At 45.2% G+C, this 71918-nt stretch overlaps 2 protein-coding genes across 2 annotated transcripts; one reads left to right on the top strand and one right to left on the bottom strand.

Moving 5' to 3' along the window:
- Positions 1-23046: 23046 nt before the first annotated feature.
- Positions 23047-45355, bottom strand: LOC111139213 (NAD(P) dependent steroid dehydrogenase-like). Its single transcript, XM_022491416.1, is given in 9 exon segments — positions 23047-23921; positions 25004-25106; positions 26209-26351; positions 28346-28474; positions 32038-32184; positions 40193-40351; positions 43774-43802; positions 43805-43914; positions 45241-45355. Coding segments are annotated over 8 exon segments (1113 nt in total). The 5' UTR covers positions 43875-43914; positions 45241-45355; the 3' UTR covers positions 23047-23588.
- Positions 45356-53673: 8318 nt separating this feature from the next.
- On the top strand, positions 53674-57878 carry LOC111139141 (centrin 2). The gene is made up of 5 exons (XM_022491293.1): positions 53674-53773; positions 54705-54863; positions 55189-55317; positions 56717-56854; positions 57294-57878. Exons 1-5 carry the CDS (start codon positions 53771-53773, stop codon positions 57381-57383), a joined length of 519 nt encoding a protein of 172 aa, XP_022347001.1. The 5' UTR covers positions 53674-53770; the 3' UTR covers positions 57384-57878.
- The last annotated feature ends 14040 nt before the right edge of the window (positions 57879-71918 follow it).

Here is a 71918-nt window from a genome sequence, read left to right as displayed (position 1 = left end):
GCTGAGCCAAGGCCTCGCTGGCAGATAATCCTCGCATGCCCTGAAGAATGGCTTTTTGCTGCTTTAAGAATCATCCACAGATCGGAAAAAGAATGTTCTAATTGGAAAACCTCCCCGCCATGGTTTTCCGGAGTTTTAGTACAGTTGGCCGGCAAGGAGGCTCCGGGGATGAGGAGGAGACAGTGGGCTCCCTGCCCAGTGCCCCTTTATCCCCAAGCTCAGCTACTCTGGGCAAGGGGCCATGCTGAGGGTCCCAGCGACAGGAGAATTTGGAGGCTGTCTGGCCCTGCTGAGAGCCCCTCCCTCAAGCCAGTCCCAAGCCCGGCCCCTTAGAGGCCCTGCTAATGCCCCAGAAGCAGCCCAGACTCTCAGGACCCACTTGAAAGACTGATTTCCACTGCATTGTGAGCACTGGCCCAGAAGAAAAATGGTGTGGAAGCTACCACCTGCTCAAAAAACAGGAAGGCCAGACTTGGTGTTGGAGGGTGTGGAGAGCCTCTGACATGACTGGTGTTCTGGGCTGGAAGACCAGGTCCGGGCGGGGGGAGAGATGCAGGCTGCAAGGGAAAACTGACCTCGGAACAGCTAGATCTGTGTGGCAGGGATGGGAACTCTCACTTGGGGACCCTGCTAAGCCTGGCTAGGTTAAACCACTGGCCAGTAGAGCTGAGGCCCCAGCAACCTGTGGGTCTGTCCAGCTCCAAGAGTTTCTGATTTGTTCTTTTTGGTTAAGCATTCCCTCACACTTGGGAAATGCCTACCTGGGAAGGGGAAATGCAGGGGATTCTTGAAACTCTTTTACACAGGAGAGCCAGGTTACTGTCACTCACCTCTTTCAGGATGTTTGCTTTCCTATTAGTCTTTTCTGGAAACCTCCCTGAGTGCTTAGCTGCCTTGATCTCCTCAAGAGAAATAGCCTTTGAGACATTGGATGGAAGAGTTCAGAGGCTGCTTGAGCAGGGTCAAGGAACGGCTGGCTAAAGCCCTCTTGGATGGAAACTCACATCTCAGCATAGCAAGAAGGGTCTGGCTCTCATCACAAGGGATCAGGAAAGCCAGGATGTGGGGCATACCTGTGTCCTGTTCATTCCACTTGGCCCCAGTAACCTGTACCTGTACCTTGACCAAATGGCTCTAGGTTCCCTGGCATCCCTTCCTTCCCAACCTTCCCAGTGGTGACTTTGTGGACTGCAGCTCCTTAAGCAGCACATTTCTCTAGAGCTTCACTAGCCATTACAGTGGCCACTGACTGTATGAGGCTATTTAAATGTAATTGATCACAATGAAATGAAATCGAAAATCCAGTTCCTCAGCCACAATTGCTATATTTCAAGCACTCCATAAGCTTGGATGGTGCCACTCTAGCTGCTCCACTTCTCCTTAGAAGGAAACTCTCCATTTCCTCCTTAACTGAAACAAATCTCCCTGCATCCCCACCCTATAGATGCTCTTCCTTCTCCCACACCCCATCTACCTCTAGACAAACTAGACGGCCCTGGGATGAAAAATTCTCCTTCACAGGTCAGGCCAACTGGCTAACACACCATCCAACATTCAGGCAAGTCTTCCTACCTGGCTCATCCTGCTTTTCCACTGAGATCACGTGGATGTGAGAAAGTGACTGGGAGGTGGAGTAGTAAGTGTGTGACTTCAGCACCTGTGCCTGTGGACCATTCATCACCACCTTTCAGCCCTCCGGGTTCTTTGACCTTGACATCTCTGAAGATCTTGTCAATTCCACTCAGCATCCTCTTCCAGCAGGCACAGCCTGTATCCTGTCACCTCTGGAAGCTTCCGTTTTCTGACCCCTACCTCCTCTCTTTCTAACAGGCTTGTTCATAGACTTTTGAGGAAAGATAGCGACTACCTTTCCAGATCACAGGGAACTTCCCACCTGTTTGCTCCTCTACTTTTCCCCCATCCATTACCTTTTCCTCTGCTTACTTCTCTCCCTATACAGCTTAGAGACAATGGCCCATCACTTTGACAACTCTCTTGTCAACATCTGAATATCCTTTATTGTACTGTCCCTCCATCACCTCTACTTGACATGGCATCAAATCTGGACAAATGTAAACATCTGCTTTCTTCATGCCTTCCCCAAGTCAATCATAGTGCTGGCAAGGTCACACAACTATGCAAAATAGTATCGTTATAAGTTTCTGGATCTTCCCCATCTCACATTCACAAGGTATCATTTGGAGCATTCCCATCAACATTAAAAAATAAAAGAAGAATCTTGCTTAAACCTATTCCTATCTCCAGTCCATGTCCCTTTTCTCTGCTTCTTTGCTGAGCAAAACTCTGTGAAAGAGGTGTCTAGGCTCACTATCTCTACTTCTCCCACTGTCTCATAAACCCATTTCCATTTACGATTTCAACCCTAACACTCTCTTAAAATGTTGTTGAGGTTACAAATGATCTCCGTGTTGCCAAACCCAGTGCTCACATCTCTGCCCTTGATTATTAACCTTTTAATCATGGTTGATCGCGCCTTCATTCTGGAAAAAAAACATGCTGCTCTTGGCCTCCCTGACACTCTACTTATCTGGAGGTATTGAAGGTTAGGAGCACAGCCTCTGGATCTAGACTGTCTAGGTACAAATCCTGGCTGTGCCAATTAATAGCAGTGTGACCTGGGCAAATTATTTGCCCTCTCTGGTTTCTATTTCTAACCCGTACAATAGAGGTGAGAAAGCCAGCATCTGCCTCCTGGGGTTGTAAAGGTTACATGGAAAGTACTAAGAATAGAGCTTCTTACATGGAAAGATGCTCAATGAAATCACCATATGGCTGTGGGTGGGGTTTAGGACATGTGGGTGGGGTTTAGGACATGTGGGTGGGGTTTAGGACCCCAAAACATGGCACCCTGGTATATTGAATATTTTAAGATGAAAGAGTTTGAGAAGACGGCATAAGCAGAAAGCCTTCTGACCTTCCCCTTCTCCCTCTTGCCACCCTTACTCCCTGAAGCAGATCATAAGACCCTCATGTGAGAGTGCCCTCCCCATGTGCCCTCCCTATATATCCTGAGGAAAACAACATCCAAAGGGTAGGGGGATGTCAAGAAGTATCTGAAAAAACAGGCCCTGCTAAATTCCCTCCCAGTTTACTGCACTTAGCTCCAACTCTTTATCCTATCATATCTTTTCACAACTTTCCACCCTTCACCAAACCTACTATGGAAACAGGTTTAACCATTTCTTCAGGTTTTTGCTTCCTTAGGAAGGCTCCCATGCCACATAAAACTTTTATTAAATAAATGTGTATGGTTCCCTCTTGTTAATCTGTGTCAGTCTAATTTTTAGATCCAACCAAAGACCCTAAGAGGAAACCTTTTTCCTCCCTTTCAATGTCTAAAGGTTGACTCAGACTAAACATGTTCAAAGATTTATTTATTTATTTGATACAGAGACAGCGCATGTACGTGCACAAGCAGGGGGAGGGGCAGAGGCAGAGGGAGAAGCAGGCTCCCTGCAGAGCAGGGAGCCCAATGTGGGGCTTGATCCCAGGACCCTGGGATCACGACCTGAGCCAAAGGCAGATGCTCAACAGACTGAACCAGCCAGGCATCTCCCAAACTGAACGTGTTCAAACAGATCTCCATGACCTCCAAATCTCTCTTCTCCAAGTCTCCCTCCTTTTCTTCAGTTGCATCTCCCAGATGTGCAGGTCGAAGGACTAGGTGGTTAACTTGATTTTTCTTCCTTCCCTCATCTCCACGTCCAACCAATCAGTAAGTCCTGATTGCAGCTCTACCTTGAAAATATACCCAGACCCTGTGTCTGTCTGCCCACTTCTACCGCCACCACCATGTTAGGCTAAGCCAGCGTTCTCAACTCACCTCCTCCATGTCTCTCAGCTTCCACCTTTGCCCTGGGGCATCTATTCGCCACAAGTCATCCAGAGCCATGTCCCTGTATGCTCTCACTCTGAGTGATAAGGTAACTCCATTCACCCAGCTGTTCCAGCTGGAAACTGGGGTGCCATTTGAGAATTCTCTTTCCTTCTGCCACTCCAAGACCAGTTAAGTGCCTCTTCCCGGACTGCCCTTCTGCCCCAGCACTCACTAGTCTGTAAAGTCACTGTCTCCTGTCTGTTTCCTTTCTTCTTCCTGGTTGTGGTAGGAAACACATCTCATGCTTGCCCACTCACCCAAGCACTTGGTATAGTGCCCGAGTGGGCACATAAGAAATATATGCCAAATGAATGTAGGAAGGGATAAAGGTTAATTTCAAGTGCAGTGTATGATCAGGGTGGGATTTCATATCAGTGGATTAAAAGTGTATCATTCGATAGATGATGTTGGAATAACTGGCCATGTGGAAAAACAAGCTGGATTTCCTATCTTGCACGCCACACTGAAATAAACTCCAGATGGCTCAGAAATTTAATGTAAAAAAATTGAAACCATAAAAGTACTAGAAGGAATCCTGGGGTGTGGACGGCCTTTCTAAGTATGTCATGAAAACCAGAAATCATAAAAGAAAAGAGAGAGAAATTGAAAACTTCTGTATGGCAAAACTCACTAGAACTGTCATTAGGCAAATGACAAATGAGGAAGAGTTATTTGCTATTTGCACCACATATGACAGGGAAAGGCTTAAGCTTCCTAAAATAAAAAAGGGCTCCTTTCAAAGCAAGCAATAGGAAAACAGGGGGCAAAGAAGGGAGCAAACAATTCACAAAAGAAGTTCATTAACATATGAAGGCAATGCAAATGCAGTCAGAAATTCCAATCCCTCCCTCAGATATGGAAAAGTGAAAATGGGGTATGGGAAAATGGTCCCTCTCAGGCCCCAGAGGCCCTAAGGATGAGAGTATTCATTGTTGGAAACTTTTTGGAATGGCCATCTAGAAATATATAACAAAATGAACAATGAAGACTCCCTTTGACTCAGCAATACTAATCTTCAAAAATTCCTTTTATTATCTGGTATATATAATAGCATATATATGTGCATACATACATACATACATATGTATAATATTGCTCTGAACATATGTACATATGTGTACACATGTATATGTAAATTATATAAAATATGTTGCTGATAAACATTTACCCACTAGCCAGCATCATATCTATGCCTTCTGGCCTTCTGCCTTCAGTCCTTGTACTCAGGATGACCTGTCCTGGCTTGGGATGAAAGGCCAACTTCTATGCTTGTGCTCTTAATCCCATCTCCTGCCACCTACTCAGGAGCATCCCACTAACATTTCACTGTTTTTGAGTCATTCATTATTTCCTCTTGGCTGGATCATTCTGATCAGCGTACAAATATGCTATAATTTTTCCCACCATAAAAAAGTTTTTTCTTGATCACACTTTTCTCTTTAGCTACTCTCCCTTTATTGCCCATATCCCCTTCTTCCCACACTCCCTGTTTCTGATTCCCTTCTATCTCATTCGCAGCACTCAACAGAGATGGCTCTTGCCAATGTTACCAGTAACTTCCATGTTGTCGAATTCAATGGTTTTCAGTTCTCATTTTACCAGACATGTCAGCAGCATTTGACATAAGAAACACTCCTTCTGGAAACACTTTCTCTTGGATTCTAGGACACCTTACTCTTCTGGTTTCCCTTCAACTTCACTGGCTCCTTTTAAGTTTCCTTTGACATCTTCTCATCGTCCCTACCTTGTCAAACTTAACTTTGGAGGGACCCAAAACTCTCCTGTGTTTAAATACCATCTGAAGGCTGATAACTCCCATATTTACATCTCCGACTTGGGCTTTTCCTCTGAATTCCAGGTTCCTATATCACAAGACCTAAGCAATATCCCCACTTAAATTTATCTATTAGGCATGGTGGCTTGGGCCGAAAACCTTGGTGTGGTCTTTGACTCCTCACTTTCTCTCACTCTTCCCATCCAATCCATTAGGAAATCCCTCAGCCCCACCTCCTCAATAGATCCAGAAATCTGGCCACTTCTCCCCATTCCCACCATTTGGTGAGTTTCTAGGTGTTTTGCTGTTAAGAACAACACTGCTCTGAACATTCTTATGTACATCTGATCACACAGGCAAAACATTTTCTAGATGAGCTGTTCTCAAACTTTGGGGGACATCAGAATCCTTTGGAAGGCTTGTTAAAACCCAGAGTGCTTGACCTCACCCCCAGAGTTCCTGATTTGGTTTGGAATCCATCTGCATTTTTTAAAAAGATTTTATTTAGGGGCACCTGGGTGGCTCAGTGGGTTAAAGCCTCTGCCTTCAGCTCGGGTCATGGTCTCAGGGTCCTGGGATCGAGCCCCGCATCGGGCTCCCTGCTCAGTGGGGAGCCTGCTTCCCCCTCTCTCTCTGCTTTCCTCTCTGCCTACTTGTGATCTCTGTCTGTCAAATAAATAAATAAAATCTTTAAAAAAATAGATTTTATTTATTTATTTATTTGTCAGAGAGAAAGAGAGAGAGAGAGAGAGAGAGAGCACACAAGCAGGCAGAGACAGAGAGAGAAGTAGGCTCCCTGCCGAGCAAGGACCCTGATGGAGGACCTGATCCCAGGACCCTGGGATCATGACCTGAGCCAAGGCAGCAGCTTAACCCACTGAGCCACCCAGGTGTCCCATCCATCTGCATTTCTAACAAGACCTCAGGTGATGCTGATGCTACTCATTGGGGGAAATTACACTTGGAAATCTATGGCTCTAGGGTATATTATACCCAGGAATGGAAATGCTGGGTCATAGGATACACACATCTTCTACATGACAATGGAATACTGGTTTTTATTCCTATCAGCAGTGTGTGAGAATGCCTAGTTTTCCACAACCTTGCCAACACTTGATGTTGTCAGAGATATCAGTATCACCTAAGTAGTAGACACAAAGTGTTAGTTTTTGTGGTTTTGCATTGTATTACTGGTATTACGTGGGATATTGGGGTGGGGGTGGACACAGTAGAAGTATACTTGTTGTAACATTGTTTATGATATTAAAAAACCAGTAACAACCTAGGTTTCCATCAATAGGTACTTTCAAAATTTACAACAGGATATTATGTGACTGATCAAGATGATGATTACAGGTGTCTAGTTATGGACATGGAAAATGCCTATAATATATTGTTAAATAAGAGGGGGAAAGCAGTTTACATAAGGTACATGACAGCATGTATAGTGTGATTTCATTTCTGTAAAATTGTTCAAAGGAATTGAGAAACACTTTGGAGAATGTTAATACTTGTTATCTTTAGGAGATGAATTTGGGGTTACCTTTACTTTCTTTGTTTTCTAAATTTTCTGTAATGTTGATTCTTTTTAAGTGTACTTATCTCCTTTTTCTTTAAAAGAGTTATTTTGAAAAAATACATTCTTATATTTCTGTTTGTATATGACAGAAAGTATCTGGAGGTTTCACATGAAACTGATCCAAACGGGTACTTCTAGGCAATGGGTTTGTGTGGGCCGAGTGGGAAGGTACTTTTATTCCATTCTGTACTCTTTGATTTTTATGACAGTGTATTACTTTCATAATAAAGAAACACTAATAAAAACAAAAAAGAAAAGAGAGCTATTCTTAACACCCAAGCCAGCCCTGCCAGACCCTGCTGCTGCCAGCCCAGCCCAGCGCAGCCCAGCCCACCTAGCTCTGCTGAGCCTCCAAAGACTTCACAAGGAACCCACTTAAGTCGTGCCATGGAGCTGTCAAGCTGTGGAGCCAGGGCCGGTCATTGGACTGCCCAAGAAGGAGTTCCTCCTGCTTCTGGATGCTGCCTTGAGCCAAAAGAAATGTGTCACCCCCATAAAGCCTGTGGCTGTGGGCTCCCCCACTCTCTGTGCTGGAAGGAGAGGCCAGCCCCCTAGAGGGCCCAGAGAGAAACCATTAACATAGCCAAGGAACTGACTGTCAGAGGTGGGCAAACTCCAATAATGAAAATCTGTGTCTCTAACAAAGCACTTTTAAGTCTGCAAAGATCAGAGGTAGGAAGAAATAAATTCTATAAAATCAGAAAGATATAGAGATGGTGAACATGAATTCATCTACAGCACACTTGGATGGCAGAAACAGAAATCATCCTGAACTGAGAAAGAATTAATTTGACCTAAAACAAACAAGACTTCACAAAGGGACTGGATTTGCAATGGGACTATCTATAGTTGTGGTTTCCCAAAAGCTACCAGAAGGGAATGCTTCCTCCTCATGTCATCCCCTCTGAGCTCTGGGTGACTACCATGTGGTCATAATGTGGTTTTCCTCTGTCTCTCCCACAGCCCACAAGCTCCAGAAGGCAAAGACCAGCTCCCATTCCTCTCCTGCCTCTTTGTAACAGGCACGAGGCCTACCATACACTCAGTAACTGTTGGGGCAGTGGAACGGGATCATCTCCAATATAGAAAGAAAACAAAGGGGTGCCTGGGTGATTCACTTGGTTAGGCGTCCAACTCTCGATCTTAGCTTATATCTTGATTTCAGGGGTTGTGGGTTCAAGTCCCATGTTGGGCTCCATGCTGGGTGTGGAGCCTACATTAAAAGAAGGGTAAGGAGAAGGGGAAAGAAAGAAAAAGAAAGAAAGAAAGAAAGGAAGGAAGGAAGGAAGGAAGGAAGGAAGAAAGAGAGAGAGAGAGAGAAAAAACAAAGATGCCATTTTGCAAACACCCAAGTTCCAAAACTCTTGGTAGACAGTCATAGCTAGATACCTCCCAACATCACTGCCCAATCTGCTATGGCCCAGTATGCCCACGAAGTGGGTAACACAGGGGCTTGGCTCAAACTGCTGGGTTCTAGACTGAGATAGCCTACTTGGAAAAGTGGGTTCCTCTCCAGGGAGTGGCTTGGAGAAGGTGACACTCTTGAATATATACTTTCTCTTTAATAAAACAGCCATATAGAACAAAAACTGAAATCCAGTGATGGGACTTCATGGTGCCCCCTCCCCCGACCTCTACCAGCCTTCAGCTGTCTTTCCATGATTACATTTGGCCACTCTTAACATTTGTATGAGGATAATATTTGTTCACAAGTAGAAGCTCAGTAAGCACTTGGTTTATTTTTAAAACAGGTTCAATTGTGCTTTTTAAAGTTCTTTTAAGGGGTGCCTGGGTGGCTTAGTGGGTTAAGCCTCTGCCTTTGGCTCAGGTCATGGTCTCAGGGTCCTGGGATGGAGCCCTGCATCGGGCTTTCTGCTCAACAGGGAACCTGCTTCCTCCTCTCTCTCTCTGTCTGTCTCTCTGCCTACTTGTAATCTCTCTCTCTCTCTGTCAAATAAATAAATAAATCTTTAAAAAATTAAAAATAAAGTTCTCTTTAAACTCATACATATTTGTTATAAAATATCAAAATTGTATAGGATTGTATAAAGTTATCCCAGAAGGTGCTCCCTGAGCTCCATGCCTTGCCCTTCTCTTTGCGAATGAATGAGAAGAAATGAATTCAGGTTTCACATGGCCACACATATGTTCTGACTGCTGGGTTTGGGCCACGCCCTGGGCCAGCCCCAGGTGGCTCTGTCAGGAAGGGGATACAAAAGTGCTTAAGAGGTTTAAAAAGCCACTGAGTCCTGGGGCAAGACTAGAGCAAGGATGTGGTGGGAGCCAGTGGGGAGAGGACAGAGGGATGTTTGGGAGAAAAGGGAAAGAGATGGTGTTAGGAAGAAGAGACTGGAGGGGAGCCTGGAAGTGGCAGAGACTATACCCATTTAGAGCCTCTGGTCTCAAGGAAGGGGGAACCAGACGTAGAAGGTAAAATCATATCTTCCTGGGGTGGCTGAGATGTCCTTCAGGTCACAGGTCTTAGCTCCTGGCTGTGCCCACAGGGGACACAGGCTGCTCTGTCAATGTTAGCAAAAAGAGAGAAAGGAGAGAGGGAGAGAGGGAAGTCAGGAGGTAATCTCCTATCAGTGAAATGCCCCCGTCAGCTCATTCCCTACGTGTAAAACTTTATTCATTTATTGTGATATCTATTGTGTATTGTATTTCCACAGGGAAAAAGGTAGGGGAGGGAGAGAGGGTCAGCTTGTGCTTCAAAATAATAGAAGGAAGAAAAAAAATGTTAGAAGAGATAAGAATCTTAAACGCCATAAACCACTCCTAAGTGGCGGTAGGTGGGGAGAGGGGGCTTTCTGCTCCATGAGCTTGAGAAGGAGGGAAAGGGATCAGGAAAATGGCACGGGTAGGGTGCCTCCCTATGTAGGCAGGACCCCACATAAAGCTAAGGAAGTGTGGACTCACATTCACCTGGCTTCTATTAGCTCATCCGTGGCCACTTTGATGCAGATTCCGTGCACAAGCAGAAACTTTCCTGTGTGGTTGTGATATACTTTAATTTCCCTTTTCCCTGGCAGCCACTCCCAGGTTTGACAAGGGAGTCCCCCACTAGCCCTCTTCTCTCTTGGTTTAGAGGGGTTAAACCGTTAGGCCTGTGCGCAAAGAGTATGTTTGTTGCCTTGCCATTGTCACTAGCCAAGCTACAGCTCCTCCCCTTCCATGCTTCTCTCTACTAGGGAAGGAAGGAGAGCAGAAGCTGGTTGGTCCATGGCAGAGGACTGATAGTGGAGAGGCTTCCAAAGAACCCCCAAAAGAGTACACAACTTTCTCCTGAGCCAGTGTCCTTTAATTTTCTCAAAGAAGATATAGTAGTGAGAGGACCTCAGGGAGGCTGCACTGGAGGAAGGGAGAATTAAATCGAGTCTGACATTGGCATTTGAAAGAGAAAAGAAACTTCTGAAACCTGCCCAAGATGCTGTTAATGGATGGGCAAGCCTTGCTTGACATAGCTCAGTTGAAGGGAGTGATTCGTGATACCCAAATAACTGACATTTATTTAGTGCATTTTATGTTGGACAATGTGCCCAGAAGTGTACCAAAATCATCTCAGTTCATCCTCAGGACAGCCCTATGAGATAAACACTACGATTTTCCTCATTTTACGTGTGAGGAGTCAAAGGCCCAAGGTCACGCAGCTAACAAGTGGTAGAGTTGGACTCCTAACCTCCACTTCTATTAGCTCAATTAGCCAGTAAGTGCAGAACCAGGTTGGGGGTGTTTGTGGGAACTGCACTAGTCATACCAGTAGTGATACTAATATTTATTTAGGGGTCACTATGTGCCAGACACAATGCTAAGTGCCTCTGTTACTAGATGTCCTGGGAAAATCCTCTTGAGGGCCTTTTTTCAGCCATTTTGTAAGGAGACTTTCTTCCTTTGGTTAAAATTAAATTATTGGAATTGTGCGGGCCTTAAATAGAAGAGAGGCCGATGCAACTTAAGCTTATGCTGGAGTTTAAACATCTGTGCGGAAAGCCACAATTGAAAGAAACCATGCAATTGGCTTTTAGCAGGATATTTCTAGAAAGATCAGATAACTTGCATTTGGGCATCCCAGCCTTGGCCATCTGGCCGCTTGCAAGGAGAGAGAGAACTATACATGGTCCAGATGATGACACTAACGCTCAGAGCGATGAGGTCATTTGTCCAAGGAGTGAGTGACCCTGGAGAGCAATGCAAGGTAGCCAGAGCCCTTCAGAAAAACATCTCTGCTGGGTCTCACTAACTTTCCCCAGGAGACTCAGCTGCCCGGCTCTGAAAGCCATACAAGGGCAGAGCCTTAACCCACTGAGCCACCCAGGCGCACCTAAGAGACTTTATATTTGACAGATTCTACTTCCTCTGTCAGGCTGAAGGTCAAAGGTTATCTTGAGAGGGACCTTTCTGAAGGTGCAGGGCAGGAGTGGCAGGGAAAACCTTTGCAACATGCACATGTCCAGGCTCTACTCCCAGAGTTCCAAATTCTTTGAGATGAGGTTTGACTACTCACATTTTTAGCAAATGTCCCCAGAGGTTCAAATGTACTCCAAAGATTAAGGACTGTGGCTCCTGAGTAAGGCACCAGGGTGGGGTAGGGAGTTTCAGGAGAGTAATGCAGGGGTGGGGCTGGGAAACTTCCTCAACCAGGTTTGTCAGCCTTGGGTCCTGGGGCATGAAGGTGTCAAGGATACCAAAGATATGAACGTAGTTGAGGTATGTTATTTGAAATACATTTCATTAGAAAGTTTGACTGTTGGTGTGTTATTACTCTCAAACTGAATAATGATATTATTTACATTAATATGAGTTGACCCTGCAAGACTTGATTTGCAAAATTGCAGGATAATCTAGAAATTTGAAACAAAATACAACTTCATAGAAAAAAAAGCAACTTAGAAAGGTCTAAGTAGTCTTATAAACTTTTAAAAATTGAATCAGCAATTGAAAGTCCTCTGTCCCATAATTGGTTGATTTTACATGCCATCTTGACTAGGCTACTAAGTTACTCAATCACTCTTCTAGGTGTTGTGGAGGCATTTTATTGATGTGATTAAAGCCATAATCAATTGACTTTAAGGGAGATTACACGGGATAATCTCGGTGGGCCTGATTTAATAACACTGAAAGGCCTTAAAAGCAGAACTGGAACTACCTAGCAGGAGCTGAAGCTGCCATTCCTAGTAGGCCCCCACCATGATGTAAACCAATCCTGGTACTAAATCTCTCTATATAGCCACTACTGATTCTGTTTCTTTGGTTGAACCCTGACTGATACACCTCCCCACAAAACAATTTTTATATATAGTATTTTCTGTATTAAAATATTTAAAATATTTCAACTTTCCATTATGATTTTTCGACCTATACTTATTTAGAAATATTTTGTTTAATTTCCAAGCATACCAAGATTTTCCATCTATGTTTTTATTTTCACTGTGTACCTTATTCACATTGTTGTCAGAGGGTACAGTCTATATGATTTCAATCCTCTTCCCTGTAGATATCTTTTGAGTTTTTCATTCATTTCCTGAAACATAGTAAATGTAGTTCTTTTATAGTATGTGTCTGATGAGGTGTCACAGGTAAGCCTGGGAATGTGACTGACAGCTGAACTGTGGAGCTAATGTCTCTCTGTGCAACTAGGACATGTTCTTAGGGGTCAGTATTCCCCACCCATTAATTACTTGCATGCTATCTTCACCAATTTTTGCCATATCTAAGTACCATATATATAATTATTTACTTAAAATGTGTTATTTAAATTGACTCTCTTTAAAACTCATATTTTACATAAAAGGCAAAATCTATGTTGCTATTGCAAACAGAAAACTAATCATTTGTCATAAATTGAAGATAGCCATAAAAAGAGACATTACACTAAAAAGAGAATAATATGACACATTATCTAAAATATTGTAGTTTTATGACTGCTTTAAGGCTGAGACCTGCTCTCTTATTGTGAAAATAGAAGATTTACCAAGTGTTGGAGGACCTAATGAAATGCTAGCACCACAGGAAAAGGATGGACTTTCCAATAAACCTTATGTATAACATGATATTAAAAACACTTTTCTTGTTATTTTGCAATCATCACTGCAAAAATCATCAATGAAAGGGGCAAAGTTTGTGAAAATTATTTAAATGGGGGGAATGTAACTATGCAGGGGAGAACTTGGCTATCATTTTGACTGGGTAATCAAAATTAACATCATCTAGCTGACACCCTTACAAGGACACGACATCACTTCACCGGGTACTCATATGGAAAAAAATGTCCATAGATTCTGCCACATATCACACAAAAACTTAGTTGCAGGCAGATTGCAAATCTAAATGTGAAAGGTGAAACAACAAAGCTTTTATTTTATTTGAATTTTTAAAGTAGGCTCCATGCCCAGTGTGGCGCCCAGTGTGGGACTTGAACCTGAGCTGAGATCAAGAGTCAGATGCTCAACCTCAATCAACTGAGGCACCCAGGCATCCAAAACAACAAAGCTTTTAAAAGAAAAACAGGAGGTTGGTAGGGAGATTGGGTAATTGGGTGATGGGCGTTAAGGAGGGCACGTGATGTGATGAGTACTGGGTGTTGTATGCAACGGATGAATCACTAAATTCTACCCTGCAACTAATAATACACTATACTTTAACTAAATCAAAATTAGAAAATGAGACATTCAGCAGAGCAGACTGAGGAAACAGTATGATAGGATGAATATTTCAAAAAATATTATATATGTTAGTAGAAAGATGCTTCTAAAAAAAGAAAGAAAGAAAGAAAAACAGGAAACTATCTCTGTGAACTTAGAGTGGTCAAAGATTTCTTAGACATGACACAGAAAGTGATAAATAAAATAAAAATTTGATAAACTGAACTACAGGAAAACAAAGAACTTATGTTCTTGAAAACATACTGTTGAAATGCAAGGCCACCCCAAATATTAAAGGAAATTTTCACAATACAGAAATCCAACACAACACTCATCCAGCATCCATCAAACAAACAGCTAAACAACTACTATAAATCAACACTAAGGGTACAAGATCTGAATGGGTGCTCAGTTTTAGTAGTTCTTAGGAAAATGCACATTAAAGGCATAAGAGCTAACATTTAAAAGACAGAGAATATCAAGTATTCATGTAGTGAAGTCTTCTCCCTTGCTCTGTATCTCTCAGTGTGACTATAGTTGGAGCTAGTGTCTTTACAAAGGAGAGGAGATTAGGACACAGACATGCATGGAGGGAAGACCATGTGAGTCCACAGAAGAAACTGGAAGTGCTGACATCTTCATCTTGGCCTTCTAGTCTCCAGAACCGTGAGAAACTAAATTTCCGTTGTTTAAGCCACACAGTCGACGGTAGCACTTTGTCATGGTAGCCTGAGCAAACTATTCAACATAATTGCATAAATACGTTCGACAAAAGGCAAACACAAGGAATATCCATAGCAGCACTATTTATAATAGCCCAAAGCACCCTCGTGCCCATGACAGTAGAAAGAGCAAGTCATGGGGTCTCCAGTGTGGAGGGAGAGACCCAGACATGTAAGTTTCTTGATCCGGGTGCTTTTACATAGACATGCTCTCTGTGTGAGCTGTGTTCAAGCGGGCACTTATGTATGGCACGCATATTCTTTGTAGTGTCTATTTTGCTTTACTACAAAGTTTAAAAACATAAAAGCACCAGACTTGGGGGGGTTCCCCCCACCCTGCCATAATCTGAAGGAATCAAAGAGAATTAAACAGGAATGGCCTGTCTTTATTTGTTATAAGTACCACTGATAATGTTCCAGACAACCTGGTAGGACACAGAGGGTGAGGGCAATGGGCAGCCTTTGCCTGGCGTTCAGTGAGAGATGGCAAGAGCAGACTGCCTGGCTCATGGAGCCCCTGGCTGCTGGGCAGAGGACAAAGGGGAGCCCAAATAAAGGCAGGGAGACCTGGGATGAAGCTGTTGATATCATCCAGGTTAATCAGTGGCGTAGCTGAAGGCAGGACTCCAACCTGTGTCCCCTGGTACTGTACACTACAGCGTACCCACTATTCATGGCGGACCCTGGTGTGGTGTGGACAGCCCAGCCCTCCCCCTTCCCACCATGCCTTGCAGGCCTTGGTCTGAAACTCTCCCCACTCTGACTTGGAATGGCTTCTTGTCTCAAGGCCTTGCAAGCAGCTACTTGCCCAGCTCAAGTACTGCTCATCTGCTGGGGTCCTGAATATAAAGGGTAAGGGGATTATTCTCCTTGGTTCTAGAAGGAAGGGGATACAGAGGCCCTGGGGGTCAAAGAAAGAGCCCCACAGGGTTATTTTGTGGAAAATCTGAATATATATCTGAATTTTTGCAGGCTTTTGTTTGGAACTCCCATTAAGAGCATTTTAGTTATGTGGGACAATACCGGGGTGTGCAGTTCAGACATAGACATGGACACACACACACACACACACACACACACACACACAAAGTCGCAGAACCCCTTTGTGTCACATGGTCGTTTTCTGAAGCCCATGGAGCTGAGGAGGGTAGAGGGCCCTCCCTAATCGGTGTTCTGTGGGACAGGCACAACATGTTAACACAAGATGAGGCTCACAGCCCAGCAGTCACCAGACTGCCTGTGGCCAGATCTGGGCACAGAATGGAAATGATGTCACTAGAGCTTCACATTATTTCATCCAATTAACTGAGAGTTAATTAGCATGTCCAAAGTGCTTTGAAGCTGAGGAGCACATTTTATTCACGATTGGGGTGAGCGCGGCGAGCTCAGAGAAGCAGCACAAGGAGCGCCGTCATTAGAATGGGAAGATGGACAAGGCTTCTGCTTCTGTCTTGCTCTGAGGAGCTAGAGGACATTTGTGCCAGTGTCTGTAGGAGTGTTCTGGGGCTGCCACAATCAAATGCCACACACTGGTGGTGGCTGAGGGACTAAGACAACAAATATTTATCCTCTCACAGCTCTGGAGGCCAGAAGTCTGAAATCAAGGTGCTGGCAGGGCTGTGCTTCCTCCAGGGGGAGATCCTTCCTACCTCTTCCAGATTTCAGCCTTCAGTGTTGCCCCGGCTCATAGTCACATCACTGCAGTCTCTCTCTCTGTTGTTCACATCCCTGTCTTCCCTGTGTCTGCATCCCTATTTCCTCTTCTCATAAGGGCACCATCATATTGCCTTAGGGCCCACCTGAACGACTCCATATTAATGTAAACGATAAAATTCAATTTGAAAACAACAGTAGCACCACTAGAGTCTTCTGTCCAACTCTTTACAGAAGACTTTGGTTCTCTCTGTCACTCCTAGATTCCTGTGCTGAGGAAAAAGATCAGAGGGAAACTCAAAGGCACGAAGCACTCATTGGCCATGAGAGATCAGATGGGCACTGTTATGGGTTGCATTATGTCCCCCCAAAAGACGTGTCGATGTCCTAATTCCCAGGGCCTGTGAATGTGACCCAATTTGAAAACGGGTCATTACCGTTTTCTCATTGTTGCTGGGTTCCCTCTGGCTCTGTGGAGACTCCTGCTGGGGCGGGGACAGGTAGGGTCCAGGATGCCAGAGCCTGTGCTGGCACTGCAGGGGTTGCAGGGAGGTCCCAAGCAGGCATTGCCTTGGAGGACTCCTTAGTGTGGAGGGAGGCAAGTATAAGAACCAGGAATCTTGGGCGAGTACCGTCAGTGGAAGAAGCCCTAGGCAAGCACCAGTGGGAGCCTGGGAGAGAGCAGAGCAGGAGCTTCACCTGGCCTGGCCGCCCACCCAGTAGAGCGTTGTAGGACTCAGCCAGGAAAAGATGGCAGGAGAGACCCTCACACACTGCCATTAGCAATGGCCTTCTTAGTCCAGGGGAGTCCCTTAAAAGCTCCTGAACAGACTACCCGTGAAGCCCCCGGCCCAGAGGGCCTGTAAATGTTAAACGTTATCTTGGGCCCCTCCACACTGAAAGCAGCTTCTTAGCATTCAGTGGTCTGGCCAGAACTGACTTCAGAGAAGACAGCAATCCATCAACTGTTAATGGGATAAGGACCTCAGGACACTTGGTTCTGCAGTAGCATGGTGTGCCCCCTCCTGCACAGCCTACAGTGACTCGAGGCCTTGCATCTAGTCTCTGCCTCTCTTGCAGAGTCTAATCTCCCAGGCTTGGTCTCCGCACCACCTGGGCCCACGTTGGGAGCCCCTTTGATTGACCGACTATGGTTAGACGATCTTTGGGTGGCCTTACCTTAGTTTCTGGGCTCCACTTCCCTAAACACTAATCCCAGCCCCAAATACAGCACAAAGAGGCATGTCTAAATCCTACTTCCTCTCCTACCAGGAAACGAGACCCAGTCCAGGCCTGGAGGCGGTGCTGGGACCTAACATTTGCTCGCCTGGGCCACTGGATTCTCAGACCTTTCTCAACCCGCCCTACACATCCACCCACATTTCTCAGCACCTCTAAGCCGGCACCTCCTATTAGTGACCTCTGCACAGGTTTTGTAATCATCAGCTGGAGCCAAACTAGCCCAGTGAATTATCTGAATAGTATTTGGCAGGCAGGGCTGTAGGGATGCAGCAGTTTGCTTGAAGCCCTGGGCCTGTCAGAGATAGGCTGGAGCATTGGCACTTTACCCGGGGGGCCTGCCTCTCCCTGCTGGCTTGGTGAGGGGATGCTCCTCCCTAGATTCATGATTGTTGAGCCTGTTGGGACTTGCCTGTCCTCTGGCCCCTTTCCAGCTGGAGGCCTGCCTTGTAACCAGGCCCCAATACCTTCCACGCAGACTTCAGACAGAACTCTATCTGGCCAATGCCTTAGCTAGTCATCTCACTATCTTGCCCTTGGGTTCGGATAGAACCTCATACTTGACAGGTTCTGCTAGGCAGGAAAGAGGACCAGGAAACTCCTGCTCTGCTGAAAAGCCCAGAGCCGTGCTTTTCTATATCTCATGTACCTTATTAGCCACTGTGGCAGACTGAATAATTGCTTCACAAAATGTCCACCTCTTGAGGAGGAGATGTACTGATGGAAGTGGGGATTGGGGTGATGCGCTCTGAAGATGGAGGAAGGGGCCACGAGCCTTGAACTCTTTCCACCACCACTCAAATGCCACCATGTCACTCTTCAGAGGGCAATGAAATCCAAGCTCCTTGACACCTGCAACCTCACTTCCCACCATTTCCTGTCACAGACCAGGTGGTTCCCTTGGCCTGGAAGCCGGAATGCCATTCCTTATCTTCTCAAGCTGGACAAAGTGGATTCACCCTGTTTTATTTATACATTTATTTTTTGAAAGTAGCCATCCTCATGGGGGTGGGGTGGTATATTATTATGGTTTTGATGTCCATTTCTCTGATGATGAGTGACGTTGAGCATCTTTTCATGTGCCTGTTGGCTTATCAGTCACTCTTAAACAGAGTTGGCAAACTTTTTCTGTAAGGGGGAAGGTAGTAACTATTTTAGGCTTTGTGGGTTACACGATCTCCGCTTACAACTGGTCATCTCTGCCATTGCACCATGGATGTGGCCATAGACAAGATGTAAACCAATGGGCGGGCTTGTGCCTGTAACATTTTATTGACCAAAGCACAGGCAAATAGGATTTGACCCCAAGTTCAGTTTGTGGACATTTGCTCCCAAGGCAAAGAACACTTGGGTTATTACTTTTCTCTGTGGGTCACTTCTGCATCGCTTTGGACTTAGCAGGTGCTCAGTTAATATTTTCTGAATTGATGGTCTCCACAGAGAATAAAGCCAGTGGTGTGTGTGTGTGTGTCTCCCAGTACTTACTAGAGAAGACATCTCATAAGAGTTGCAGTACAGGGAAAGGCTGAAAGGCATTCGCCCTCTTCCCCCCTTTTCTCTCCTACCCAGTTCACTCAAGAAAGTTTTCTGGGCTGAAGGAGCTAATGTGAACACACTTCCTGGGGGCTGAGTGGGTAAAAGACCTGACCGAGGGAAGGCTCTAATTTGGGTCCACTATCATTCAGAGTCTTCCATAATTGGCAACTAGGCGGTGCTGGGGAAAAGAGGGGCATGATGGAAGGGTTCTAGTGTCTCTGAACATGCCTCGTTTTTGTCTCCATTCCCAACTCTTTGTGCCCTTTCAGCCCTTCGTGTTGCAAAGCATCTGTTTAGAGCCTGTGTCCCTTCTTCCCCAGATGAGCCCCTTTGCTCTGTCAGCTTCATAAATCTAGATGCGTGATGTGGGGTGCACTGGCCTGAGGGATCAGGAGCTTGTGGTTTAGCCCTGGCTCTGCTAATTCCCTTGGTCATGACTTCTCTCTCGAGTTCCCCCAGTTGGTCATTGTGTTAGTAGTTTTCTTCTCTTAATGCCCTTTCAGTCTGGTCCCTCTTACTGGGCAGAGAAACAAATCAAAAGTCCCTGGTCCTCGAGGAATGCAGTGGCTTGTTGGAGATCTGGGCAGCTAAGCCAGTGACAGATGGCAATGCAGGGCGGGCTCTGTAGGAAGCCAGAAGAGGGAGACTATGGGGATGAAGCTGTGAGGAGTAAATGATGTTGGAGATGACATGTAAAAGAAAAGGAGGCTTCAGGCCCAGCAGTAGATACCCTGAGGTGAGCTGTGCAGAGGAGAATGTAGCTGAGAAGCCATGAGGAGTTTCTAGGCCAGCTTGCTGGCGTTAGGTGGAGAGAGGAAGGCAAGGACCCACAGACAGAACAGCTGGCCACAGCCACCACTTGGTCCATGACCACATGCACCTGAAGATGCTAACGAAGCCTGGGATCCCAACTCTGGCCACTTCCCCCTCAGCTTGTCTCTCTTGGGCCCTTCCTCAAAAGCAGGCTTCTCTACAGCTGTTGGCACTCACCCCACTGACTTGAATTTTGTATGAGGCCACAGTCATCTTCGAAAAGCTAATTAGAGCTCTGTGCCCTCTTCCGACCGACAGAAGACACACACAGATGCCCCAAGGCTGTGTCCAGTTCCTGGGGTTCACAGGCCTCCTAATTCTACATATGAACGCCAGGCCTGGAACCTCTGCTCTAACCAGTCCCACTGGCTCTTCCCTTCTGTTGCTGCTGTTATGCTGGGATTTCAGTAGAGGCAGGTGGTTATCCACATTTCTTGAGCACCCACTCTGTGGGGACACTGGTTGGTTCTGCCCTCAAGGAGCTCCGGGCCTGGCGGGGGTGGGAGAAAATGCACTGAATAAAGCAAACACTGAGGGCAATGGCCTGGGAGCCCAGAACAAGTAGATGATTTCCAATCGGGAAGAATAGGGTAGATTTTTGTGGGGAAAGGGATCTGGCCACTCTTTGTTTGGGGACGTAACAAGGAGAGGACATGGCAGGCAGCCAGGGCAACCCGAGTAAGGGGATGTCCGACAACTCATGAGCAGTTTGGCTGGTGCAGAAGTGTGAAACCAGTGGAAGAAGCTGGAAAGGTGGGCTTAGAACAGGCTGTGACAAAATGGCTGCAGAAGGTGTTTGAGACTGTTGGAACGTACTGAAGTGTTTTTTTTGATGGAGGAGGACAGATCTGGTCTCTTTTGGGAAGGACAACCTGGAGATCCACAAAGGCTGGATCAGGGGAGGCGGAGAGATCAGCTTGGCTGTTCCAGTACACCTGACCCCGGTGCAGATAGGGCCAGGAGCCGAAGTAGGTCAGTATCAATGGGGAGGGGAAGGGACTGAAATAAGAGACCTCCCCAATGAACACGCCGAGCTGGACGTGGACTTTCAGCTGTCCTCAAGCCGGCAGACAACTGGCTTCCCTCCAGCCTGATTCTACAGGTGGATGTGACGAGGAGGCGGTTGGAGGGGGGAGGGAGGTGCAGGCCTAGGTCACTTCTCCAGGATGTCATTTTAGGGAAGTGTGCAGCAAAGTCATCAGCCATCAGATGAGGGACGGGTTGGAGTGGCCTGGGGACTCAGGCTGGTGATTGGGATGAGTTCAGTCTTGCAGTGGCTGCGGCAAGGTTCTAGCTGGACTTGGTGACCTGGAGGGAGTCTGCTTCGGTGGTTTGAAACCATGGGTGGGGCCTGTACACAGAGCAGCCGGCCCATGGAGCCTCCGCCAATAGGTCTGGGCAGTCAGACCTTCTCCAAACAGATGGGAGTGACACAGGTGTGAGTCAGGAACGAGGAGCGGCCATAAAAGCTGTTTCCACTGCGGTATCGGCTCCAGGCTGTGCCCGTTTCTTCCCCACGGCAGCCCACGCAGTGCCCAACAGACGTGTAGAAGGACTGGCTGAGGGGCGCCTGGGTGGCTCAGTGGGTTAAAGCCTCTGCCTTCGGCTCAGGTCATGATCCCAGGGTCCTGGGACCGAGCCCCGCATTGGGCTCTCTGCTCAGTGGGGAGCCTGCTTCCGTTCCTCTCTCTGCCTGCCTCTCTCCCTACTTGTGATCTCTGTCAAATAAATAAATAAAATCTTTAAAAAAAAAAAAAAAAGGACTGGCTGAACGGAACAAGTGAGCAGACAAAAGGTTCCCCGAGGAAGTAGAAGGTATGAATGGACTACCCCACCCATCTTAAGCAAGAGGCAGCTGCCAGCATTTCCCGGAGATGGCTGGAAGGACAAAGCTGAGGGCACTTTGGTCTGCCAGCTTCGCTTTTTTAGGCCTGAGCCTGTCCTCCTAGCAGCTCTGAGAGCAGAGTGTAGCAGTCCCATGCCCTGGCCTCCCGTAGGGAATCAAGCAGTGAACGCTGAGTCCTTTCCAGGTGCTTCTGCTAAGGCCCACACAGGGTGGCCACAATACGTTTCTTGATTTTTACGTAAAGCATCACTGGTTTCCCATGCCTGCAGGACAGAGTTTAGCCCTCAGCCCTGCGTATCCATTCAGCCAAGCCAACCTCCCACTGCTCCACGCCCCCCACCCCAAGCCCGACTGGTCACTCCTGTGCTTCGCTGGATCCGAGGAAGAAACTGTAACAAGACTCTGAACCTGACCTTTCAGCCTGAAGTGCCACCTACTGACTCAGTCCAATTCAGTGCTGTCACCTCCTCCTTGCAAGCATCTTTGACGGTTTTGCCTGGAGGCCGTAGCTCCCCTTCTTGAACTTAGACCACCTTGTCTCAAGTGTCTCATTTTCTGTCTGGTGTTACAGGGGCCTGTGAACATACCTTGGGCTCCTCAATTCTAAGTACCTTAAGGGCAAAGACCTTGTCTGTCTTTTTTAGTTGTGCGCCCCTGTCCCGTCCGCTTAGCACAGTCTCCCCCCAGGCGGGTGTGATACTCCTGTCAGAAACCTCACGGCACGTACAATATCGTCACTTTCTTCCAGTGTCCCCGGCTGCCTCTCCACCCCTAGGCAATGGCAGAGAAGAGAACAGAAGTCTTTCACATTACATTTCCATCAGTCTGGGAAGAAACCAGGTCCTATAAGCAGAACGTCACCAGAAAATAGAGAACACCGCATCTTCTGTGCTTTGCCTCTTGGAAACTGGCCTGAAGGGGTCTATGAGCATGAGCTGCAGAGAAATTGTCCTTTCTGCATCATCTCATGGACTTTCTGCCCAAACGCCAGTGGCTCACTGTCACCCAGCCCCATGCCCCATGTTAGAAGAGCTACACAGCAGAAATGGCAGGCCACTGGGGCACACTACCTTGCAACTAAAAAGGACAATGGGTCTCTGCTGATAAAGAGAGATGTATGGGGGCACCTGCGTGACTCAATTGGTTAAACGTCTGCCTTTGGCTCAGGACACGATCCTGAGGTCCTGAGATCGAGCCCCGCATCGGGCTCCCCGCTCAGCAGAGAGCCTGCTTCCCCCTCTGCCTGCCACTAGCACTGCTTGTGCTCGCTCTCCCTCTTGCACCCGCTGGCAAATAAGTGGATAAAATCTTTCAGAAAAAAAAAAAAGAGAGAGAGAGAGACGTGTCCACGAAAGAGTGTTTTATGAAAGAACAATGGAGGCAGGCACACCAGCTGTACTGGGCAGAGAACACAGAAGCAGAGAAGGAGGTGGCCAACCAGTGGTCAGCTCCTGCTAGGGGCTGATGGAGTGAGGGGTGACAATTATTTAAGCTTTTAAAAAGTGTTTGCTTTACATTCTGCATCTCTCTGAAGTTTCACCATGTGTTTGAAACTCCTGCTTTTCTTCTGTGGCTTCTACTCTAGTACTGCATTGCACGGAAGTAAATCTAGTTTCCCAACATCGATTAGCAAATGGATTGTTTTTCCCGTACAGCTTCGATTATGTAGGACGCTGGAATGCTAAGTAACCTGGCGGGTGGGGGGGACAGGGAGAGAACACCAAAAAGCAGAATACGAAGCTGCCTGCTTTAAGAAATTCCAGTCCAATCTGACAACGGGAGAAATGCCAGCTGTTTCCTCCACCCTTGAAGGACGTTCGTTTGTGGGTCCACAGAGGAGTTGGTGGCTGGGGAATGCACAGAGGTGGGCCCAGTCTCCGGGCTGCATCAGTCGACCTTCCGCAGGTAATGAAAACTCTGCACGGTCCTTTCTATGGCGTCATCCATGCTGACCAGTGGCCGGTAGCCCATGAGCCTTTTGGCTCTCTCACAGCTGTAATAATGGAACGTGCCAGCCAGCGCGACACGCATCGGTGTGAAAGTGGGCTGCAGCTGGATGACAGGACGCATCACCATCACCAGGAGGGCCAGCAAGAGGGCCAGGTAGTAGGCCACCCAATAGGGGATGTGGTACTTGGGGGCCTCGTAGTTGAGGCCTGTCAGGATGCGGGACAAGAATGTCCAGAAAGGCATGGGTTCGTCATTGGTGATGTGAAATGCCTGGAGAGAGAACAACAAGTCAGGAAACGCTTCCTAGCTGGAGAGGTGGGCAGACCACACTTGGAACTTGGAGCTCAGGCGTAAGCTCATGACTCAGCCCAGGACCAGTATTTTGGGAAGCTAGTGGCCTCTCCCCACCGGCCCACCCAGCATCTCTGATCTGCAAACATCAGCCAGCGGCAGAGAGGCTTTTCTGATTGGGAGCTATGGGCAGCCTTAAGGTGTAGACAGGAAAGGTGAGTTTTCTCTGTGGGGCAGGATTTTTAGGTGAAGCTTAGATTGCACTCAGGAAGGTATGTTTGTTAATTTAATTTAATAATCATGTTAATCGTGGTGAAACTCCTTATCTTCAGATGCAACAAGAGGTCACACGCCATTTCTCAACTGTGCTGTATTTGGTCTGAAACATAAAGCCATACACTCACCGACCCCCACCACCCTAAGCGTCACAGGAGTGGGAAAACAGCAGAGGCCCAGGAGAAAAGTGAGATCCAAGGAGGGGGGTCCAAAGGTAGCAGTGAGAAACAAGGAAGGGGGGGCCCTATGAGTGGGAGGAGAGGGTGAGGGGGCCCTACTGTGCTCCCCCCTCTCCTCATGAGAGCCTCTTCCCAACATGTCTGTCCTGTGCACCAGGTGCCAAACGCCAAGAGACTGAGATACATCCACCCCTCCGGAGGGCTGAGAGGCATGAGCAAGGGTGGGCAGTGGGGGAGAAAATACGAGATTTTCAGAATGACGGGGAGGGAAGGTGAGTAGCAAGCACCCCACCAAATGTACATGGGACCCTGCTAGAGCGGTCACGTCCACAGTGGGCATCCAGGTCACGTGGCCTGGAGAACTAGGCCCCGAACGCTTGGTCAATCCTGGCTCATTGGCTCTGGATGTGGGCTGTCCTGAGGGATGAGGCACTGTAATTCACCATACTCCCGCCCACAGGGCATCAGCCTGGGACCGAGGGGGTCCTAAAGCAGATCGGCCAGGATGCAGAAGCATGAAGGCCATCAGCCAATGAATCCAATCCCAGGGACACACAGTCCGAAGATAGGCAACTGTGCTTGGGGCAGGAGGAGCAGGTGCCTTACCTTCCCACTCCCAGCTGCGTCTCGGGAGAGATGCTCTGCAGCCAGGATGTGTCCATGTACCACGTTCTCCACAAAGGTGAAGTCCACCAAGTTCTCCCCGTTTCTGCAAGCAGACGAGGCACGGTTAAGGGACCAGGATTCCTGGGGCCCTCAGAGGGCGATATAAGGGCCAAGTGACGAGTCTGAAAGCCCGGTCCCCTGCCTGCCCATCCTGGCATGGTGTACACAGGTACTCCCTGCTCTAGACTTCTATCTGAGCTGTAAATCATCTTCGGCTCCCCCTAGGACACTCAGGGCTAAGGGCTTGCTTTGGCCTCACACTTTTCTACCATCTCTTTCTAATCCCTCAAAGCAAGAAGACAGGGCAGCAGGGGGCAAAGCTATAGGCAGGGAGGCAAGGTAGCAAGGCAAAAAAGAAAGGAAGCAAAGATGTGCTGGGGAAACAGCCACGTGCTGTCAGCACCCACAAAGGCCTCGCCACCCGCACTTTCCTGGAGAAGGAATGTGAACACCTCTACAGGCCTTCCTAGATCCAAGGAGAGTTGAAGGCCTGGCCCTTGACCCTGTGCCAGTCCCTCCCCTCTCCCCGGGCCTATTTCCTCAATTTCCAAAAAGGGACACACATATTTTCTCAGGCTACATGATGAGGTACTAAGTTGAACAGTGTCCTACCCAAATTCATGTCTCCCTAGAACTTTTGGATGTGACCTTATTTGGAAATAGGGTTTCAGAAATACCGTCTCTGAAGATGTGACCAAGTTAAGGTGAAGTCATACTGGGGTCGAGTATGCCCTAAATCCAAAGGCTGGTATCTTTGTAAGAGGCAAATTTGGATACAGACACACAGGAAAGATGGCTCATGTGCGGGTGGAGGCAGAGATTAGAGTGACTTGTCTACAAGCTAAGGAACAGCAAAAACGGCTGCCACCACCAGAAGCTGGGAGGAAGGCCTGTAACAGATTTTCCCTCTGTTTCCAGAAGGTACCAATGCTGCCAACACCTTCATTTCAGACTTCTTGCATCCAGAACTGAGAAAGCATTAATCTCTGTTGTTTTAAGCCCCTCGGTTTGTGGTCATTTGTTGGGGGCAGCCCCAGGAAACCCACCCAGAGGGCAGCAGAGAAGGCAGCATTAGAGAAGACCTAACCAAACAAGACTGATCTTTGTTAGGGGTCAGGGAGAAGACCAACTGCGGGCCAACTTACCCAATCATGAACTTCATCTTGCCCCTCCTGGCTGCCTCGATGAGGATGGGCACCAACTGGGGGTCTCTTGGGCCAAAAATGCCATGAGGGCGAATGGCCACGGTTAAGAAATTTCCCTTGGGATCATTGGCACCCAGGACTTCCTGTAAAGGAGCAGAAGGGGCATGTCAGCGGACACGGAGGCTGACTTCTGCTCTGGTATAATTTGGGGCTACTTCTCTATCCCATCCACCCATGGGAGACACAGCTGGGTCAAAACCAGTATGATCAGGGGCCCCTGGCTGGCTCAGTCAGTAGACCATGTGACTGTCGATCTCAGGGCTTTGAGTTCAAGCCCCACATCGGTCACAGAGCCTACTTAAAACAACAACAACAACGGCACGATCAAAGAGAAATGCCTGGGGTTGGGTTCAAAGACTAAAATGCACAAATGCAGTCTGTGGAAAAGATCTGAGGGTTCCAGGTGATGAGTTAGCCATGAGCCTCTGCCCTTCTTGCCTTAAGTTCCATGTGCTTGTTCCCACCAGTCCTGAGCTGTTCTGGTCAGTTCTGAGTGCCACCCCCTAGGAAGGGACTCTGATGAACCCAAGTGAGCCAGGAAGAAGGGGCTGAGAAGGTAAAGGGTCTGGGAGAAACAGGTCAATTCTTTAAGATGTGTCCTGTGAGGGTCAGTGGACAAACCAGAACTTAAGGGATTAAAGTACAAAGAGGTTTTGCCTCAAAAGTAACAAAACATCCTATATGATTTGTTATGTTATTGGTCAAAATGGTGACCATGACAATTCCTAACCTAGATGGGACTGTGCACTTATGACATGACTTATGTCACTTGACTCAGGAAGTACGTGCTTGATAAGGACACTTACTGTAACGCCTCACGTAGGATTTCTACTCTATGGTGGCAAAATTCCCGTGTACATTTTGGTTCCAGTGATGTTAAGCTACTTGACTGAGTTTACCATCAGGCACCCAAAGTCAATGCAAGTGAGACACTGATGGTCTGAGCCATGGCTGTCCCTTGCAGCTCCTGAGCACAGGAGGTGGGAGTCTTGGTGCCTGAATCAGAGTACACGAGGCCCGGCAACAGCCTCGGTGCTTCCGGGTTAAGTCCTCACGGGTGGGAGCTCTGGAAAGCTCCCTGTGCTCCCAGGAACAGGGTGGCAGAACCTGGAAACGGGACTCTGACTTACAAAAGGCCAGGCTTCCTTCCGCCCCTGGATTGGGGAGGCCCTTGTGCCTGCCCACAGACGAGTTCTCCTGGAACTTTCTGACCTGGAGTGACAGCAAACAGATGGGAGGCAACTGGCTCTCGGGCAGCTCAGAGCAATTCACGCCAAGCAAGCACTAAGCTCTAGCTCGATGTGGGACATGGTGCAAACACCTGGGAGAGGCACTCGCAGCTTCCCCAGCTAAGGCAAGTTGTCTGTGGCCCACAGGCATCCATGGCCTTCAAGTGAGTCTGTCCTTACAGTAATATTCTCCGTGGACGCTAGTGCTGGGGCTAGCTGCTCTGGAGTCCAAAGGCCTGGTGCTCATTACTCAACGCAGACTGCTGTAGAACCAGGTGCTCCCTGGCAAAGTGGGCCTGCCAAGTGGGAACCAGTACCTTCCCAAGTACTTTTCCTTAAAATAAAGCAAGATCCTTTCATGGTTTAACTTAAATAAGGGAGGGGGGCAAGAGTGCCCCTAGGAAGGTGTGTTCAAATGAAAACACTTGCGTGTTAAGCCCAAGTTCTGCCTGTGTGCTCGGGGTCAGCATAAATTGCCTCTGATTTCTGCGGCAACTGCTGACCTTGCGTGGCCTGGAGGCCGTGTGGTTTCGGGCCTCTCCCAGCGGCACGGCCTCAAGACGCAACTGAATCCCTGTGCATCAACTGTCCTCCGGCATAACCTGCTGCTGCCGACAGTGTCTCCCTTACGGGCTCCTTGTGAAGCTTAAACGAGGTACTTCCCGTACAATACTCAGACCCCTGTCTGGTCACATTAAGCTATTGGCATTGTTTTTAAAGTTGAATTTCAGCCCCAAAGTTCACTTCCCAAGTTAGGTGTGCAGGCTTGAGAACATTAACGGCATAAATACTTTTCTGAAAAATCTAAACCATCCAGATGTTCATGGAACTTGTTCTCGGGTACATACTCTCTCCTGTAAGATTTTTGTCTCCGTGTAATAGTCAATCGGTCTCACAGCGTAAGGGAGGTCTTCAGTTCCATTCTTGATGTTGACACCCTCAAAAATGACACTGGCACTGCTGGTTAAAATGAGTTTCTGGTAGAAGAGAAAGGAAGATTTAAAAAATACAAGTACGAAATGATCACTATTTAAAGAAGCTGATGGTCGTACATGAAACAAAATCAAATGGCCCAGTTTGTAACCATAGAAATGATTTATTGCTTTTCAGGCCTTCTTAAAATAGTTCAAAGCTCACCTTCTTCTGTAGCTACGTGGATTTGACACACATTCTATTACATTCCAGAACAGTGGATTTCACCTTTTTTGTCTGCTATCACTACTGAGAGATGGTACAGACTTCCATTATTTGTGGTATCTCAGTATGGGAATGATTCCCCAAGGGAAAAGGATAGCCCACAAACTCCGAGGGTCATGTCTGTCTCAAAGAGATGCTTTGTGATTCTAAGGCCAACTCTGGCATGTCAGCACATGTACACATGCCCAACTGAGGGCGCCTGGGTGGCTCAGAGGGTTAAGCCTCTGCCTTCAGCTCAGGTCATGATCTCAGGGTCCTGGGATCGAGCCCCGCATCGGGCTCTCTGCTCAGCAAGGAACCTGCTTCCCCCTCCTCCACCTGCTACTCTGCCTACTTGTGATCTCTCTGTCAAATAAATAAATAAAATCTTAAAAAAAACACCCCAAATACCCCAAAGTTGTTCTCCTTTGCCATTATTATTTTTAGTAGTCTCATTTATACATATTGATTTCCTACGAGGGTCTCCCCTTCCCTCTGGTTAAGGGCGGCGCCCAATACTGAACACCATTAGCTCGAATCATAGCTTTACCACTTTTATTCGACATTGTACTGAAGTCCTAGCAGGCATGGTGGGTTAAGACAAACAGGAATAATTTGGAAGGAAGAGACAGAACGATCACCATTCACAGATGTTGGAAATGTCTACGCAGAAAACATTATGAACATATAGAAAATTTTACAATTAGAGTTCAGCAGTACTGGGGAGTACAAAATCAATATACAAAAACCAACTGTGTTTCTATGCGTTAGCAATTAAAAATGTAATATGAAAGATATTACTTGAATAACCAAAAATTAGGTACAGAGGGATAAACTTGACAGAGGATGTGCAAAACCCTTCTAAAGTAAAGGGTAAAGTATTAAAAGGCATTCGCGAGAGAGAAAGAGATGATGTGTCTATGGATACAGAGACTCAGTATCGGCAAGGTATCCGTGCTCTCCCAAACTGCCTTTAAATTTGATGCAGTTACAGTAATGATTCCAAGAGGAACTTGACAGGCTGATTCTACAATTTAGATGGATGAGCAGAGAGCTAAGAACAGCCGGGCAGATTCTGAAGAACACAGCTGGGGGTGGCCTGTCCGAGCAGTTACTGAGATTCATCCTATGGCTAGCATGTGCGGGCAGAGCGCGGTGGCACGGGCGCAGGCGGAGGCCGACCGGGAGGAAGAGAGTGCTGCGACAGACCCATGCGAGGCACCGACGCCTGCGGCGTGCAGGACGGGGCGCTGGGCGGGAGGAAAGGATGGATCGCGGGATAAATGGTGCCGAGCAACAAAAATTCAATTGGTACCTCAGACCATATAGAAACGCAAATTCCTGGTGGATTAAAGATTCAAATGTGCAAAGTAACACTTTAAACCTTTGGGGAAAAAACCCCAAATCAAATAATCTTTTGATTTTACTCTTATCAAATGATTCCTAAATACAACATGAAAGCCATTTTTTTCCTTTTTCTTTTCATTCGAGAGAAAGACAGGGAGGGAGGGATAGAGGGATCACGAGATGGGTAAGTCTCAAAAACATTAACATTGGGGGAAAAAAGCAAGTTGCAGGAAGATAGAGTCAAGATATCATTTCTATAAAGTTTTTAATTTTATAGAAACTGATAACTTATATTGTGGCTGCACCTGGAGCAAAACAGCAACGATAAATCCAGATTCAGAACACTGGTTCCCCAGGGGTGGGCAAGGACAACAAAGGCCTCGAGAATGGATACACACAGAACATCAATTCCACCGGTGACGTTACTGAAATGCTGTGACGATTATATGGGTGCTATGTCATTCCTGAAATCTTTTCTGGATAACAAGGTTATTCCATTTAAAAAAGAGCAGCCAGAAAATTCCAAACTCTAGTTACACAAGCATGGTGTAGACTAAGGAGGCTGGGATTTGCCATCAGAGAGTCTGATCTGAGTCCCAGTCACTTTCATTTACTAGCAAAGGGCTATTTCCTCACCTCCTAAGTGACATTAGTAGCTCCTGGTTACCTATCCAGGAGCAAATCAGGTGACAACTGCAGGGCAAAGTTCCTTGCCATTTGCAAAGCATAAGGGGTGGTTTTGACCCTGATCCTTCCTTTCCAGGGCACTGAGCCCTGAAGAGCTTCTTCCTCAGATGTTCTTGCTGGGCCAGCTGATGACACCGGGGACCCCATAAGGGTGAGCCTGAGAACCCGCATTTGTAACAAAGCACGTGGTAGAAATGTATAGCTCCTCAGGTCTGAGTTATAACAGGTTTCTATTGGTGAAAAGTAAATAGTTTGAAAATAGAGGCAAAGTCTGGAAAACAGTATGGCAGTTCCTTGAGAGGTTAAACACAGAATTACTGTCTGACCCAGGAATTCCACTTCCGGGTCTTTACCCAAAAGAACTGCAAGCAGAGACGGGAGCAGGTATTGACACAGCCATGCTCCTGGCAGCACGATGCACAGTACTTTCTCAAAAGTGGAAACAACCCAAGTGTCTACTGGTAGATGAATGGCTAAACAAAATGTGGTCTATCCACGCAATGGAATATTATTCAGCGGTTAAAAAAAAAAGAAGGAAATTCAGAGACACGGTACAACATGGATGAACCTAGAACACATCACACTGAATAAAATGAGTTAGACAGAAAGGTACAGATACCGTTTACGAGTCCACTTCTTTGATTCATGGAAACAGAATGTAGGATGGTAGGTACCAAGGGCTTGGAGAGGAGGGGGTGGGGAGCTGATGCTTAATGGGGATGGAGTTTCAGTTTGAGAAGATGAAAGTTCAGGAGGACGGTGGGGATGTTTGCACAGCAATATGAATGCACTTGATGCCACTGAGCTGTAAATTAAAAAATGGTTAAGGGGCGCCTGGGGGGCTCAGTTGCTTAAGCGACTGCCTTCGGCTCAGATCATGATCCCAGGGGCCTTAATAGGGCCCCATGTTGGGCTCCCTGCTCAGCAGGGAGCCTGCTTCTCCCTCTCTCTCTGACCCTCCCTCTGCCACTCCCCCTGCCTGTGCTCTCCCACTCTTTCTGTCAAATAAGGAAATAAATAAAATCTTTTAAAAAATGGTTAAAATGGTAAACTGTATGACATTTATTTAACCACAATAAAAAATAAAAGCAATTATCGACACTTTTATGGCTCTTTAACCAAAGACTAAGCCTTAGGGTCCTCAAATGGTCTATTGACATGCAGCTCACGTAGGCCCAGCAGCAAATAGGACTCAGTTTCTAGAATCTGCATAACACTTTAGGAAGCAAGCCTGGCTGGGCCCAGGAAGAGAACAAGAAGAATCCTGGCTCCCACACTTAGAAAGGGCCATGACATGCTCCTGACAGCACTCACTCAGCTTTCCCCTTACCTGAACCCCAGCCGCTTTGCAAGTTTCAATGACATTCTTGGTGCCAATGTAATTAACTCTATAAAAGAGTTCCTTGTTGTTACTGGATGGTGGGGGTGATGCACAGTGGAAAACTGTGCTTACACCTTTCAGAGCTGGGTACAGATCCTGGAAAAGCAAACAAAGACAAAAAAAAAAAAATCACTCCCGCTTTAGACAAGTAAACAGCCTCCTCACATTCCCACTGTCCAATCTGTGGCATGTAGGTGTCTTGCCCTTTTATAATTCTGTAATTAACATGAAAATACATCTCATTGTAAAAGAGTCAAACAAAGTACCTAGGATGGAAACCATGTTGTCCCTTCAATTGCCTCTCTCCATTGACTGGTCCCCAATAAAAACTGTGTTAGGGCTTTAGAAACCTGTGGGATCCAGAAGAAGGTAATATCTGTACCTCTGTGCACAATACAGGACACCTGGGGGTAAGTCTTGGGAAAATAGATACAACCTATGAATCACATGAAAAAGTTCCATACCATGAAAGGCAGTGCAAATAGCCAATACAAGGAGTATCCCTTTCTGTGAAAATAGATATAGAACAGCAAGCTGAAAGGGAATGAAAACACGTCCATTTGATTTACTGCTAAAAGGAACCCAAACTCCTGGGAGCAATGGCTGATTGCAGATCTGGGTCAGGAAATAGACAAGAAAAGCCAGGAATACCTTGTCAAATCACAAAGTAAGGAAGATAGCCAAGACTGCTGGGGTCCTGTCAAACTCAAGAGTTAACCTGAAGAGGCTCTCACTGTCCCAAGAAGGGACAATTTGATCACCAGTAAGAATAAGAATTCGTTCTGTAAACTAATGAGTAAAGGTAAGGCCAAGCAAAGAACTGAATCAATAAAGAAAGATAGCATGTCACCATTTTCTGAAACGTTCATTCGGTAATAAGATCTAAGAATGACCATCAATAGATTAACATTACTAAAAGAAAGACAATCATGAATTATGTGCCTAGATTCAATGATTATCAATATTTTTCCATAATTGTCTTTGTGTAGATAATGGACATATGATTTTTTTTTGAAACCATTCGAGAGTGAGCTGCAGGCAATGTGCCACTTTGCCTCTAAGCTCTTCACTACGTATCTTCTAACAAGAAAGACATTTTCCTAAATACTGCTAAATAATGATCACATACAAGAAAGGTTACAGGATAGGACACTCTTTTCCAATAATCAGTCTATATACAAATTTCCCCCATTGTCCCAATAATGTCCTTTAAAGGCATTTTTATATTTCGATCCAGGATCCAGTCACAGATCATATTACATTTAGTCCTCCTATCTCTTCTGTTTCTTTGAATCTGGAACATTCAGTGATGATTCTTGCCTGGAACAATTATTAACGTACTGGTTGCAAAATGGTAAAATCCTACTTTTTACTTTTATTAGTTGACATTCCTCTGTAATGTAGATGTTCCCCTTCCTCTATATAATTTTTCTTTTTAGCATTTCCATGGACACATGGATTCTTATTTTATTCAATGCATTACAATCCACTACTATTGTCTTTTGTGAGGCTTAAAACGTCCCAAATTTGGCCAGTAGGGGTTCTTGAAGTTGGTTCTTGCATTCTTTTGGTATGTTCCCATTAGTTTTTGAACACGTTTTTAAAAAAGTAGGCTCCATGTTCAGAATGGAGCTCAATGTAGGGCTTGAAATCACAGCCCTGAGATCAAGACCTGAGCTGAGATCAAGAGTCGGACACTTAATGGACTGAGCCACCCAGGTGCCCATGAGCACTTCCTAATTCTGTCCTTAGAAAGCGTTTCAGACTCACTTGGACCTCCCCAGCTCAGAGTCCTGAATGGGAGCCCTGTTTTCTTCTATGGGCAATTGTGTCTAGCAATGAAAATCTGAGCATTAGATAACGCTGATTGCTATTGGTGCCCCAGAAGAAAAAAATGGAACCAAAGTCATATCCAGCTTTTAGTCCACTAGAAATATAGTAATACAAGGCACAGCTGCAACTTTAAATTTAGTAGGACCCACATCAAAAAAGTAAAAAGAAACAGATGAAAATAATTATAACATATTTTAAGATAAGATTATCTTATGTGATAAAATATTATCACTTCGACATGTAATCGATAGAAAAAGCATTTACGCGTTATCTATATTCCCTTTGTCTATTCTAAGTCTGTTTTACTGGACAGTGCGGTCCTAGTCTTCCAGTTCGGAGGGAACACCAGAGGACAGAGGGACATAGCAAACAAAACCATGGGGATGCAATCTGTGAAATCTAGTCCCTGGGAAATGTTGTGGGACAACAAGCACAGTTTTAACTAAACATCGGTTATTCGAAAAACAAAATGGGAAGGGGAACATATAGGAGAGACTTAACTAGGTCAGTCAACTTCAATGTCTTCACCTTTTTGGCTCCTTATTTGGAAAAAAAATCTACATAAAAATTCTTAGTAGACATTCAGGGATATTTGAACACAGGTTGGAGATAAAGGAATTATCAGAGTGTTTCACGTGTAGTCATGGAATTGTATTTTTAAAAAGGCTCCTTTAAGGAGCACTTGGGTGGCTTAGTCGGTTAAGTGACTGCCTGCAGCTCAGGTCATGATCCCGGGGTCCTGGGATCGAGTCTCGCATCGGAGTCCCTGTTCCATGGGGAATCTGCTTCTCCCTCTGCACCCCCGTCTCTCATGAATAAATAAATATTTAAAAAATGCAAAAATAACCGGCTCCTTTAAGTCTTGCAAAAGGGGGGGGCACCTGGGTACAGTTAGTTAAGCGTCAGACTCTTGGTTTTGGCTCAGGTCTCATCTTGGCGTCGGAAGATCAAGCTCCCTGGGCTCCACACTCAGTGTGGAGTCTGCCTGAGATTCTCTCCCTCTCCCTCTTGCCTCTCCCCCACTCATGCTCTTTCCTCCTCAAATTAATAAGTAAATCTTTAAAAAGGCTCCTTATCTTTTAGAGACAAATACTGAAATATTTATAGAAAAAATGATAATGGTGCCTAGGATTGGCTTCAAAATAATCTGAGGGTGGGGTGGGGATACAGGTGAAGCAAGACTCTCCATGAGTGGACACGAAACAGGAAACTTATAAAATATTACAAAGACAGAAAGTAAAAGAACATATGAGGGAGAAACTAACAGACATGTAGATTATAATGAAGACTCTACTGTATGTCCGGTAAGGCTTCCAGAAAGAAACAAAAGAGAGAATGGAGGTATAGTCAATATTTGAAGAATTTTCCAGAAATGAGGAAAGGCATGAGTCCTCAGATTTTTAAGGCCCACTAGCTGTTGAGTAGGTTTTAAATATAAAACTAAAACATAGACCTAGACATATTCTCTATAAAACACATGGGATAAAAAAGAAAATCCTAAAAGGCACGAGAGGAAACCCAGCTGACCCTCAAAGGAATGATGATCAGATTGAGCACAGGGAGGAATAATTATGAACCTAAAATTCCGCCCCTCTCCCAGCAAATCAGCATTTATGAGAGAGGGTGAAATAAAGACATTCTCAGGCACACGAGGACTCAGCTCAGTGCCCAGATATTCAGTGAGAGATGCTAAAGGAAATGCTTCAGGAAGAAGAGGAAGGAACCTGGGAGAAAGAAATGGGGAATAAGAAGTACTGATGAATGAACTCAAGAATATGGCAGAAAACCCAAGCGGTAACTTTCACACCCATTTCTGAATGTCCTTCACCCTCTTCATGGCCTCCTGAGTTTGGACTTCATGATCCATCATTGCAGTCTCGGCCTTGCTCATGTCTGTCTTTACCAAGCTGGTCTGGTAAACTCTGGCCCTGGTTAAGGGCGACTCTCTCCTTGTCTCTGCAGGTGCCTGAGAGCAACACACCATGGTAGCGGGTCTCGCTTTGAGTTTGTGTTTACAACAAATCTGTAAACAAATACGAGCAACACCATCACAGGAGCAGTTTGGAGGAAGCTGAAGTTTGCTACGGAGCCTCATGTCCTTTGAGGGGACCCAGCAGTGATCTGAAGAGACAATATCCCTGCCTTCATGGAGCTTATCTTCTGTGGGGGCGGTGGGCAGAGAAACCAGCAGACACAGGGTACATCAGGTAGTACCAAGTGTCATACAGAAAGCTAAGGTAGAATAAAGGTGATCTGGAGAGACTTAAATAAATTTAGGGAGCAAGCTCTGTGGTTCACAAAGAGCACTCCTGGCAGAAAGAGCAGTGAGTACAAAGGTCCTGAATGTCCAGAAACACAGTTGGTGAGTTTGAGGAGTAGGAAAGAGGCCAGCGTGCCTGAAGCACTGAATGAGTATAGGACAGGGTGAGGCCAGAGAGGGAGTGAGGCAGATCATGCAGGGTCTCGAAGGTGATGATAAGGGCCTATACATTTGCGCTAAACAGAAATGGACCACTGGAGGCTTCTGAACAGAGGGGCATCACGATTTGACTCACGCATTAACAAGGTGGTGGCTGGGACCAGCACGGTAACAAAGGAAGGAGTGAGAAGTCGCTGGACTGGGGATCTATTCTGAGAGTTCAATGGACACAATCTGCTGATGAATGGGATGGAGGGTACAAGAGAAAGGAATCAAGGGTAAATCTAATGTTTTCTTTTTTTTTTTAATATGAAGAAGCCTGGTTTTATTTTTTATTTTTTTTAAGATTTTATTTATTTATTTGACAGACAAAGATCACAAGTAGGCAAAGAGGCAGGCAGAGAGAGAGGAGGAAGCAGGCTCCCCGCTGAGCAGAGAGCCCGATGTGGGGCTTGATCCCAGGACCCTGGGACCACGACCCGAGCTGAAGGCAGAGGCTTTAACCCACTGAGCCACCCAGGTGCTCCTAAATCTAATGTTTTTGGCCAAAGCAATTGGGAGGACAGAGTGGGCCATTTACTGAGATGGACAGGACTTTAGTAGGTTCGCTGTAGTGGGGGCGGGGACTCGCAGCAGGGAACCAGGAGCTGAACGGTGAACTGTGAACATGGCAAGTACAAATGTCTATTATGTATCCACACAGAGATGTCCAGCAGGCAGCTGGATGGACACGAGTCCAGCAGAGCTACAGGCTGCAGATCTCAAGCTGGAGCTTGTCAGCTCCGACACTGTACTTCGTCTGTGAGCCGGGGACGGAGGGCTTCGCTTGGACACCGAGTGTGCTCAGAGAAGGAAAGAGATGTAAGCAGTGAGCTCTGGAGCCTGCTACATTCAGATATTACAGAGCTAATGAGGCAGAATGGCAGGAGGAGAAATGGGCAAGTGGGGTGTCCTAGGCTTGGCCACTGGATCTGGTTGCCTCCAGGTCCTTGGTGGCTGTGACAGGGGTTGCTGGTGACAACCTCACGGGAGTGCTTGCAACAGACAGTGGAATGAAATCATCACAGGCGGCAAGGGCAAATGGCTCTTTGAGCTCTCCTGTGACGGTGGAGAGACGTGGGAGCGCACATCAGGGCATTTTGCTTTCTTAAGATGGGTGATTCTGCAATGTGTCTGCGTGTTGTTGGCTATGACTGGGTGGAGAAGGACCCATTGCTGATGCGGGAGAAGAAGACCAGAATCCCCAGTGGGGTTGGCTGAAGGCCGTGGTCAGTAGAAAGAGGCAGAAACCTTGTATTTTCTTCTCCAGCCCTGTTCAGCTGCCCAGAGGCTCCCAGGGAGGAAGGAGAATCAGATTTAAACGTGGCTGGGGTTACACTGAGGAAGTTATTCCATCCCACACTGGTCTAGGTACTGTTGCAAAGGTATCTCACAGCTGGGGTTGACACCTGTCATCAGCTGACTTTAAGGACCGGAGAGTGTCCTCCGTCCTCTGGGTGCGCTTCATCTACTCACTCAAAAGGCCTTAAGAGCAAACCCTGAGGTTTCTGTAAGAAGAAATTCTGCCTCAGGACAGTAGCAGCACGTCTCTCCCGAGTCTCCTGCCTGCTGGTTTGCCCTGCAAATTTGTCTTGCCAGCCCCACAATCACACGAGCCAATTTCTTTCATTAAATCTCATTCTATCGCCACCCCCCCAGTACTTCCTCTCTGTCTACATACACACGCACCTTACTGGTTGTTTCTCTGGAGCGCCCTGACTGACGATAGAGACAAGAAGAAAGAAGCAAGGCGGCTAAGTGTTATGCAAGACAGCGAGTCAGTCGTGGACTTCAAGGCAGTGAGGACACAAACGGGGTGAAGGGCAGTGGCAAGGAGCCCGATGAACTGGTACAGCGCAGGTATTAGAGGGCCTGAACTAGAAAGACAGTAGGTGGTGCTCAGAGTGGAGGGCCTGCAAGTGAGATCGCGGAGAGGGAACATTTACTGGAGACAATAGGCTCTGGGGCGGGGGACGGCAACAGGCCTGGAGGCCAAGAGGAGTGAATGAGAGGAGGCCAAGGAGAGGTGAGGTGAGGGTACTGGCAGGGTCATGTGTGTGAATACTGAGCTCGTCAGCAATTATGACAAGGCTGACCTCAGCCAGGAACTAAAATCACTAAGAAATGAGAAGGAGCCACCTGGGAAAGTTGGGAAAGGGAGCAGGTGCCCATGGAGGACTGTCACAGGGAAGGGCACTGGGGTATGTACAGTCTGCCAGCACCCCCCACACAGCCAGAGGGACCTCAGGGCAGTGAGAAAAGGACAATGACAAGCAAGGAAGACTTCTACCCCATCTCCAGGCTGAGGCGTGGGCAGCGTGGGAGGGAAAACAGCCTGGAGGGGAAGCGGTATCTTAAAATTCAAAGTAACAAAACCATAGTAAAGGATGCCAAAGCCAAGAAAAAAAGATCACTGATGGGCTAAGGGAAGCTATCTGTGACACAGCATTCCAGATAGAAAGGAATTACAGAGCCATAAGGAAAACAAGGTAAGCCAAACACAAATGGACAAAGGTCACTGACAGGCAACCTCACAGACCATCAACAAAGAGCACAGAGCCTGGCATCCTGAACAGGGAGGGCACACGCCTGTAAGCCTCACCTAGGTACCATTCTACACCTTTCAGAATGGTGACACCAGAAAGTCTAACTACATCAAATGTTGGCAAAGACATACAATAATGGCGATCCTATCTACCACGCTGCTGGTGTGAATGGAAAATTGGCATAGCAGCTTTGCTGAGCAATAGGGCAACATCTAATAAAATTCAAAATGTTAATACCCTATGACACAGATAAAGCTTGCAAACGTGATGCTCCGTGAAAGAAGCCAGTCACAAAAGGACAGGTATCGCATCACTCCACTTAGATAGGCACCTCCAGAGAGACAGGAGAGGAGTGCTTGTCAGTGGTTAGGAGGGTAGTAGAGGAAAAGGGGAGCGATTGCTAATGGGCCTGGGATTTTCTTCTTGGTTGACAAAGATGTTCTGGAATAAGATAGAAGTGATTGTCACACAACTCTGTGAATACACTAACAACCACTGAGTTGTATATTTTAAAAATGTTAAATTTACAGAATGTGAAGCAAATCTCAATGAAAAAAACTCCTGAAAGCCAGCAATTGCACTTCTGGGCATTACAGGGGACCCTTGAACAATATGGGTCTGAACTGCACGGGTCCCCTTATATGTAGTTTTTACATAAATACAGTACAGTACCATGAATGTATTTTCTCTTCCTTATGGTTTTCTTTTTCAAATTTTTGTTTCAATTCCCTTCCTTTTGTTTTTCTTCATAACATTTTCGTTTCTGTAGTTTACTTTATTGTAGGAATATACTATATAACACATACAACACACAAAATGTGTGCTAATTGACTGTTTATGTTATTAGCAAGGCTTCTGGCCAAGAGTAGATTATTGGGGACTCCCCAAGCTTTTGGGGAGTCAAAAGTTGTACACAGATTTACAACTGCATGGGGGTCCATGCCCTGACCCATGCTGTCTCAAGGCCAACGGAATACTCTGCAACAGCAGGAGGCACGCTATAGCTGGTGGACAACTTTGTTTGCAAATGAAGGTGTCCTGGCCCATGGCCACACCCACTCATGCGCGGAGCTCTGCTGCTTTCCCAGTACCATGGCAGAGTAGAGTTGTACTGACCGAACGTGGGTTAAGTTCTTTCCTGTAACTTCAAAATTTTTCAAAAACATGGTTTTTTTTTTAAACAATGTGGCTGACCTGTGAGTCGGGCAAGCCTGTAGTTTCCTTCTGGGGGCCTGTGGAACCCTGACAAGGCTGGGTGGTGCATTACCTGTTGGCTGCAGAGATCTCCTAGGAAGAACTGCACCCGGGGATTGTCGAACCCCTGCCGCATATCAAATACATTGACAGTGTAGCCTCTTGCCAGCAACTGCTCCACCATGTGCTGCCCCAGAAATCCAGAACCTCCGATAACTGTGCACTTAGTGGCCTGCAGAAAGAAAGGGGTGGTAGGTGGTACGTGAGCACTGGAAGCTACAAAGTGCGTCCAGCTGTTTGAACTTCTGGTGCTCTATCGCCAGTGGTACCCTCATCTCCTGGGGTCAGTTAAGAAGGAAAGAGAGAGAGCAAATGAGACCAAGATAGATGTGGCTGGACTGGATGATCTCATACATGCACGCCACACATTTAACGAAAGGAGCAGGAGGCATCTCTGAAAAAAATGAAACTACCAACGATCAAAACTGGACAATACAAAAAACCCCAAAGCGATAGCTTCTTGCTCCTAATAACTGATCCCTGGGACTTCTAAGGCATAAGAAACAGAAACAAAACAGAACATACCACCCACTCAACTGACAATATCCACTTAAACCATCAGAGAAGAAAGCAAGGTCTCTATGCTCACAGGACAAAGCCCCTTTCCCTCCCCAACCAGTCCAGGGCTGGGCTGTGTGACTTCAGGCTTGTCGCCTACCACTCCCTGCCTTAGTATATCCAAGACTGTTGCTGTCTGGTAGGATCTCCTGAGGGGTTGCAGGGAGGATCGGCAAACTGTTAATCAGCCAGGCCCAGGACTTTGTTTTCCCTTCTCTGAGCCCTGAGCAAGTTGAGGTATCAGGAAGAGCCGTGGTGTTTACATTTCAGCTTTTGAAACTTGTGCCCTTTCTTAGTTACATTCCAATTCTGCTAACTGGGGATAATGGAAGGACAGAGCACCAGATGCGGGCACTTCAATACTCTGACACCGGGGAGGCAGTGTAAAACTGCATCTGCTGCATACTGATTGAGCTGGCTCCAAGTGTCTCTGAAGGCACACCTTGGGGGTCTTTTGGAAACCATATCTGGGCTTCCTGAAGATGACAAATCCCCATTCTCTCTCCCTAAGATCATCAGAGCTGGGAGTGTGGAAACGGAAGACATTAAAGATGTGGTCCATATCTACAATGGAATATTACTCAGCCATCAGAAAGGATGAATCCCCAACATTTGCATCAACATGGAAGGGACTGGAAGAGATTATGCTGAGTGAAGTAAGTCAAGCAGAGGGAGTCAATTATATGGTCTCACTTACTTGTGGAGCACAAGGAATAACATGGAGGACATTAGGAGATGGAGAGGAGAACGGAGTTGGGGGAAATTGGAGGGGGAGAGACTGTGGACTCTGAGAAACAAATTCTGGGTTTTAGAGGGGACAGAGTTGGGGGGATGGGTGAGCCTAGTGGTGGGTATGAGGGAGGGCACGGATTGCATGGAGCACTGGGTATGGTGCATAAACAATGAATCTTGGAACATGAAAAAAATAAAATAAAATTAAGATGTTTAAAAAAAAAAAAGAAATTCTGGGGTGCCTGGGTGGCTCAGTGGGTTAAAGCCTCTGCCTTCGGTTCAGGTCATGATCCCAGGGTTCTGGGATCGAGCCCCGCATCGGGCTCTCTGCTCAGTGGGGAGCCTGCTTCCCTCTCTCTCTGCCTGCCTCTCTGCCTACTTGTGATCTCTCTCTCTGTCAAATAAATAAATAAAATCTTAAAAGAAAAATAAAAAAAAAAGAAATTCTGCTCCTGATTAGAAAACAATCAACCAACCCCTCTATTTTTTCCTTAAATACCTATATGATTGCGATATGCAGGAGACTCAGGAGGTGCCAGGGTCCCTTCTACACATTCACCCCTTCAACCTGGTGTCCCATCCAGGCTGGCATCTTTAGTGGAGTCCCCTGGGCCACCTGGAGATGGCTCTGGAGCTTTGGCATCATTGGTTCGGGCCTGCATAATCTACTGACATAACCAGCCTTGCCATTCCCCCCCCCCCCCACCAAATGATCTCTTGAACCCATTTCTGTCTAGGTTTTGTTTTGATGACTCCCATATACATGTCATCATACCATGGTAAATAATTTGCACTTTGACTCAAATTTTGACTTTCTGCAGGACACAGGCAAACTAAATATGCAATTCCATTTGATCCTCATGTGGGCTACCCCTTCTCCTTTCCTCAAGTCATCTGTACAGGAAAATGCAGTATTTTTAGATAACTCCAAGCCTCCCTGCTCCCCAAACAGATTTTTCATGGTTTACTAAAAGTTTGCCTGAATCCAAAGGTGTTCAGACTAGACATGTTTTGATAGTATCCCAAAGGATTTCAGATTATTTTGGTTATATTATCTGGCATCTCTAGTTACAGTTGTTTCAAAGTTTGATGGTCTAATTAAAAAAAAATCAAATAATATTTCTATGATGTCCAGTGTAATTTCATTTCATGATTTTAAATGTGGACAATCCTTTTTTTAAAAAAAGATTTATTTATTTGAGAGAGAAGGAGAGAGCATGGGCATGGGGGGGAGGGGGAAAGACTTTTGTAATGATGGGAACTTAACTGACATTTATCTCAGAGAAGTCAGGTATGAGATGGGGCAATGTCTCCAATCATACCCGTAATACTACATGGTTAGAGATCGTGTGAGATAACTACTTGCTTTTTACCACCACGAATGATGATGCAGAGGAAGTGGGCACAGTGGATAAGAAGGAATGTGTTCTAACCACTCCAAACTGAAATCAGGTAGTGAGACACAAGAATGGGTTACTCAGGGAAATTACAAACTCAACATCTTGGAAAGAGTTTTAAGAAAGAGTTTTAAGAATAGAAAAGAAAGCCAACCGAATGATTTCAATTGCACTATGATCTTGAGCTAAGAGAATGGTTTAGGCCCCTGGGTTTCTTTAACCTGTTCTGTTTTCCTTCGTCGCTAGCAGTGGGCCTCTTTTCAGAAGTCTTACATAGCATATATGATAAGGTAAGATGAAAGCATTCTTTTTATTTTAGTAGTTCAAATTTATAACTTCTACTTCTTATCAAGTCAGCCAGCAACAAAGAACGCCATTGATACAACCACTGAAATCTACATTTCTTTGGCAACTAGACTCTCACATTAACCTTCAACTAACAGAGGCGATTTAGAGGCTTTATTCTGAGCTACGCATGAAGACCAGGATGATCTGGTGGTCCAGGGCACCTCCTGGGCGTCTATAATTTATTAACATTTGATACAAACACATTTTACCTTGGTGTGATTTCATTTCTGAAGTGTTAGCATTCATTAAAAGTGAGTCAAAGAGTCAAACCCAACATCTGCAGATCTACACAAAGAACCTCCAGGGGGGCCTAACAATTCCTTCAAGTCTTTTCTGACACTTGCTCAAATCACAGCATCATGAACAAAGAAACGGATGTTGAAACCACTACGTTCTGACATTGTTACACAGCAGTAAGTAACTGGTAACTTAAATAAATATATATGTATCTTAAAAGTCAACATTGATTGATTAAATAAATGTACCAAATACAATTTTTGACCCACAGCTAGTATCAATGGTTTGCTGGTAGTGTATGTGTGCTTGACTTCCCCCTTACCTGGTTTTGGCTGATCGTTTTCACGTCGTACTTACATTGGGAATGTCTTCTGTCCGATGTGTCTGTGTGTCTCTCACTGGCTCATCACATGCTTGGTCCATTTCAGCTCCGAATATGGTTACGCTTGTGATGAAGTTTTCTCTTCATAAAGACATATTTAGAGACATTCATGTTATAAGACTGAAACATCTTTTAGGTGTTCGTGTTTTTGTGGATGCCATTCCCGTCGAGTTTTCACAAAGAGCTGAACCACTGCTGTTGCTGTTAAAGGAAGCCCTCTGCTTCCCGCTCCTGGATGGGCTTCCCTCTGACGCAAGGGTGTGACTGGGCCCATAACTCACCATACACTTGGATTAGAGGCAGAGTGAAAAGTGAGTTAAATGACTTCATTCATCGTTTACAACAAAAGGAACACCTGTGGCATTGTAGCTTTTCCCATGGCGCTCACGTGCTCCAACTGTCCTTTTAGTCTGTACTTATCATTACGCTGTGGTAGTACGGTGGCAAAATGCACAGACCTTAGGAGTCCCGGGTTCTGGTGCCAGCCCTGCTACAAACTAGACATAACCTGTCTCTTTGCTGCTGCTGAGTTTCCCCTAAATGGACGACATGCTCATCCCCGTGACGCTAGGGCAGGGGCTGCTGGGAGGGCTAGAGTGTAACAGGAGACAGAGCTCTTCTTCTCGGTGAAACGAAAGCCACCCTGACAAGGTGTGGAAGGACCCAGTGTCTGTGACCATCAGAAACCCGCAGGAAGTGGCCCCAGCATGGTGAGCACCAAGTACCTCACAACCGGGAGACAGTGAAGTCTATCGGCTGACAAAGACACACACCGCCAAACAGAAGAGTGGTTTCTAAGAGAAACTTTTGTGATTGCCCTTAGGATATGCTCCTCTCTCCATTCACCCACAATACTGATGTGAAAACCAAGAGCAGTGTTCAGTCTGGGTTAGATGTATTCGGTCTTACACCTGTTTTCTTTATAGTGGTCAATGTACTTAAATCATGGATTTCCAACAGAGAAACAGATACCATCTGGAGACGGTGAAATCTGTCACAAAGAAAACAATCGAACTGCCTGCAAAAAGCTGTATGAGAGAACACTCACTGGTGAGAAGGCGGCTGCTGGGCAGCCGACGCTGCGGTCTCAAAGGCCATGACTGCTCCAGTCCAATCCCATGCCTCTAGCTACACACACACACACATGTCCTTGTAGGAAATGATTCTGCGGGTGGATGAAATGGCCTTGAAATGGATACTATGAACCTCTATGTCCCATGGGAACCATTTTAGGGAAACATATCTCTGAAATCATAATGGAAGTTATCAGGAAAACGTATTTCAAAACTTCACTTTTCATGACCTTTCCAGATGCACAGCAGAACCCCTCTAAAATGCAGGAGCTTCCCTGAGGGCCGGTGGGTTGCTACAGTGCTCCTCTCACAATACCCACTATTTCCCAGATACCTGAAGAAGCGTGAGGAAACAAGAGGGCAGCTGGTCTTTGCAGTAACATGGCCGTGAGCCAAGGAGCGTCTGGAGCCATCAGAAGCCAGAAGAGGCAAGGAAGTTTCCTTCCTTGGTGCCTTCAGAGGGAGCATGGCTCTGTAGACACCTTCATTTCAGACTTCTGGCGTCCAGAACTGGGAGAGAAGAAATTTCTGCTGTTTTAAGCTACTGGGTTTGTGGCTGTCTGTTACAACAGCCACAAGAAATCAAAACAAGCATTCTTTCAGTTCGGAAATCCAAACAGCACAGCTGCCGATCCCATAATCCTCTGTACTGTTAGAAAAGCAAGAAGCCTTTAAGCCTGTTCCCCACTTGATCTCTAGGGAAAAATCTGGGAGGTAAAAGAAAGCCATTTTGCTGCCATGATCCATACCGTTGAAACAGTGCTCACTCAATCCTCAGCAAACCAACCCCCTGTAGAAGCAAAAGCAAAATCAAATCTACTTTGTCTCAAATTATATACAAATCACTTTAAACTCTGTAAACACTATGAGCCAGTTCAGAATGTTGGTGATACTTTAGTTGTCTCCAGGGACGAGGGTACCAAAGACGAGCTCAGAAAATGAGTCAGATCCCACTGGTGATCCCCTCCAACCTAAACCCCCATTTGATATACACTCAGATTAAAATGAACACCAAGAACAGCTCTGATCAAATAGGCATTTCTTCAAAAAAGATATACTTTACAGATGGCCAATGGGCAGATGAGACGATGTTCCATATCACTAATGATTATGGAAATGCAAATCAAAACCACAATGATACCACCTCACACCCATTAGGATGGTGATTATAAAAAAAAAAAAAACCCCGGGAAAACAGAAATTGACAAGTGTTGGAGAAGCTGTGGAGAAACTGGAACTCTTGTGCACTGCTGTTGGGAATGTGAGAGACAGCATATGGTTCCTCAAAAAATGAAACATAGAATCACCATAGGACCGGGACGCCTGGGTGGCTCAGTTGGTTGGACGACTGCCTTCGGCTCAGGTCATGATCCTGGGAGTCCTGGGATCGAGTCCCGCATCGGGCTCCCAGCTCCATGGGGAGTCTGCTTCTCTCTCTGACCTTCTCCTCGCTCATGCTCTCTCTCACTGTCTCTCTCTCAAATAAATAAATAAAAAATCTTTAAAAAAAAAAAAAAAAAAGAATCACCATAGGACCAAGGAATTCCATATCTGGGTATACAGCCCCAAAAACCGAAAGCATGAATTTGAACACATAATTGTACACCCCTGTTCACTGGCACCACTACTCACAATAGCCAAAAGGTAGAAGTGGGGGCGCCTGGGTGGCTCAGTGGGTTAAAGCCTCTGCGTTCAGCTTGGGTCATGATCCCAGGGTCCTGGGATTGAGCCCCACATCGGGCTCTCTGCTCCGCAGACCGCCTGCTTCCTCCTCTCTCTCTGCCTGCCTCTCTGCCTACTTGGGATCTCTGTCTGTCAAATAAATAAATAAATTTTATATATATATATATATATATATATATATATATATATATATATATATATAACAAAAAAGGTAGAAGTGACCCAAGGGTCCATCAGTGGATAAATAGATAAACAAAATGCAGTATTATTCTACCTTAAAAAGGAAGCAAATTCTGGCAACTATGTAATGGGAGGAAACATCTACAAACCATATATCTAATAAGGGTTTTTAAAAAAATGGGCTAAGGACTTGAATAGACATTTCTCCAAAGAAGACATACAAATGGCCAACAGGTACATGAAAAAATGCTCAGTGTCACCAATCATTAGGGAAATGCAAATCAAAACCATAATGAGATATCACTTCACTCCTGTTCACTCACGATGGCTGTTATCAAAAAGTCAAAAGAAATGGGGCACCTGGGTGGCTCAGCAGGTTAAAGCCTCTGCCTTCGGCTCAGGTCATGATCTCAGGGTCCTGGGATCGAGCCCCACATCAGGCTCTCTGATTAGTGGGGAGCCTGCTTCCTTCCCTCTCTCTCTCAGCCTGCCTATCTGCCTGCTTGTGAACTCTGTCAAATAAATAAATAAAATCTTTAAAAAAAAAGTCAAAGAGAAGTGTGGGTGAGGATGTGGAGAAACTGGAAGCCTTGCACACTGTTGGATGGAATGCAAAATGGTACAGCTCCTATGGAAAATGTTATAAAAGAACCTCACAAAATTAAAAATAGAACTACCATATGATACAGTAATTCTACTCCTGGGTATCTATCCAAAAGAATTGAAACCAGGATCTCGAAGAGATAAACATTAGCCCTCCTTTGCTCATTACAGCACTATTCACAATGGCCAAGATGGAAACAACCTAAATATTCCTTGACAGATGAAGAGATAAAGGAAATGTGGCCCAACCACACAACGGAATACTACTCAGCCTTAAAAAGGAAGGACATTCTATAATATGCAACAACATGGATGAACTTTGAAGACATTATGCTAAGTGAAATAAGCCAGTCACAAAAGGATAAATACTATACGATTCTACTTATATGAGGTATTTATAGGAGTTAAATTTAAACACACAGAAAGTACAATGGTGGGTGCCAGGAGCTGGGAGGAGAGGGGAATTGGGGACTAAGTGTTCGGCAGGTACAGTTTCAGTTCTACAAGATGAAGAATTCTGGACATGGATGGTGATAAAATGTACTTGATGCCACCCACTGTCCTCTTGAAATGGGCTCAGAACAGCTCTGATTGGGAAACATAAGACCCCAAAGAGCAACATGGATTGTTAAGATTCACATATCAGAAGCCTCAAGTCTGTCTCCCTTTACAAAGTTATGTCTTTGAACCCATTAAAAACCAGTATGTATGCCCGCCATACACATTGGGACAAAGCCTTGAACTAAAAAAAAATATCTAGGAAGAGACCAACTGAGCCCAATCTCCTCCCTCCTGCTGAGGCAAAGGCCCAACAACTGTTCTGGAGGCAAAAGGGACGGGACAGCCTGTCCACTTCAAACCAGACAGAAAGACAAGTGTTTTCTCCTTTGAAAACATGGGAGATCAGCTTCTTTGTAAAGATGAAATACAGAGCAATTCAGAGGGACGCTGCCTGCTGTCCTCCATGGAGTCAGTGCTAGAAGCTAAGATGTGGTGAGCCACAAGTTCACCACTCTAGTCTGTGGACAGAAAATGCCTGTGTGCACAAGAAAACTGCAAATAGGAATCAAGGCAAAATGTTCTTCCTTAAAGGACTCAATTAGTGCAATCCTGTCCTTTCATAGATCTGAGGTATCTGGTTGTTTCTGTCAGTCATTCGTCTCCCTGCTTGTCTGTTTTTTAGGACACAGAAAGGCCTTGGCTTTGAATCTGAGGTGGCCCCTGAGAAAACCATCAGCACGCTTGCAAGTTTTGTCTTACGTTGTTCCCTCCACCTGGAGTGTCTTCTCTCCTTGGTGAGGTCTTTAAACAAGTCCCAAGGGGAAAGGGAGCTGCAAGCTGGAAAAGAGCACCTGGGCACTGGCTCACGCACTGAATGCTGGCCACCGCCAAGCAGGACCTGCACAGGACACAGCACGAGGAAGCCCACGATGTAGTATGGGAGACAGACTCAGCGGAACACCGTGGAAGCGCTTCTGAGATCTGATGAAGGTACACCCGGAGCAGGGAGGCTGGCCCACGGTGATCCCTAGGCCAAGTTCTCAAGGCCCTGGAGGAGTGAGTCAAATAGGGGTTGGGTGTCCTGAAAGACATTCCATGGCCAGGGATGGAAAGGACAAGATGCCAGCATATTCTGGCAACTGTGACAAGTTGCGTCACAGCGAGTGTGAAGCAAGACTGGGAACAAGGTCAAGAATAGGAAGGGGCTGTGTGTCAGGTTAAGGGGTTACACCAGGAGAATATGGGGGAGCTCCAGGAAGTTGCAAGCAGGGTGAGTGTTAAGATCCGAAGCATCACTCTGGCTGGAGTGTGGAGAAGGGATTTGACCCAAGTCTAAGGCTTTGGGCGTGCCCGGAAGGGAAAGAGCCGATCAAAACGCTGCCAGATGTCAAGTCCTTTCACATCCAAATATATTAGGCCATTAAGATCCCCAAAGCAAGGAGAAACCCAGGCCTAGAGAGGTCAGCAGACTTGGCGGGAGTCACGCTGATGTTCCACAGCAAACGCAGCACTTGTGGCGGTTTTCTCTGCTCTGCCAGGCTGCCGCCCCGCACGCTGACTGGGAAGCAGGGTATGGAGGGACGCCATGTGCAAGGACTAGCAGAGGCAAAACTGGGCACGAGGCTCAGATGCCAGGCTGAGTGTGGACTTTACCCAGTAGTCCCGGGAAAAAAGGGCAAAGGGTCAGCAAACGCTTTCACTTAATGGATGCTAATATATTGCATGCCTTTCTCAGCCTGAGAAACTTATGTTGTCCCCTGCCTCCCTAAATAATGCCCCAATGCCCAGAAGGGAAGCACATAAGGGCTGGGAACCCTCTTACATTGGGCTAGCTGCAGATGGCAGCTCCTGGATCTCCAGCTCCCCTGCTTCAGCCCATACCCTTGCACACTCCCCTTGTAATTATCCAAGCATGCATGCAACCAGGAGCTGGTTCTTTGACAAGATCAACAAAATTAATAAACTTCCAGCAAGACTCATCAAAAGCAGAGAGGACCCAAGTAAGCAGAATCACTAATGAAAGAGGAGAAATGACAACCAACATCAGAGAAATACAGAAAATTGTAACAGAATATTATCAAAACCTATATACCAACAAACTGGACAACTCAGAAGAAATGGGTAAGTTCCTAGAAACATATAACCTACCAAAACGAAGCAGGAAAAATTAGAAAATTGGAACAGAGCAATTACCAGCAACGAAATTCAATCAGCAATTAAAAAACTCTGAACAAGCAAAAATCCAAGATCAGAGAGCTTCATAGGTAGATTCTACCTACTCTTTTCAAGTTATTCCAAAAGATACAAGGAGAAAGAAAACTCCCAAATTCATTCTATGAGGTCAGTGTCACCCTGATGCCAAAACCAGATAAAGACAGCACAGAAAAAGAGAACAGGTTAGTATCTCTCACAAATGAAGAAGCAACAAATCCTAAACAAAACCTTAGCAAACCAAATTGAACAATACATTGAAAGAAATCATACACCACAATCAAGCGGGATTTATTCCTGGGACGCAAGGGTGGTTCCATATTTGCAAATCAATCGACATGATATATCACATGAATAAGAGAAAAGATAAAAACCATATGATTATTTCAATAGATGCAGAAAAAGCATTTGACAAAGTACAACACCCATTCATGATTAAAAAAAAAAAACCCTCAACAAAGTAGGTCTAGAGGAAACATGCCTCAATATATTAAGGAACTTATATGGAAAACACACAGCTAACATCATAGTCAATGGGGAAAAACTGATAGCTTTTCTCCTAAGGTCAGGAACAAGAAGACAAGGATGTCCAGTCTTGTCACTTTATTCAACATACTACTAGAAGTCCTAGCCACAGCAATTAGACAACAGAAAGAAATAAGAGGCATCCAAATTGTCAAGGAAGAGGTAAAACTTTCACTGTTTGCAGATGACATTCTATATATAAAAAACTCTAAAGAGTCCACCCCCAAACTATGAGAACTGATAAATGAATTCAATAATGTCACAGGATATAATATTAATGTATAGAAATCTATTGCATTTCTACGTACCAATAATGAAGCAACAGAAAGAGAAATTAATGAAACAATCCCATTTACAATTGCACCAAAACAATCCACTATCTAGGAATATACTTACGCAAAAAGGTGAAAGATCTGTACTCTGAAAACTGTAGAAAGTGATGAAAGAAATTCAAGATGATGCAAAGAATGGAAAGACATTCCATTCTGATGGGTGGGAAAAACAAATATTAAAATGTCCATACCACCCAAAAGCAGTCTACACATTTAATGCAATCGCGATCAAAGTACCAAGAGCATTTTTCACAGAACTAGAACGAACAATTCTAAAATTTGTGTGGAACGACAAAAGACCTTGAGTAGCCAAAACAATCTTGGAAATAAACAAACAAACAAAACCGGAGGTATCATAATCCCAGATTTTAAGTTATATTACAAAATGGTAGTAATTAAAACAGTATGGTACTGGTATTAAAATAGGCCACATAGATCCATAAAACATAATCGAATACCCAGAAATAAACCCAGAACTATGTGGTCGATTGCTCTATGACAAAGCAGGAAAGAATGTCCAGTGGGAAAAAGGTAGTCTCTTCAACAAATGGTGTTGGGAAAACTGGACAGCCACACGCAGCAGAATGAAACTGGAGCACTTTCTCATAATATGCACAACAATAAACTTGAACTTTGGATTAAAGACGTAAACGTGAGACCCGAAACCCTAAAAATCCTTGAAGACAGCACAGGCAGTAATCTTTCTGACATTGCCTACAGCAACATTTTTCTGGTAGGTCTCCTGAGGCAAGGGCAATAAAAGCAAAAATAAACTTGGGACATCAAAATAAAAAGGTTCTGACTGGCAAAGGAAATAATCAACAAAACTAAAAGGCAACCTATTGAATGGGAGAAGATATCTGCAAATGACACATCTGATAAAGGGTTCATATTCAAATATATAAAGAACTGATACAACCCAACCTCCAAAAAATCCCCAAATAATCTAATTAAAATGTGGGCTGAAGACAAGAACAGACATTTCTGTATAGAAGACATCCAGATGTGCAACGGACACATGAAAATATCCTGAACATCAGCCGTCATCAGGGAAATGCAAAAATCAAAACTACAGTGAGGGATCACCTCAGCTTCCAGAATGGCTAAACTCAACAGCACAAGAAACGGGTGTTGGTGAGGATGAGGAGGAAGGGGAACACTCCTGCTCTAGTGGTGGGAATGCAAGCTGGTGCAGCCACTGTGGAAAACCGTATGGACATTCCTCAACAGATTAAAACTACAGGGGTGCCTGGGTGGCTCAGTCGTTAGGCGTCTTCCTTTGGCTCAGGTTACGATTGGAGAATCCTGGGATCAAGCCCTGCATCGGGCTCCCTGTTCAGTAGGGAGTCTGCTTCCCTTCCTCTCTCTCTCCTCTGCTTGTGTTCCCCTTCTCATCTTGTCTGTCTGTCAAATAAATAAAATGTTGAAAGAAAAATTAAAACTAGAACTACCCTATGATCCAATAACTGCACTACTGGGTATTTACCCAAAGAACAAAAATAAAAATTCAAAGGGATACATGCACACTGATGTTTATAGCATTATTTATGATAGCCACGATATGGAAATAGTCCAAGTGTGCAGTAACTGATGAATGGATAAAGAAGACATGGTCTATGTACACACTGGAATATTACACAACCATCAAAAGGAACGAAATTTTGCCATTTCCAATGACATGGGTGTAGCCAGAGAATATTATGCTAAATGAAATATAGGAGAGAAAGACAAATACCATATGATTTCACTCATATGTGGGATTTAAGAAACAAAACTAATGGACATGGGAGGGGGCTAAAAAGAAAGGTATACCAACAAAAGGCTCTTAACTAGAGAGAAAACAGTGATGGTCACCAGAGGGAAAGCAGGTGAGGGGATGAGTTACACAGGTGATAGGGAGTAAAGAGTGCAGTTATCATGATTGAAAAAAAAAAACCCCACAATAAAATAAATTAAAAAAAGAAAAACAGAAAACCTCACACTTCCAAAACTCTTGTGTGACTTTGCTCACAACATTGTCTCGGCCGAGTGTTTAGGTGTCAAAAAGAGTATATTTTGATGACCCCTCCGTCATGGTCGCTCATGTCTCTTTCGTTACCTTCAAAGTCCGTTCCCAAGTCCCCACCTTCCTGGGCTGGCTTTGCACTGGAGAGAGAAGTGATCCTCTCTTAAAATCTGTTCGGGGGACGGGGCGGTGCTCTAGAACGGACACTCTCAAAGGAAGAGCCTTGGCTGGATTCGGTTTCTAAGTCTCGGTCGTCTAAAACTCTGTGACACGCCCATTCCCTTCTCTGGGTCTCGGTTGCCCTTTGAGCACAGTCTCACGCAAGGTCACGGTCTTCTCTGGCCCCTCGGTCCCTAATTCAGAAAGTCCCGACCTAGAGGCCCCACCCAGTCCCCTACTCTTCCGCCCAGCAGCCGTTAGAAAGGTAGCCTCCAAGGATGAGGTCGTGATCCTTACCCGTCCGTAGGTGATCCCCTGCGCGCCTTCGGCGTTTGCACTGAAAGACCTCCGGCCCTGGCGGCCACCTTTTTCTCCTCGCCCGCATGAGCAGAGGATCTGCCGAGATGCCTCCGCCGAGAGGATTGGCTCAGCTCGGTGCCAGCTCAACCAATCGGTGCTCAGAACATGATCCTGCCCAATGAAGCCAGGTCTCTGCTGGGAGCGCGCAGCCCCGGAGCCCCGCGCCTGGCGTTTGTCCGGTTAGACCCGCCCACCACATCCCTACACCAATGGGGAGCGGCGCCCCGCGCGCGGGACGGTAGGAACAGCGCAGAATCAGTGTGTACGTCGGTTGCCGTAACAACGGCCCGCGGAGTCCATCGGCAATGGTGAGTGGGGGCCGCCCTTTGGTGCCCCGCGCCCAGAGGCTGAGCTCTTCCCAGGCCTCATCTGGCCCTGGCAGCTCTCCGGCGCCGTTCTCGGCTTTGGAGTGACCCTACTTCCTCTGAGCTCGTTCCCGGAAGGGTAGGGTAGAGACGCTGGCCGTCCACCTGGGCCTGTGATTCTCCGCTGCCTCCCCTTCACCCACTCTGCGCCCACCCATCCCTCGGGCTCCCCTGGCCTTCCCCTGCCAGCCCCCTCGGTGATCGCCCTTGGTCAAAGAAAACTCGGGTTACCCGCATGCCCAGACCTTTCAGACCCTGACCTGCTGGCCGCCTTGCGCTACCGAGGTTTACCCACAGAACCAGGGGGAGGTTTATTATGTTTGTTAACGTGCATCCTAAATAAGTACAGGGACAATTGGGAGACGTTTGGAGCTTCTTGAAGGAGGCACAGATGTGTCGAGTGGATTGAGTTTTATTATTCGGTATTGGCAGAATATATACCTTAGCTACGTAGTAATATTTGACGAAATGTAGAATAATCACAAAGTCGGAGTACATAGAAGGAAGTGGAATACTGCGAGCGGGTGTTATAAGGGCATATCCAGAATTAGGATCCCCCAATTCAAGGGTAGCTGATTATCTGTACAGTTATCTACAGCTCCTTGGCTGGATCTCTTTGGGGATGATTTTCAATAAAAGATGTCCAAAGGAACAAAGGGTCTCCTTGCTTCTAGAAACAATGGGAAAGAAGAGGGAGGGATAGATGTGCATGGAAAGATTCGTTGTTCTTTCCAGTAAAGCATTGCACTTTCTGTTAAGCAAAGCTTTGGAATTGGTTGGTGTAAATATTGTTAAAACACTTTGTAATTATTTTATGTAAAATATGGATTGTATTACATAATATTGTGCTTCTATGTTTGTAAAATATCTAAAGGCCTCTAACTTTAAGAAGGCAAGCATGGCATCGTCTGCCCAGCGAAAAAGGATGAGTCCTAAGCCAGAGCTCACTGAAGAGCAGAAGCAGGAAATCCGGGAAGCTTTTGACCTCTTTGATGCCGATGGGACTGGGACCATAGATGTTAAGGAACTTAAGGCAAGCCCTTTACATTCCCACTGTGCTGCCTTGCCTTTCCTCTACTTCTTCATCTTCTTTCCCTGTCACTGTTCTACCCCTTTTGCCCTCTTCTCCCTGCAAGAAGTATCAGTGGACGATGTACTATGCTCTGTTTTCGGTCTTTATTTACCTCAAGTGTTATAAAATGAAATTGAGCACAGATATCAATCTGCATAATGTTGTAGTATTTCCCAATCATTTCAACTTGATTGTGTCAGATGCTGGCTTGATACTCTCCATGCTCTGATTTTTGCTCCTGCAAGGGTTAGCTGTGTCTATTGAGATGGTCCTGTTTTCATTGTAGGTGGCGATGAGGGCGCTGGGCTTTGAACCCAAGAAAGAAGAGATCAAGAAAATGATAAGTGAAATTGATAAAGAAGGGACAGGAAAAATGAACTTCAGTGACTTTTTGACTGTGATGACTCAGAAAATGGTAAGTTAGCTGGGATAACTAGCATATTTTCCACGCATAATAGTGAACAAATTTGAATCTAGATATAAAAATGTCTTCAGTGAAGAAAACGTGATACAGACTGGAGGGTTCAGCTGAGAAAGTATAGTACTTATGACTGACAGGATGCTTACATTCTACTTGGCTTTCTTCAAGGCCGCAGAATCACAGGAAAAGTCAGCTTACCCTCTGTAAACTCATAAGAGTACTAGCGCTGTCACTCTTGTGGTTATTTTTCTCCAACTGATACGTCACTGTGACAAGCACAAGCAGGAAATGCTGTAAATGCCAGCAATATTGCACTGCCTGACTAGATGAAATGCCTATACTTTAAAGGTCAAAATTCTTTTCTCTCTCGTTTATTTTGCGAAGCTTTAGTCTGAGGACAGGTTACCTCGACAGCTGTGTTTTTTCCTGCACCAGGAATTGGCCGTTCAGCACTTTCACCCATTGTCTAGTCCCTCAGATGTCACCATTTTACAGGATCCAGAGGGTCAAGAAAGACAACATGACCTGAAAAAGCCACTTCACTCCCCCGCATGTCATCGCCCCGCCCAGGCTATGTGTTTATGCGCCCCGTGGGCCATTGCTCCTTCATGGCCTTTCTGGCTCCTCTCTTGTGTGGCTCAGCTGCTTGACTGGCCTGTGGAAAAGTAGCTCCATGTGTGCCTCTGGTCACAGGACTGTTCCTATTCTGATAATTCCGTTGCTTTGAAAACATCTAATCCTACCTGTACTTTTTGTGTATGTACTAATTTAAGAGATCAGGAAGCTTAACATTCTGTAACTACCTAGTAAAGCCGTCCCACACTGAAGGTGGGTTCCCCGATTACTCTAGGGGTTCTCTCTATCTTTAGCTACTTTTCAGAAGTTTCTGGAGTTTGAGTTCTTGGAGATTTTCCTTTCTTCCTCTTAGAGTACTTGGGATCCCAGTAACTCTCTGCAATCCCATAACAAGTTCAATGGCCCCTGCACCTCCCTACCCCTGCCAAGTTCAATGGCCCTCTCTGTCCTCCCTGCACCTCCCTACCCCTGCCAAGTTCAATGGCCCTCTCTCTCCTCCCTGCACCTCCCTACCCCTGCCAAGAGGATCCCTTACACCAGCTTAAGCAGTGTATTTTCCCCTAGCTTTAACTCTACCCTCTACTCCTATTTCTCTTTGGTTTGTACAGAAGGAATGTTTTAAGTCAATCCTTTATATTTCTTTTTTTTTATAATAACGTCTCTGACTTTGTGCTCTTCTACCTGGGATGATGTTCAGTCTCTGGTGAGCTAAGACTTCTGTGACGAAGGCTATCATCAAGACCATGTGAAGGGGTTTGGTGGTAGTGGGGCTGCCGCATGACTAATTGCCCCTGTGTTTTCTGATTTACTTGTTAAGTCTGAGAAAGATACCAAAGAAGAAATTCTGAAAGCTTTCAAGCTCTTTGATGATGATGAAACTGGGAAGATATCCTTCAAAAATCTAAAGCGCGTGGCCAAGGAGTTGGGTGAGAACCTCACTGATGAGGAGTTGCAGGTTTGTAAGGCATCAGACGACTTCAATTCCTGCTTAGAGCCCCTGAGTTTTATTTTCTTGATGTGAGCCCCAATGTGAAGGGAAAGTAGTGTTCCCTTACCCCTCTGTTGACCACTTAATTTCTCCTTTGATAGTGTGACAAACCTATGGGTCCCACTCCCAGAAAAATGCACACAGATACATTCTTACTTACTATTTTAGGTTTTAGGAATTCCCTTGGTCAGGATGATCTTCAGGTTCCCTTCTAGATGATATGTGTGACAAAGTATTGCTTGATTTTTAGATAACTTTTTGGTAGGCAAGCTGTTAGAAAAAGTGCATTATTTGCATTGGGTGGACCACAACTGTTTATTCATGTAACATTATAAAGACCTACTGCTCAGTCATAATTTAGTTACATTTATGAATTAATCTAAGCTGATTCTTCATTATCCTGCAGGAAATGATCGATGAGGCTGATCGAGACGGAGATGGAGAAGTCAATGAGCAGGAGTTCCTGCGCATCATGAAAAAGACCAGCCTTTACTGAGATCAGTCTCTTCTTTTCATATTGTGTGAAACCTGGGTTTTGAGAACATAAACTATTTTCTCCTACTCACCTCCCTGTATGACTTCAGTAACAATCTTAGATCTCTTTTAGGTATCTGAAAGTGTTCTTTGACCATTTAAGTTCTTTGTAAGGTGATCTGCTGATTGCTTCAATTCCTCAGAGCAGAACAAGAGCACATTAGGGTGGTGAAAAGGGTCTTAAAGCTTTCACCCACCTGCACTCCTGCCTTTTAATCAGCTCACTCAAAAGTTCATGCATTTCCACACTGATGCCACCACAGAATGACTTCTTAGACAAGCACATGTTGTACCCATGCCACCAGAAGCAAGGGGCATCTCCTTGATGTTTCTAGTTATAACTGACAGCTGAGTGCAGCTTTCTCTTGTATAAAACCCAGTGAACTTACTCACGTGCATTTGGATGTGTGTTTGTGCTATTTGTTTTGTCTTAAAAATAAAGCCTTTCTTATTTTAAGCTTTTGTTCTCTAGGGCTGAGTTCTTTGGCCTTGACTGTGAGTTCGTCTTCTAAGCCGCTGTGTTGAAGGCAGCCTGGTAGATCCCCAAGTCCTTCCCAGCCCATGGACAGAAAATGAAATCAACCTTTACTATTAAATTGTTTCTTGCCTTGGGAATTTGTCAGGGTTAAAAGTAGCAGAATTTCCATTTATCTACAGCTAAATGCTGCCTTAAAAATAGTTTGTGCAAAGTATAAGGCTGAGAGTCCTATTGGTAATTTGTGCTTGGACAAATTGGGGAAAGGCAAGTTACTATGACAGTAGGTTGAATTCAGCCAACCTCTGGTCAGTGTCTCAGACCTCAGTGTTAGGTTGGGCTGAGTGACCTTGTCCAGCCTCCTCTGGGCCCTGCATGGCATGGCCTATAAGAGAAGCCCTGGCAGATAAAATTAAAGTCTCTGCCCCAGGCTAGGCGAGGAACAAGAAGGGTCAAGGGGAAATGGAAAACCTGTAGAGGGAGAGAATAGGTTTTAAACTCTGGGGACATCCTAATCCCAGGCTGGGGTTGTCTGATACAGATAGCAAAGAGAACACCTAAGTCTATTTGAATTTCAGATCATTTTTTTTAGTATAAGTATATCCCATTTGGACTTTTTGTTATTTATCCACTGGTGATCTGAAATTTAACTTGACTTGGGTTTCCTGTATTTCACGTGGTACCCTTACATGGGGAGCAGGTAAAGAGGTACGGCTCTGGGCCTCATCCCTGGACACTGGCACCCTGAAGGACTTGGGAACCCTCCAGACATGTCTGCAGAGGGATCATTCCCTGAGAAACACTGGTGTGGTGGGGGGAGCCTAGAGTAGCCTCAGACCTGGGTTCTCTTACGGGCTCCACCGCTTTCTGGATGGGTAATCGGGGACAAACTCCTCCAAGTGCCTTAGGTTCCTTGTCTGCATAGTGGGGAGAAGGGTTGCGCTTAAGTCAGAGTCACTGAGGACCCAAGGTAGACTCACACAAAGGGCCAAGAAGGCATTTCAAAAGTGTTTGTTTTCAATCTCATTTCCTTGGTGTCATTGTGAGGCTTTATGTTTATTGTCCCCCAGAGCTGAGTTGACAGCATTTACCAGGAGGGTTTGACCTTTTTCATATTGCTGTTTTCTAATAAGAGGCACATGATCTGATAAAAGACATACAATATTGGAAAGGAGTGAGAAGACTGGGCCCTACTTCCCATTTTACTGTTAACTGTCACCCTGGAAACATTCTTATCTCCTGCTCCTTAATGTTCTCCTAAATGAAATAGAGTGAGGAATATTGGGGGAAGGGAGAGTGATAAGTAACCTGTTATCCTTAAGGTTAAAAACAAGCATAAGGTACTCACATTGGTGCCTGCCAGCCATTTAAAAAAAGATTTGCCATTGCTCAGTGGAAGGGTTTGGGACAGAGGGAGCAGCACAGATCAGTGGGTGTGGGACTGGAACAGAGAGTCACATGGGGGTCAAGAATATGGGGAGAGAGTCAGCTGGGACTGCTTCATGTGGACGCAGAGAAGAGAGCTGCAAGGGGGTAGGGGAATGTGGATGGAGAGAGGGCTGGGGTCAGTTTATGAAGGGCTGGACCAGATCGTTGAAGGGACTGGAGGGGATAGGGAAGAAATGGTAGGGGAGGTCGGTGCAGGTGCAGATGATGTAGAGAGTTGTAGAGCAGGTGTAGGATAATGGGGAGGGAGGGGGCAGAGTCAGCTCAGGTGGGGTTGGACCAAGAAGTGTAAGGGAGGTGGCAGGGGGTGGGGACAGAGAAGTAGAAGAAGCTTCTGTGAGGCCAGACCAGGGAAAGTTTGGAGTATTTAGGTAAGATGTGGAGGGTGGATAGGGAGGGAGAGTCAGACTACTCTGCCTACTCAGTTCACAGGGAGGATCTACAGAGCTGGAGTGGAATGGAGGACGTTGGGAACGGAGAAAGAGGGATCAAGAGTCTACTAGAGAGATGTATGGAGAGTAGGGAGGTGGGAGAGATCAGTTCAGCTGGGGAAGAATTAGAAAGATCATGGAGAGTGAGAAGGGGTTGGGAAGTGGAGGGACCACAGCCAGTCCATGAGGTCAGGAAGAGTGATTCAGGTGGGGGGGAGAGAGAAAGGGAGCAAGGGCTAGTTTCTATATAGCTAGCCCAGCCCTGTAGGGGCTTGGAAGGGGGTGATGGGGAGGTGGGGGGAGCAGAGGTCCATTCATGTGGGGCTGGAGGAGGGAGCTGCAGGGGAGTGGGGGTGGGAATGACATAGACAACACAGAGATTGGTTCATGAGAGTGTGGGGGAAGAGAGGGAAGAGAGGGGAAGCGGGGGAAGAAATTCCTTCATGTGGAGTTGAGGAGGACAGAGCAGAGGTTAGTTCATGTGAGGGTGGAGTAGAGAAGTGTAGGAGTGTGGTAGGATGGAGAGCAAGAGACAGCATTTCATGTGAAGCTGGATATTGGCAAGGAGAGGCAGCTGAAGTTGGTTGATGTACGACGGACCAGGGAGAGTCTTAGGGAGGTGGCAGGGATGTGGATATGCCTTCATATGGAGCTGGGACAGAGAGGTGTAGGGGTGTAGGAGTGAGGATGGAGAGGGAGCTGGGGTCACTTCCTATGACGATGCAGCAGAGAGATCCAGGGAGATGGTGGGAATGGGGGCTTTAGGGAGGGATGGAAAAGGAGCAGTCAGTTCCTGTTGGGCCTCGTGGGCCTCCCTAGTAACTCAGGGATATAGTGAACTTTCTTGAAAGATGCTGACAGGGCATTAAAGGGCAGAAACCTACATTAGCTGCCCTGGGGGCACCTCTTGGGGTCTGTTCAACTTTTATCAGATTTTATTTTATTTTATTATTTTATTTATTAAAGATTTTATTTATTTGACAGAGAGAGAGAGCGAGAGAGGAAACACAAGCAGGGGGAAAAGCAGAGGGAGAAGCAGACTCTCTGATGAGCGGGGAGCCCGATGCAGGACTCCATCCCAGGATCCTGGGATCATGACCTGAACTGAAGGCAGATGCTTAAGCGACCAAGCCACTCGGGTGCCCCTTCTGTCAGATTTTAAATGCTTGTTTTTGTCACACTTTGAAATACTAAGAGTTTGGGCAGCCTGCTCAGAGGGAATAACACACCCAAAGCACTTTACCAATGATTACAGCTCAGCCACACCTGCACAGTCATCTCACTACACACTGAAATATCCCTTTGACTAGAACTGCTCACTCCCTCACAAAGCCAGCTCCTCCACAGTCCAGGTACTACCTCTTTTTGAGTCCTCCATGGCCGCTGTGGTAAGTCTCTTGTAGCAAGTGGCTCCCTTCTCCACTCCATATCTCAGGATCCGCTCAGCTCAACATCTAGAGGTCACTGGACCGTTGCACATCTTCATCTGCAGCAGAAGTAGTCAGTCTGCATCGATCACAGCTGTGAAGTAGTAACACTACTGACCCACTCCTTCCTTTTTCAGTTCTGAAGCTACCACCTCAACCCAAATCTGGATTGGTGTAGCGTCCTTCTTTCCTTGCTGTCATGGGACCTGGGATCTCTGCAATGCTGCATCTGCCCCTGTCTAGACTTCCTCACAACTATTCATTCCTTGGAGTCCCTGGGATCCAACAACCTCACTACTCACCTGGATTTCCTCTCATCTCGCCTCTCTTCCCTCCAGCCTTTTTGAGCTTGAAAAATCAATCCTCTTGAAGGAATATGCCAACAAAAGAGGATTTATTTTCTTTCAGACAGTTGCTCTTTTTCTTCCTTGCACTGACTAAAAGGCTTTTTACTTATCTGTCTTCAGCAGTTTTTGAAAGCTTCAATACATTCTTGGCTTTAGCCTCCCTGAGATTTTTCTTTGGGATCCACATCATTGTTTTTTTTGTTTGTTTTTGTTTTTTGTTTGTTTGTTTGTTTGAGTGCATTATTAGATGTGTTCTCTCCTTCTATCTTTTACACTTATTTATTTATTCATTCATTTAGCCAATACTTAAGAAACACCCAGCCCTTGACCCAGGCCCTGAACTGAAAGAAATACAGTTGCTAGCTTCATGGGATTTATACTCTAGTGAATGATTGAGGGGGTGCTCTTTTAGACAGGGTGGTGAGGGAAGATCTCTCTGTGGAGATGACTTTCTAGCAAAGACCTGAAGACATGTGGAAATCTGGATAAAGACTACCAGGCAGAGAAAATACCAAGTGCAAAGTCCCTGAGGTAGCAGCAAGCTTAGTGTGAGTAAGGAACGAATGAGGAGGCTCATGCAGCTGCAGCAAAGTAAGCAAAGTGCAAAATGGCAAATTGCAGAAGGAGGCAGGGGTTGGGTAAGTCAAGGCCTTGTAAACCCCAAAAGTAAGGGTTATGTTGTGTGGGTGATGGGGAGTATATATCTTTTCACAGTATGAACTTATTTAGAGGTCTCCCTGCATAGCTACATGGCTGACTTAGAACCTTTTTATTTTTAGATTTTTTTTTTAATTTGACAGACAGAGATCACAAGTAGGCAGAGAAGCAAGCAGAACACCCGATGTGGGGCTCGATCCCAGGACCCTGAGATCATGACCTGAGCTGAAGGCAGAGGCTTTAACCCACTGAGCCACCCAGGTGCTCTGACTTAGAACTTTTAAAAATAATTTTATTTATTTATTTGTCAAAGAGAGAGAAAGAGAGCACAAACAGGGGGAGGAGCAGAGGCAGGAGAAGCAGGCTCCCTTCTAAGCAAGGAGCCCAATTCAGGACTTGATCCCAAGACCCTGGGATCATGACATGAGCCGAAGGCAGATGCTTCACTGAGTCTCCCAGACATCCCATGACTTAGAATTTTTTTAAAAATTTGGATTATTTGAGATTGAGAAATTTCTGGGACAAATTTTGCTCTGAAATGTGAAGCGATAAAGTCAGATTTTTCCTTTTTAGAATTCCCAACTTTCAGCAGCTGCATTCCCTTCTAGAGTCTCCAATAGTGGGATCACAACTTATGCTCTGTGCTATTTTGCTTCCTGTCTTTTTGCCAGGTCCTCAAAATGTCATTATTATTTTCTCCCATGTTCTGGTTATTTTCTCGCCCCACAGCCAATCCTTTCTAGCTGGTCAGGTTTAATAGATCATTCTAGGGACTGTGGCTTATTAACTCCCAGACCTAGGATTTCTCAAGCTCCTTATGGTTTATTTAGAAAGGACTTGATCCTTGCCTTATGAGTGTTGGGCGTGGATAATTATTACCCCATTTTACATAGAAAGCAACTGAGATTCAGGAAGGTCAAATATGAAAGCCAAGACTCAAACTCAGAGTTTCTGACTCTAAAACTCATGTTCTTTCTACTCTAGCACTCTTCTAAGAAAATTTGCTTCTTATTTCAATGAGTTTAAACACTTACTAGCGGAAACTGGTTGGTTTATCCTATTCTCTTTCTCTCTGGATTGGCTTACATCATCTCTATCTTAATTTTTCCCTTGGAACTTTGATTGTCTAACCCTAACCCGTCAGGATAATTACTTAAATGCGCCACAGCTTCCTGGTATAGATTTAGACCCCCAAAGTGGTTCACATAGATTTAGACCCCCAAAGAGGTTCACATGACCAGTGCAATGATTAAGTTTCTGTATCAACCTGACTGGGTTATGGGGTATCAAACATTACTTTAGGCGTTTCTCTGAGGTGTTTTGGCTGAGAGTAACATTTAAATCTATAGACGGAGGAAAGCAGATTGCTTTCTAATTGCTTTCTAATGTGGGTAGGCCTCATCTAATTGGTAGAAGGTATGAATTTAACAAAAAGGTTGACCCTTCCCCCAGTAACAGGGAAAGAATTCCTCCTTCGAACTGGAACATTGGCTTTTTCTTGCCTTGGAACTCAAACTGAAACGTCAGCTCTTCTTGGCTCTTGAGCCGGCCAACCTTCAGACTGGAACTGCACCATTGTTTCTTCTGGTTCTTAGACCTTCACACCCAGATTGAAACTTACATCATTGTCTTTCTTTGGCCTCCAACTTGATGATTTATCCTGAAAATCTCTATAATCGTGTGAGCCAATTCCTTATAATCTATCCATCCATGCATCCATCTCTGTCTCTAGATAGACAGATAGATAGATATATAGAAAAATAGATATAATCATATGTATATGTACAAGTATAATGTATTGATTCTGTTTCTCTGGAGAACCCCAACTAATATAACCAGCAGAGGGCAATCTCCTATCAAACACTGCCTGTTTCCCATTTGAAACTCAGACAATTGTTCTCTTCCAAGGGGAGAAAATCTTTATAATTCTTTTTTTCCCCCTCCGGACAAAAGAAGGTAACGTCAGAGAGCGAAAGGAGCAGAAAGAACAGTTGGTGTATGTGATAGGAAAAGGTCATCCCCAGAACAGGTCTGAGGCCTCCTGGGAAATGCATTCTGCATGAAATAGACACCAAAGTTCTGCTGGAAATTATAATTATAATTATAATCAGTGGGATAAGCTATAGGGCAAGATTTCACAGATAGAAGTTCTCTAACAGAAAGAACAATGAAATGAGTAGGAAGAAGGATGGAAACTGACCTTACTGACATAGTTTATGTGTATACATTATGTATAATCTTACATTCGTACCTACGTAAGAATGTAAATTCAGAAAACAAGGTTTGGAAGGAGGCACACCAAACTTTTAATAGTGGTTTTCTCTGGAGAGAGGAAGGTGCTTGGAAGGGGCTAGAGTGAAGTGGATTTCTTCCTTTTATTCTCTGCTGGGTTTGAATCTCTTCAAGATTGTATTGATGTATGAATTATATTTTTAAGATGTTATTAAATAACACTTCACACATTTTAGGGTGGTCATACTAAAAAAAAAAAGCCATAAAATAAGTGTTGGTGAAGATGTAGAGGCATGGGAACCCCGACACATTGTTGGTGGAAATGTAACATGGTGCAACACTTTGAGAAACAGTTTGGTGGTTTCTCAGGATCAACACTGAACTATCATATAACCCAACAATTTCACTCTTAGATATATTACCAAAATAATTAAAAGTAGGGACTTGGAAAGATATTTGCACACCCATGTTCATAATAACATTATTCATGGTCAAAAGGTGGAAACTCAGGAGTCCATACACAGATGAATTGATAAACACAATGTGGTATATACACAATGGAATATTATTCAGTTATAAAGAAAAGGTAAGTTTTTATATGTGCTGGGGCTCCTGGGTGGCTAGGTTGGTTATATTTAATGTCACTGAATTGTACACTTATGAGTGGCTTCTAGGGAGTGCAGAGGCGTGGCCTCAGTTTTCTGGATGATGTCTTTGAGTGAAGCAGCAAGTGCTGAAGAAGTTTCTCACAGTTGGAATATAATAAGGAGATGTGAGAATTCACTGTCACCCACTTAATGCAATCTTAGAACCTAGCACAGGGTTGGTGTACCATAGATACTCAATAAATATGTGTTGAATAAATGAATGAATTTCTGTGACTTGCTAATAATCTACTTTAAAAAACAGTTTCTATACTATAATTTTGGGCACCATAGTCAATTATTTGATCCACAATGAGAAGTACAAGCCTGGAATTCACATGCTTGGTTGTCATTAGCATAGAAATAGTATATTAGTTGGGGGAGGTTAACTGCTATATCAAACAATCTCTGTATCTCAGTGGGCTGACTCAAGAAAGGATTATTTTTCACTAGGGTTGTACTACAAAATCAGTAAGGGTGGGTTAGAGTGGGGCGTTGGGCTCAACTCCACACGGACTATTAGGGACCCAGTTTCCTTCTGTGTAGTAGCTCCACAGACCCTAGGCACTACAAGACCTCCACTGGCTTCTTTGCACCTGGTTGGCAGATGAGTGAAGACAGAGATCTCAGAGGACCATGTGTGAAGTTTGAGTAGCCAGACCAGCAAATGTCATATATCTCTTTTTCCTATACCCTTTGGTCAGAACTCAGTCACATGACTGCACTGAACACAAGGGATTCTGGAAAATGTGGTCTAGCTCCAAGTAAAAGAGGAAAAGGAAATGGTGTTTGATGAACATGTAGCATCACCTATGTCATAAATAATATAAATGTGGAAAGCACTCCTGAGGTAACTGCATATCATACATGCTGAAGGAAATTTGCCCAGGACCAGAGTCCCAGGAGCTTCAGTGTTTAGGAAATGGGAAGAGGAGGGGAGTCAAAGCAAAAAGACTGAAAATAAGGAAAGTGACTGCAAGAATGTCACCAAGCAAGGGGAAGGTATGTCCAGAGACAGATCTTAGAAAGAGCAATGTCTTTGGAAATCAGACTGTGGTGGCTTAAGAGTGCAATGTGGTGAGAAAGTAGACTACTGTACAAGAGTAAGAGAGAAGGGTAGTAGCTGGTGGTCATGCAGAAGTGGCATGGGGGGGAATTGTTTTGCTTTGTTTTGTTTTTTAGTGGGAGAGACTTGAGAATGTTTAAAGGCAAGGAACCACAGTAAATAAAGACAGAGTGGTATGGGGCAAAGAACAAATACATGACTACTGGAACAGAAGAAATGGTCTCAAATCAGACTTCAGTGTACATGGTGATTTGGTTTATGTCAGGAAAGGTGTAAAGTGACAGGCTGTCTCTGATGCACCTGTGAATGTGGTCATCCATGTGTATACTTTTATTTTTTCAAGAAAGGACTAAGGCAGCTTGAAAAGATACATTCTGGTGGCAAAATAAATTTTTAAGGAGGGAATAAAATGACGTGTTGGGACAATGACCTGAAACATGCATTTAGGTTTTATAAGTGAACATCTCTTTAACACTGACTGCTTTAAATATCAGTGCTAAACTGATTTGAGATGACTTGATCAATTTGTGCTGTGAACCATTAGATAATTCCATTTATGTAACTTGCTCTGCAATGTCACTTTTCAGGCAGAGACTTAAATTTATTCTGGATGTTGCTAGGAGAATCACGCAGTCCCTGCTCTTTGCCCCGTGTATTGTGCAACAGTCTTTGACCACAAGCAATAAAACCTGAGATGAACGTTAGACAGGCACTGACTGTTCTGGCCTCAGAAACAGCTTCAAAGTCTGACAAGAAGCTCATTTTCATTTCTCTATAATCATATCTTGTTCCTGATCCCAGTGGCACCCTATAAGCCATCCCATTTACTCTGAACTCTTTCTCCCAAGCTGTTTGATACTGCTAAGTCTTCACACATCCCTTTGTCTACAATGTCCTCTTATTTCTCCTCTCCCCACAGCAGACTCATTCTGAGTCTACAAGATCTAGTTTACTTGTCACATGCTTTAGGAGATTTTTTTCGTGACTGGCCTGGGCCGGATCTGTACTCCCCTCTGTGCTCCCCCAACCCCTGTCCTCTCCATCATAGCTCGGTCCTGCTAGATTAACGAGATCACCACTCCACTGACTTTGTGCTTCAACTCTGCATCCTTCGGGCCCCATACCTAGCATGGTCAGAGCTGGCATACCATATGTAGAAAGACATTGTAGCAGAGAGGTAAGGATTTCTATTAAAAGCACAGCTACCATTTTGACCTTGGTGATACTTACATGGGTGTGTACCCTTGTCATATTTCTCATCAAGATTTACACTTACAATCTGCGCAGTTTACTGGATGTAAATTATACCTTGATAAAATGCTGTTAACCTAGAACAAAAATTAAACACTGTATTTATTTACTTGTCAGAGGGAGAGAGTGTAAGCACAAGCAGGGGGAGCTACAGGCAGAGGCAGAGGCAGAGGGAGAAGAAGACTACCCACTGAGCTAGGAGCCTGATGCAGGACTCAAGCTTTATACTTACCATCTGTGCAGTTTACTGAATATAAAGTATACCTTGATAAAGCACTGTTAACCTAGAAAAAATATTTAAAGATTGTATTTATTTATTTGACAGAGAGAGAGAGAGAGGGAGAGAGAGAAAGAGGGAGAAAGAGAGAGAGCACATATGAGCACAAGCAGGGGGAGCAACAGGCAGAGGCAGAGGGAGAAGCAGACTCCCCGCTGAGCAGGGAGCCCAATGTGGGACTCCATCCCAGGACCCTGGGATCATGACCTGAGCTGAAAGCAGATGCTTTACCGACTGAGCCACCCAGGTACCCCCAGAATTTGTTTTAATAAAAAAGAAGAAAAATTTCCTTAACTACTCGCAGTTGCTTTTCCTTTCCAGGGGAATGACACACTTTTCTCTGAGTAGATAGTTCTTTGCTTAGGGAGATACTTGACTGCCTTGGGGATGAAAGGAGAAAGTCATAGAGAGAACTTAATTGCTCTCCACATGAAGGCATCAGAATCTGGGATTTCCTAGTGCAGCCAGTTTAACACTAAAGAAAGTTGTCCCCCTAGTGCTGAAGGGCTTAGGGACTTTGTTTCATGATATCTATGAAAGGCCTTGTGTATCTACTCTTTTGTTTGGTCCTCAGGACCAATGTCAATATGTCTTCAGAGTCTTTCTGTGAAAGAAACCAACCAGGCTGATCATCTCAGACTGGGGCATGGGTGCCAATCATCGAGAAGCTTTGAGATGTTGGAACCCTAGGCAGAAATATGCTGGTCATGGGTCCCAGGGCAGGAGAACTGTGCCAGAAGTCCTTGAGCGCACAGATATAACAGAGGGACAGGTATGCCCTGGAAAATGCTCTAGATGTTCAGAATTGGGTGAGCTGGGGTGCAGTTCATCCAGGCTGGCTGAGTTGTAAATCCAGGCTTGTGATTGGTTGGTTGGGGGTTACTAAACTAAACTGGAGTCCTGGCATATCTGCCGGGTACCTTGGGTGACCCAGAGAAAGATATTTAAACTTCGAGTTTTGAGTCTCTTCTCTATAAGATACTCACAGTCTTTACCTCACAGGACTGGAAGCACTGAAGGATGTTGTATTAGTCTGCTTGGGCTGTCATAACCATGTACCGCAGATTGGGTGCTTAAAAAACAGAAACATATTGTCTCCCAGTTTTGGAGGTTGGAAATCTGAGGTCCAAGTGTCAGCAGGGTTGGTTCCTTCTGAAGGCTTTCTCCATGGCTTGTAGATGGTCCTCTTCTCTCTGTGTCCTCACATGCTCTTCTTTCTGTATTTGTGTCTTAATCTCCTTTTCTTATAAGGACACCAATCAGATTTGATTAGAGCCCACCTATAGGACCTCATTTAACTTTAATTACCCCTTTAAAGACCCTGTATCTAAATATAGTCACATTTTGAGGTGCTGTTGTTGAGAGTTCAACATAGAAATTTTAGGAGGATACAATTCAGCAGAGAACAGGTATCACCCCAGAGTCTGGTGTGCAGGAAGTCTCACTAAATATGTGTATAATTTTGCGTTGGGATTTTCTGGTTGCTGTACAATTAGTGCCTAAGGGACAAAGAGATGGGATAAGTCCACTCTCCAAAGAATCCAGGGCAATAGGAAGCAGACATACTCTTCAGGGCTTTCTAAGACATGAACAGAATCAGTACTGCTACCACCTCCCCCCGACCCCTGCCACAGACTTGCCACCACGTCAACCCTTATTCCAATTTTGTCTTTTTAATGCTTGCAGTCTTCTCTACTAGACTGGTGCTCCCCAAAGCTCTGTTTTCTCCAGTTCTCTATTCAACCCCCAGAACAACTGAGGGGACCATGACTCTGGCCATTCCTATTTTCCTGCCAAGTGGATATCAGAAATGCCTTCCCATACTGAAGGCATTTTTGGGTTAAGTCCCTCCAGCTGCTGGTGTCTGAAAGCAGCTAAGGGCAAATACAGTGGCCCCTAAGGGGTGCTTTCTGACACATGAACTTAGGCTCATTATATCTGCTCCCTATTGGTCAATTTTCTGCTTTGTAAATTATAACTATGACTGGCTACATAATTTGTGGAACCCAGTACAAGATAAAAATCCAGGGTTTCTTGTTCAACAGTTGAATTTCAAGGTTACAACGGAGCATTATATCAACCATTCAGAGCTCTTCTAAGCATGGGCTCTGTGGGATTGCCAAGGTTACAGACCCATGAGGGAGGCTGGTATTAGTTCTAACCTTGGGCTTTCTCTTGAAACCAGACAGGTGTGTGCTGCATGATAATCTTAGGGAAAGTGCTTTACAAACAGCCAAGTGCTGGACTTGAAGACTGTAAATCTTCCCAAAGCCCAGCGTCTTCCACTTCCTGAAATCTGCTGGGCTCATTTGGACTTTGCTAATTGGTTTGCTTACTGCACAGCACTCTCTCCTTATTCTCCTCTTAAGACCTCTCACCCAGTGTGCATCCCCCATTCACTTGGCTATGGGCCAGGATGACCTAAAATGATTAGAATCAAGGGAGACCATCCATTCCTTAGGACTAAGATCCACAGATGTTCTCACACCTCTGCCCTCAGTCTAGAGAAGTCTTCCTTATGGGGCAGCCTAGGAAATCCCAGCGTTCCCTAGCAACAAGACCGAACCAGAGCTGTTGCTAGGGAAACCCTGGGATTTCCATAGCTACCAAGAGCACAGTGAGCATCTCTGCTTCCACAGCTGAATATATCCGGTGTCAGCAGAAGAGGGGGAAGGGGAGTTAATGTTTTGCTGCCAGGGAAGGCAGGACTTGTTCCTCTGAATTTCATTATCTGCACAAAGGGGGGCAAACAGGTCACAGAGTGTAGGACCTCCTCAAGGCTGACAAGTGGATAGTCTCTCCTACTACAAATAGACTTCTGAGAAATGGCTGGGGAACTTTTCTGTGTAGAGTTGTGCAGTCTCCTGGGTTTCCACAATGTCTGGTGTCCCTGGCACAGAAATAACCATACTATTTTGCATCTACACATTTGTGTGCTCTCCTAATGCCCAGCATCTGAGATCTTTCCAAGGCTGTGTCATGGGTTGCTGTGTCCCCAGTGGCCAACACAGGGCAGGGTTTCCTAACTTCCTTGCTCATCTGGGGAAGTCTGTGGGGCTCTTCTCAGAATGTTTTTGAATGCATGAAACAAAATAGGTAGGATTACAAAGGAAAGCAGTTTTATTGAAATACAGCTATTAACACATCTTTTAAATCATAGTCTTGATATTATAAAATATATATGCATCTTTATTGATGCATTGAATGATAAGAATGAATGGCAGGTCTAATAATTCCTGTAATTTAAAAGTAGTAACAAGTGTAAAGGATATTTGAAGATACCTGCTTCCACAGTAACATGATATGAAAATATCAAGGATTTCTCTTGGTAACAAAGTCAGAGGTACTGCTAATATTCCTGTCATTGGTTGTTTACATTCATTATCCATAATGCTAAATTTTAGTGAGAAGTTAGTGAAAATTGTGATGTGGAGTGTGTAAACCTGGCGATTCACAGACCTGTACCCCTGGGGCTAATAATACATTATGTGTTAATAAAAAATAAAAAAATAAAAAAAGAAGTTAGTGAAAATAAAGAACTTTCTTCCTCCTTCTAAGTTCTTTGTAGGTTGTGGCTCTGTGTTTGGACATTGCATACTCTATGAATGAATGGGCAATGAATGAATGAATGAATGATGAAAGAATACTAGCTGAATAATTTGCCATGTTCTTTGAGCAAGTTAGTATCTCAAGAGGAAGGGCCTTGTTCAGTCACCCTATCCCTTGTTGCTTCTTTCTTTAAGAGCTGAGGAATTTCAATAAGTGATCTTGTAACAAGTGGGTATCTATATGAAGAAGAATGAAATTGGACCCTCATTTGATACCATATACAAAAATTAACTCAAAATGGATCAAAGACCTAAACATATATGCTTAGAGCATAAAACTTTTTGAGGAAAACATAGTGGAGAAACTTCATGATACTGTATGTGAGAATGATTTCTTGGATATGACACTAAAAGCACAGGCAACAAAAGAACAAGTAGACAAATTGGACCACATCAAAATTAAAAACTTTTGTGCATCAAAAGACACAACGAACAGACTGAAAAAGCAACACATTCAATGGGAGAGAGTGTATTTGCAAATCATATGTCTGATTAGGGGTTAATATTCAGAATACATAAAGAAGTTTTACAACCAAACAACAACAAAACAAACAGCCTGGTTAAAAATGGGCAAAGGACTTGAATAGACATTTCTCCAAGGCAGATATGGAAATGACCAATAAACACATGAAAAGG

The sequence above is a fragment of the Enhydra lutris genome, unplaced genomic scaffold, assembly GCF_002288905.1.
Source record: "Enhydra lutris kenyoni isolate GAN:26980312 unplaced genomic scaffold, ASM228890v2 scaffoldscaffold96, whole genome shotgun sequence".
NCBI lineage: Eukaryota > Metazoa > Chordata > Mammalia > Carnivora > Mustelidae > Enhydra > Enhydra lutris.
Note: the sequence above shows the minus strand (reverse complement) of the source record. Positions and strands in the feature narration are given on the sequence as shown.

Bases quoted from the DNA above. Each gene is read 5' to 3' on its own strand.
- LOC111139141 (XM_022491293.1), top strand. The intron at 54,864-55,188 runs GCAAGCCCTTTA...TTTTCATTGTAG, and splicing joins TAGATGTTAAGGAACTTAAG to GTGGCGATGAGGGCGCTGGG. The intron at 56,855-57,293 runs GTTTGTAAGGCA...ATTATCCTGCAG, and splicing joins TCACTGATGAGGAGTTGCAG to GAAATGATCGATGAGGCTGA.